The sequence below is a fragment of the Neolamprologus brichardi genome, chromosome 7 (assembly GCF_056152115.1).
Source record: "Neolamprologus brichardi isolate AB-2024 chromosome 7, ASM5615211v1, whole genome shotgun sequence".
Taxonomy (NCBI): domain Eukaryota; kingdom Metazoa; phylum Chordata; class Actinopteri; order Cichliformes; family Cichlidae; genus Neolamprologus; species Neolamprologus brichardi.
The window spans coordinates 41,976,357-42,048,445 of record NC_142110.1 but is presented as its reverse complement, the minus strand read 5'-3'; the positions used below and the strand labels follow the sequence as shown (position 1 = coordinate 42,048,445).

The following is a 72,089-nucleotide window of genomic DNA, read 5'->3' as shown; positions in this document are numbered from 1 at the left end:
CAAATTTCAATCTGTAATAACAATTATAAAAAACGATTATAATGTTTTACACACAGGTTTATTAAAATATGTACATATTTAAAAAAAATAATAAAAAAAATAACTATTGTCAACTACAGATTTGTGTTGGTGCATGGCATGGGGATTTCTTTGACAAAGGCTGACAAACTCTACTAATATCATTCACGGACAACACATTTAAAAAGCGATGAATTCTGCTGAACGTCAAAATCTATGCAGAGACAGGAAGCAATCAAATCAGCTTTTTATCATTATTATTTTTAAGTCTTAAAATTATAAAATGCCTACTGAGTATTACATGTCAGAGATATGTGTGAGATTTCCATGTTACAGCCATGGTGACTCACAACCCCCCCACTTTGCTTCTGTTCTTATTGCTGCTAATGTAATATACTGTGTATCTGAAGTGATTTATTTACAAATATGTAATTAATATTTTTACATATTGATCTTATTGTTACAAGTATTATCTGTCATAATTCCTCAAAAACCGAACGTGATAAGAGAAGGTAGAAAATGAGGATATAAAAAATAGAAAATGTAAATGAAAATTATTAGGGCCCCAAAAATAACAACAACAAACAAATTTAAAACAATTGTCATAACTGTGAACGATTACAGACAACTGTCTTTTAATAAAAGATGCTAATGTGGGGTTTTTTTTTCTTTACTGAAGAGATAACTAAGTCACAAGGCCTGTGATCATCTGTCCCTTATCCACCTCTTAGATGCTCTGTGAGAGGAACCTGCGAGAACAAATACACATTTGCAAAAGCATGCATGCACACCCAAAACAAAGCTGTGCTGACAAAGAACAAAAGAATAAAAGAGAAGCTTGTAAACTATATCACACACACAGGATCCATGGAGCATTTTAAAAGATAATGAAGCAGCACCTTAATGATGGTTTGCTCAGAAAACAATGTGTGCTGCAAGCATAAAGCACACACAAACACACATCTCTTCTATAAGGTTTATAGGTAACCCATCTTTTTCTCCATTCACTGGTTAGATGGTGCTATAAATAGTCCTGCACAAAGGCAGCTGTAAAAGTCAGCCAATCCTATATGGCTGCTGTGAGCCCACGATCCACACACACACACACAAACACGTGTGTGCATACAAATACACAAGCATGTGTGATGTGTGTGCACAGGTAATCATCTTACTGAAACCTACGACCTGAAGGCTAGACTCTCCCCCCTCAGCATTTCAGCAGTTTTAGCTGCTGGAAAGATCTTTTTTAAAGCTCCCCTACACACTGTTCCACAAAATTCAAAAATGCTCCCGTAGAGTTATTCTGATCATGTCTGAAAGTTTGTTTGTTGTTGTTTTTTTCAAATGACAGTGTAATGTAATGAATTACATATCTACTTCAGGTGTGTCCAGTGCACTCACACAGAGTCTCCTTGGACGAACAGCTCAGGTCGTTCCTTCAGCAGGTTCCTTTGGATCCAGACCAGCAGCTGCTTCACGTCCCCTAGAAAACACACACACACACACATTTGCACGACTTGCGTTGCGTTGACTTGCATTCACGTCCTGGAGAATTACCCTAAGCCTAACCATCACTAATATTTACTTAAACTAAAGAGAGACTGCTTACTAGAATGCAATGCTTTACATATTGAGGACTTATTTTTGTGCCCAAAACAGAGGCAGGTCCCCACTCTGTGACTGTGTAAACAGATTTATGTCTTATGTGCATACACACACACACACACACACACACACACACACAAACACACACACACACAGGCAGACGACAGGAGTCATAGATCAAGGGTTAAGGGTCAAGGTGCATGATTCCAGCCCCCTGGTCGATGTGACGCGACAGAGGCACCAGAAGGGACAGGAAGTGTGTGTGTGTGTGTGTGTGTGTGTGTGTGTAGGTGCATGTATATTTATGAGTGTATGTGTATGTTGGGGGGAAGGAGAGGACACTGAAAATGGGGGAAGGTTGTCTGATGTCAATGGCCAAGAGCAACATTTTTCACCTTGGTAGAAAGAAATAAAACAAAAGATTTTAGTGTATAAATGATCAAATGGACAATCTAAAGCCTGAAATTTCATTGTATTAAATGAAATGCATTATTTCATTATATTAAAATAGTAAGGAAAAATGTAAATACATCGATTTTTTTCAAATCATGTAAGACTAATATCAATTTATCTGAAACTTTGTAATTACGGTGATTTGTTTTGTAAGTACTAAACAAACAAAATCAAACGCAAAACCAGATTTTCAGAGTAGCAATTTTGCTGTCACACATTAAATGCAATGTCTGAGCTTGAACATCAGCGTTACTTGAATTTTCTATGAGTCTGACCTCTTGAACAATCAGATTGACCTTCCCTCAACAAAAGGCTGAGCTAATGACGGCCACAAAAGCCAACGCCAACGAGAGGTTTTAGAGTAAATCCCTGCTAAATGAATAACAATGAATATATATTAGAGTTATGGCTCTCTTTAACGTTAAGATTCAAGGTGTCTGGGTGTTAGCTGGGGTTCGTTTAAATATGGTGCACTGATCTAACGTGAGCACACAAAACTGCAACAGAAGTAAAACACGCACACAATCACATACATTTATTGTTTTTCTTATGAGTGTTTTCTGGCTATGTGTCTGCGTGTTTGTGTGTGTCCGATCAAAGCTGTCTACTTGACGTACATTGGGGTTGTCGAATCGTGAAAACAATTCAGAGCCAATCTGCAATCGCTGGTAGCCATATGATACACACAGACGCCCTATCAACTAAGCAGAAATGGCCTCCTTGACCAGTTTACACAGGAGCGAATGAACAGAGGAGACGAGGGGACGGAAATGTACAAGGAAAAAGGGAGAGAAATAAACAGTGCAGAGGAAGAACAAATACTCCAAAGTGAGGAGGAGTGCGGCAGCACATATGAGGATGAGTGGATGACACTGAGTCCTCCAAAGCCAGGTGTAAAGAGAAGAATCTGTACCAGGTAGGCAATGAATCACTCAGAGATCCGAGAGTTCAGACGGATCAAAGGCAGAGCTAAAAAATCATAATAACACGGCACAAAGGCTGCAGGCTTTACATTAAATAGACTCAGAAAATGCAAGCAAAATACTGAACGATCACAGGGAGGCACATTTGGATTTGCTTTACTTTTTTCAGTGCATTTTTCTGCTCATTTATAATGCACACTTTCAGTTAGCATTTAGCAGGATCCAGGGTAAGAGATTACACAGAGACAGGCATTGCAATGGGGCTCATGTGTTACTATATGACAAAAAGAGTTCAGGGTTTAATTATTCTTTCATAAAATCAAGATTAAACAACAGTGACTGAATAAAGTAACACATAAAAAATAACACTAATATATATAAATACATTAAAACATTGAGATTTGCAAAGGCACGAAACGTGATGCGTAAGATCTTTGGGAGTGAGGTCAGGCACGTGCAGTTTCAAGCCTGTGTGCAGTGTTCAGGTTAATTGTAGAGCTGTCTGCCAACTCAGTAGTATAATGACAGAGCTAGTTTTCTGTGGTTGCAGGACTTCATATAAAAAAGAAATAGCTCCCTCTTTGCAACATGTGCACACACACACACACACACACACATAAAATGTACAAGGCAGGGAATATTGACCTGCACCTCTGTGGGGCTAAAAACAGAACTAATCACTACAGCAGTCATAACTCCTTCTTTGTGGTGACTCCTTTCTTTACACTCCTGCCTGCCTTTGACTATTAGTATTTTTCTCCACCATTACCCCTTATTCATGCTTTCATCCTCTCAGCCATTTACTTTTTTCTTTGGCTCCCTCTTTCTCACACACACATACACTCTTCCCCCTCTTTCCCCATCACTTATATAAATTTTGTGCCTCTTCTTTTATATTCCAGGCTTTAAATAAATGGGCAAACATACTAAAAGTTGCACACAGAAAATAAAGCAGGGTTGCTTTAGCTCAATATACAGATTACTGATAATTCAGACTTTAATCAATTAAGCGCTTTTTTTAAATTTATTTATTTTTAAGAGGAAACATCAGGCACTGCCTTCTCAATCGATTTCTTGTAAAATGTTACACAGGCCTACAAATATAAATCAACCCCAGCCTGAACCCAAAAGAAAGACTAATATGGATGCAGTGCTTCACAGTTAAGAGACAATGTATAGAAATTAGGTTGGGAGATGAAAAAGGAAAAGATGGAGGTTGCGGAGAAGCTTCGAGGTTCAGACTATACGGTCCAGGTAGAGGGGAAAAGAAAATGAGGGACCAAACAGACAAGGCAGAGAGAAAGTGCGTCACAAGCTCGTAATGCATCCTGGGATTGCGGCGTTGCGTGGGCGAAAAGCAGACACAGAGGGAGGGGAGAGAAAAGGCGCCATTTTGATGTCGATTTAAAACCATTGCTGCTTTTTGCTTTCCTTTGGTGCTGGTCTTTTTTAATTTTTTGCTTTTCTGCCTTTGTGCAATTACGACAATCGTGCGAGTGGGATGAGCCATCCATCTTTTTGCTGATGTGACGGGCAAAAATGGTGAGGTCCTTAGACTATGGGGGTTTTGTTGCGTGAGAGAGGGTGAGATAGAGAAAGAGAGGGGGTGGGGTTTTTCAGTTGAGGGTCATCAATCACTGGCTGGGGTCAAAAAAGAAATACGAAGGATTCAGAACCCATTATATCTGTCCCAATTGCACCCTCTCTGAACCCACACACACTCTCACGCACACACTCAGACGTCTGCTGGTTTGTAGCAAACCAGGATCAGCAAACCTACTGAGCGAAGCTACGCCTAAGATCACGAGAACAGAGCCGAGAAGTGTTCTGTCAGAATGCGTGTACACCTGTGTCTTTAAAACCCAGAGCTATGCTAGAAAGCAAAACATCACCTCTTTCTCTCTCTCTCACACTCACACACACACAGGGGTCAGCTGGCACAGCAAGGTCACATGAAGCTGACATTCCCTGTTCTGGTCAACTTTTGTCTTTTTGTTGTCGTGGTAACGTCAGGACCATGGATGAACACCCTTTGTTTAAACAAATACCAAAGACACATATTTCTCTGGTTTGTCCGCTGTTTCTGTGACACGCACACATACGTTTTCAATAAATTTACTACTCATTTTAACCTCTAAGCAGCCATATTTTTAATATACTCATTTTCCTCAATGACCCTGGTCCTAAGTTGATTTTTTTGGGGAGGAAAAAGTCAAGCTGAAGGCAGGTTTTCCTTTCTTCTAGGCTGAATGACTTGTATTAATCCAATCAGTTTGGAGCCAGAGGTACAAAACTTCCAACGTAGAAATAATCAAATAATCATCTCTCTAAATCCCTGACTATCCTTTCCAAAGCAAATATTAGACATTTTTGCACATTAAAAAGTTCTCATTAACACATACATAGGATTACAAATTGCCTGCTGTGAACAAACCACGGCAGTGCATCTGTGCACTGGTAGACAGAGGACCTGCAGACCACTCTGTGCATCAAAACATAAAGACTGATAAGTGTACAGTTTTTTCTTCAACAGTCAAGCTGTGCTGTATATATAAATGTACCACCGTTAACACATATTGAGTACTAGCAGCTTTCTTTGATTTGTCAGAACTCAGAAACAATGGTATGGTCCTTAAGGTTTAATGGACACTGATGCAAACAGTGGAAGTCTTTTAGGCTCTAATTTTGACGTGTACAAACAGGGGACTGGTGATACTTACAAGGTTCTGACTGGCTTGGAAGAGTCACGTGATGCTTCTTCACACCATTAAATAGCAGCTCTGCTCCTCCTCTATACAAAGAAAGAGCAGATATACAAATAAAGAATGTGTGTGTGGCACTTCATCGAATAACTACCAAAGCTAGGCATTTATAACTTCTACAATTACAATCTCATTTAAAATAATTATAACAACATAGTTAGAAAAGGTAGAACAGAAAGGACTTGGGGAGAAAAACATTTATTTTAATAGGTAAAACAAATGACCACAAAAATTAGTGTAGAAATAGATGATTACATCTAATGCAGTTTAATTGACATGTAGGGTACTTTTTTTGCAGTCTCTGGCAGATTGATAGTGATTGTAGAGCCAATAAAATCAGACACAGTGACACCGTCACCCCTCAGTGGAGAGGACATAAATCTTATGTAACCTCCACAGGTCTATGAAACAACATTACTTGTGAACTGTGTATATTATCCATACAATTTCTTTGTTTTTCTGCGTTAAAGGTTATGCTGCCAACTTAGGCCCCAAACACTGATGGGCCGTTTCTGAATTACCTACTAAAATCTAAACTAAACTAAAATCAGTTTCCGCAGCTTTGGTGTTCATGAAATGAACAACAGGTGCACTAGAGGGGCAACAATGAGATGACCTGCAAAACAGGAATGGATTTACAGATGGGCCCACTGAAATTTTTTACCTCTTCATCTTTTCAGACTGTTTGTTTACTACTTTTACATTTGGGTCATTGTCATTACTGGTAGTGTTGAGATGATACCTGAACCCTACAGAGGTTACCCAGGTAGTCCAACTCCTCCAGGTTGGCACATCAATACATGCCACTGCCAGAATGTTTGCTCGGTCTCTCAGCCCAGTCCCAAGATCATGGAGGAGATTCCAGGATTCAGGCAGTTACTCTAGGAGAGCTGGACAAGGCCATAGAAGGTCCTTAACACATATCTGGTCATTTGTGCAGGAGGAACACAGAAAGGACTGCCAGTACCCTGCAACATGACCTCCACCAGGCCACTGAGGAGACTGTTTATGCTTCTTTAGTCAGAGACAGACTTCATGAGGGTAGTCCGATGGTCTGACACCCTATATTGGGCCCTGTGCTCTTCGCAGATGAGAGCACATCTGTGCACATCTGACAGACATGAAAGGGTCTAGACAAGCCATGCAATACATTATGCTGCCTGTAGCATTGACTAGTTTACTTGTGTGTCAGTGATGGTCTGGGGAGGCATATCCATGGAAGGACCCAAAGACTTCTACATGCTAGGCAGCCTGACAGCCATTAGATATTAGCATAAAACCTTTGGATCCAGTGTCAGACCCTACACTGATGCAGTGGGTCCTGAGTTTCTGCTGGTGCACAACAATGCCTGGCCTCATGTGGTGAGCATATGAAGGCAGTTCTTTGAGGATGAAGGAATTTATACCACTGACCAGCCCCCACGCTCGCCTGGCCTAAATCCAACAGAACACCTTGAGGACACCATGTTCCATCACCATGTCCAGGAGCTCAGTGATGCCCTGGTCCAGATCTGGGAGGAGATACCCTCGGACACTATCGTCTCATCATCATCATCTCATTAGGAGCACGCCCCAACGTTGTCAGGTATGCACGCAAGCATGTGGGAGCCATACAAATTACCATTTTAAGTTATTTTTAATCACTTTGATTTTCACATTGTCTTTGAATTAAGCCCTTTGTAGGTTGATCATTTTCATTGCATTTTGTTACATTTTTTTTTGTGGCTAGTGATGCAATACAGCTTCATGGCAGTATTTTCTCTCTTTTGTCACCATTGCCTCACAGAAAGCTAGGTTCAGATGTAATTTAACTTTCTATGTTTTACCCATGCGTGCCCATGTTCTCTCTGGGTATTTCAGCTTCCTCCCAGAGTCCAAAGACATACTGCCATCAGGTTGCAAATGTATTGTCAGTGGATGAAGGCAAGCAATCAGAACTTGACAGTTATTTGCAAGGACCCTGTAAGTGAAACTGCCACTGTGTAGCAGAGCCACCAGATTGTTAGACTGTAGTTTAGGGGTTTCCTTGAATTTGTCATCTCTTTGCATCATAGAAAATCACATTACGTGTGCTTAGATTTGATATTGCTTTCTTTCAGTTTGCACTTGTATCAGTCTAGGACAGCTAGTCTCAATTCCTTATTTCCTCAAGCAATTCTGACTCTAGCCGAAATCTGAGGTTCACAGTAGTCGTTGATAGTACTTCTACAGGTTACCTTATACTCAGCACTCTAGATTAATCTTACTTACAGAGTTTGTCAGTCTAATACCATCATCTGCCAAAAAGTGATTTACAATGTTTCTATATAGACTGTAATGAACAGGATATATGAATTTGTTACATATAAAATAAAGATAAAACAAAGAAATGTTTTGCAAGTATTTTTATGACTCTGTGTAATTTAACTACATCGATCTACCGGTAGTCCTTTTTGGTCACATATTTTTTGACAGATTATAGGCCAAAAAGTCATCCATGGGGGAACAAACAAACACATTTATGCCTTTGTTATTAGGCAAAGGTATGCATTTATGGAACTTTAACGTTTCTTGTAACCGAATTATGACGCTTATCAGAAGGTTGCTTTCAGTGTGTAGCGCAGTCACGAATGACTGCGAATTATGCTGAATAACTTTTAAAGGAACATTAATACCCATAATATGCCATTTTAAGCCTGCCAAAAAGTGATTGCCACCTATAACTTGTCACTGAAACAATGTTTCTGCTTCAAAATTGTTGGATATCATCCAAAAGAGTTATATGTGACATATTATATCTCCATCCGTCCCTTAGAACTGCTGAATAACTTGTACAACAACAATAACACTGATATGTAATTTTCAAGCTGCCAAAAAGTGATTGCCACCTGTGTGTTTAAGCAGATCTCCTCCCACCTGTTTCCATTTGGCCATTATCCTTTTTTGTATTATTTTTGAATTACAACATTTTTTGAAATTTGACGTTTTATGCACAGGTTGAAAATGACATATTATCGGTATTAATGTTATTTTAAAAGTTATTCAGCAGTTCTAAGGGAATGTTTGAGATATAATATTTGACATATGACCCATCTGAATGACATGCAGCAAGTTTGAAGCAGAAATAGTATTTCAGTGACAAGATATAGGCGGCAATCACTTTTTGGCAGCTTGAAAATTACATATTATCAGTTTTATTGTTCCTGTAAAAGTTATTCAGCAGTTCTTGGAGAGTTTTTGGGATATAATATATCACATGTAACCCTTCTGGAATATATCCAACAAGTTTGAAGCCGAAATATTGTTTCAGTGACAAGTTATAGTCCACAATCACTTTTTGGCAGGTCGAAAATGGCATATTATGGGTATTAATGGTCCTTTAAAAGTTATTCAACAGTCCTTAGAGACTGTTTGAGATATAATGTGTCACATATAACCCTTTTGAATGATACCCAACAAGTGTGATGCAGAAATATTGTTTCAGTAACAAGATATAGGCCACAATCACTTTTTGGCAGGTTGAAAATGACATATTATGGGTATTAATGTTATTTTAAAAGTTTTTCAGCCGTTCTAAGGGAATGTTTGGGCTCCTGTGTGTCACATTTAACCCTTCTTGATTATATCCAACAGGTTTGAAGCAGAAACGTTGTTTCAGTGACAAGATATAGTCCACAATCACTTTTTGGAAGGCTGAAAATGGCATATTATCAATGTTAATGTTCCTTTAAAGGTTAGGCTAGCGCTAAAATGCCATGTTCTCAGTCGTTATTCTGAACAAACAAGAAAGAATCATGGTGATACTGGCACAATAGGTATTTATTGTTTTAACTACTATTCGACAGTCTTATAACAAATATGAACAACGAGAGTAGACATACTAAACCTGTAGGCATTAATTATTCCATCGTGATGCGTGTAGTCATTCGTGACTGCGCTACACACTGAAAGCAACCTTCTGATAAGCGTCATAATTCGGTTACAAGAAACGTTAAAGTTCCATAAATGCATACCTTTGCCTAATAACAAAGGCATAAATGTGTTTGTTTGTTCCCCCCACGTTATATCAGTTGCACAGAAGTAGCTGGCAACGCAAGTAATCCGGGCGCTGCAGCTTTAAGCAGCTGCGCGCGCTCCAGCGGACGGCAATCACTTTCTGGCAGACAATCAGTTTTTGGTACAACATTGGGAAAGACTCCGTGCTGAGTAAACGAGTATCAAGCAGTGGAGGAGGCAGTCGGCTGGCAGGACTTTCCGCTATAGCAGTTTTAAGTTGTGCAGCTAAGAGCGTTTTCTCCCTGTTCACACGATAACCGTCTTAAGCTAACAGCGAGGCTCTGTCTGTGTTACTCAGAGACTAACACACACATTCGATAGTCGCTTACCCAAACTCCAGATGAATCGCTATGGACGCTGCCATATTGTCGGCACATGCAGGAAGTATTGGAGGGGAAGTCGGAAATGACGTATTTGGAACCGGCAAATTATTATCAGTTTCTGTCAAATCACGTGGCGACGTAACCGTCAATCTGTTTAAATCATACATTATTATTATTATTATTATTATTATTATTATTATTATTATTATTATTATTATTATTATTATTATTATTATTATTATTATTATTATTCCGTTGGAAACAAACATATTTGTTATTTATTAAACAAACCATTAAATATGTATTCATATGCAGACTGTAAGTAAACTATACAAACATTTATTTGAATTCCATTAAAAGTTACTAGGTTACTGGTTTTATTAATTTACTTGTTTGTGAACAATTAAATCGGTTGCTTTTACTTGATGTAATGATAAGAAGCGGTTTTGAGTTCTTGTGTAGATATGTCTGTCTGTGGACACATTTTGTCAAAGAGCTCAAGTCACAACCTTGCAAGTCAGACTTAAAATATCTTACAGGCGTCTACCTTGGACGTAAATGAAGGCTGAGTTTAAATATGGGTGTGATCCAACTCATGAATTCTGCGTGGCAGTACTGGGAGGAGTGGTGGAGGGAAGTAGGAAGGCACCCTTCCCATGTAATGCCACTGTGCCACACACTTTTTGATTTGTAACTCCCTGGAGCATCTTTATCTATCACCTTGGGAGTGTAACAGCTACTGCAAATTGGTAGGTGTATACTCGTATAAGTCAACATGACAGCACTGCCACTGTGCAAGATAGTCACAAAAATTTTAAGGAGGGGAGTCCAGTTTAGGGGTTTATATTTGAAAGTGTGAATTAAACCTTGTTTACTTTTTTTTTTTTTACTTTAATTTTTAAATATATTTTTGCAGTTGAAGTTTTTTAGCTGTAGTTAAATGTTTCGTAGTTGTGAAAATTAGAATGTGTTTTAAATAAAAAAATTCTTTATCTGCGTTTTGAGTTATTCTCTTGTATATTAAGGCCTTTAAAAGGTTTCATATTTGTAAGGCAAATATTACTCCATGCTATTGTTCCCATTTAAAAGCTGATATTCCCTTGTACTTTGCCTTATTTTAATTAGAAGGTATTAGTTCTCTCTCGTCAACATGTATTTGCACTCTGCCTATTAATACTAAAGCATGCATAAGCATGGAACTACACTGTCTATTGCACCTTTCACACATGCATCCTCAGTCATGCTGGTGACAGTTCCAGCCCTAGCATAGGTTACAGAATGTGAAGGATGAGGAGGGGGTGGGAGAGGAGATGGTCAGAGGTTTGAATTGCAAATCTGCTGCCGTCTGTTGGAGTCCAAGCCTTAGCAGGCCCTTCCTCGTCTTTATTCATGTGTTAATGAGGAGTCAGTGCAGGGGCAGATAGACAGATCGACCAGGGGCCTGGAGGGTGTGAGGGGAGTGTGAGGTGTGGGTGGGGACACAGGCGGGAAAATCCGGGAGTACTCTGATGGTGGAGGCTGCAGTGGCCATTCTGAAAGAAAATGAAGACATGATGATTATGATTGCAGTCTTTTGTCCCTGCTGCAATGAGAAGTATCCAGACAAGTGAAAACAGCCACAGGGCGAGCTCAGAGGTGTGGGTGGGATTTTTATTTAAGTTTCATGGTTATAGAGTGAGTTATCCAGTAATGATCACACCATCGCTGCTTGTCATGTCACATTTGCTAAGCTGTGTTGAGGTTCATGTACAGCTGTTATGCATAGTGTGCCACATTTCTGTGGAACAAAGATGGATTTTACTTGCTTCTGTTTAAAGAACAGTCACAGCAGTGACCATGACGCCTTCAGTTCAGTACTTAGTAAACCTGAATCTTTTTTTTCACATGCATTATTCCTAAAACTTCAAATCACATCTTCTCTGCTTTACATGTTAAAGGAAGCCAACTGATGGCTCAAATGTGCATCTTCTGCAAGATTTTTTTGAAAGGGCCTATTTGAAGTTAAAAAAAAAAAAGACTAATCTAATTATCATGCTGCAGTTCTTTTCTTCCTCTTTCTCTTCTTTTTCTTTTTCATTATCCAATACCAGGCTTTACAGACCATTTTTAATAACAATTTTATTGCTGTGCTCAAAATATGATTGAGTTAAAACATATGTAATTATCAGATATCTGAACTGGATTATTCTTAATTAGCTTACAATTTCATTCTATGAAAGAAGATTGGTAACCCGATCGGCCTGCTATCATGCTCCACCTTCAACACACAGTATATCCACCCAATTTTTAGTCATGTTCTCCTTTCAGGTTAGATGAGAAATAGGAATCATCACTTTCTTCCACTAATATCTGGCTGCGGATGGGCAGCAGTTGTTAACGTTATGCTACCAGGCAGCAGCAAATCGAGCAGCCAAGGTCACACACGATCAGATGACAATGACCAACACAACGGATTAGCTATAGAAAGAGTGGGGGTAGAGATTAGGGGTGAATTGATGACGGTTGGCTGGCCGACTGGCTTTCAGGTCTGGGAGATCTAGGGTCTGTTTCAATAAGGAACATAAAGAGCAGAAATTAACATGTACCATGATACCAAGCAGGGCGAATCCTCTTAGAGATTACATCCATAACATGTTACGCCTATGGAACTGTATGGAAAGGGAAGACAAAGACACAAGCAAATTATAATTTTTTATTTTATTTTTATTTTTTATTTTTTTTGCCTTAGCAGATTGCAGAGCATGCTGCTGTGTCTGATTCTATTGTATTCTTTTTGTTTGGTTCCTTTATGCTTACAAGCATAGCTGATGTAGATGTAGTCATTTTTCAACTTTATCTTTTTTGAGACAAATGTTTTGACTGGAAAAAGCTGACTTCTTCAGGATTATTGCCTTCTTAATGTCACTATTGCATTCTTCATTAGGGGAATAACCACCAACAGCAGTGTTCCTGCAACATCTGTGTTGTGCTATACATAGACATACGTTGGCAAAAGCACACAAACACATGCATGCACACTTAAGGACACACATGCACACACACGTGTGCGCACACACCCTCCATCTGTCTTTTCTCCCTCCTGCTGCCATCAGAATGGATCTGTCTGCAAAACAATGTGGGATGCGTCACACAAGTGCATATCATATGCTTCATTTTCCCGTAAACACGAGTTAGATACCTGTGCATTTTCATGGCTATTAAAACACTAATACAGTGCCCTGGATTGTGCACAGTCTAAGAACAAGTGGACCGACAAGAGCTAATCTTGAACCTTTAAAACCCGTGAAGTACTCGTGCACCACCAGCTACCTAAACCTAAACTAGACTAGGATTGAAGATGGTGATGACAATGGTAACTGAGAGCTAAGGTTGTAAACTGTATATAAAAGAAGGGCAACCTTTTGTTTGATCAAATGGTGACACCTACTGGCTTCCAATCAACATTGCAAGAAAATGGCTTCTTTGGGCACCATTATTTCCTTTTATCCTTATGAGTTCTAAAATAGTTGTTTTAGAACTCTTACTCATCATTTATACTATGAGTAATAGTGGTTCAGCTTTTTATGCTAGAATATTCAAACAGAGGAAGTTTTTTTTTTAGTTTCTAAAAAAGTAGCAGTATCACAAGGTAGAAATATTCCAGACCCGCATTCTCAATTTTCCATCCAGCTATCCATTTTGTTCTCCTTATCCTGGAGAGTAAATTTCCCCCAAAATGTCAGCACTGAAAAGTCTATCTTCAAGATAACACATTTACTCCTAAGACTATTTATTCCTACAGGAGACATAAACCTTTTAAAGTCAGTTACAAATATATAGTTTCCCTTTTAAACACTAGAGCACCACAGCTTTAATCAAACTAGAACCACACATTAATTAAATAAATAAAAAATAATAATCAGCAGTTTTTGCTCATCTCTGATTCTCTGTTGCTACATTGCTGGGTTCAAACCAAATGAGAGTTTTTATTGTTTAGACTGTTTGGAATTTTCTTATATAAAATGTTGTCAGTTCTCTATCATTTACTGTGATTGGGAGTTCTCAAAGTCTACATACTTAGCTGCACAGAAAAAAATCAAACAAATCAGCGCTTTGGTATTAAGTCATTTCAGAGTGGTAGTTCAGGAGAATAACCCTGCACTGCATCTGTGTAGTGTGTGTGAATATTAGATTAAAGTGCTTGTCTGGATGCATGTGTGACTGGGTGAATGAGGTTTGTAGTGTTAAGTCTTTTGACTGGTCAATGAGAGCAGAAAAGTGCCATATAAGTACCAGTCCAACTGCCATATTTGTACTTGTTTGTAGTTTCCTTGTTCTTTTTTCCTTCCCCTCATCCCCCAGTTGCGGCAGATGGTTGCATCCATGTGGAGTTTTAATTTTGTGGCTGGTTGTTGTATGCGTTTGCAGTGTATCTGATGATGAAGAAAAATGACTACGGTATCTCTTATCGTTTCATCTGATTTGATGATTACAGAAACGTCTCAAACAAAAATTAGCCTTTAACGAGGAATCAGATTGTTAAAATATAAATGTGTTATGTACAGACAAACCTATACATGCCACATTCACAGCAAAAAGCAAACAAAACAGAATGCATTGACACAAGCAATTTTATTTGAAAAAAGTGAACTGTACAGGACGTAAAAAAAAAAAAGAAGAAAAAGAAAAAAGAAAATAAATGAAATCAGTCCCAATCATTTCTTGACATGCTGACAAAGCAGCTTCCTGTACAGCATTCAACAGAGGACAAATAAAAACATATTACATCACTGAAACCATTGTTATCAGTTATCAAACCTAAACCAGTAGGCATACTCTTGGTCTCGAAACACACACAATAAAAGTGGCATTTCTTCACGTATAGGTCTTCAATGTTACAATTCATGATTCAGGGTTTTTTTTTTTTGCTGACTAAACCACGCCCCCTGTTGGACCACAGTGGGACTGTCACATGGCTCCTTCCTTCATGAACTCTAGATCTGTACAGCTTATCCCAAACTAGAAAATGCAAATCGAACATCTATTTAAGAATATCCCAGTAAGGACAATTTTCAGAAGCATTTCTGTTTAACTGAATTCTGATTTGACTTTCATCCATTCAGTTATAAGAATTTTTTTTTAAAACATCCACAATGGAAGTCTCTTCCCCAGGGTTCTCAGCATTTGGTTGAAACGATTGCATAGCTCTGAGAGTTAGCGCTAGCCCTCTCAGGCCCTTCAAATGTTAAAGCAAAAACATAACACTGGATAGTCAAGCAAAATGTAACCCCAAAGAAATAAACTTTGTTCAGTCATTTTTAGCTGTATTGCTGCAACACAAATTCAAACATACAAGCAGTAGACGCTTTTCTTCAGATGTACTACAAACGTGGCACTATTAATTCATCTTTAAAGATTTTCCACAGACACAAAATATCTGCACTGAATGTTATATTTCCTGACTTTGACACATTTTTGTACGGAAGTTATCGAATTGCTACTAAAGCAACTTTTTAGTTGGCGTAACATTTTCTGGATCAATGCATCAAACATTTCTTTCAGCAAATTTGCAAAACGGAGCCAAATTCAAACTAAAGCATGTTCCTTAATGTTTACATCTTAACTGAGACATTGATTTAAAATGTAAACGCTACATTTTTCTTGTCTTTTGTAATGCTGTTTTAGCTCATTTTGGTGCACAGGACAGAAAATATGAGAAGGCTAAGTCAAACAGGCAACGCGGGGAGCTTGCCTTGACCTCTTAATGTTTTTAACCACTCACAAAACCCTCATATTGAAGTTGCTGGATAACTTGTGTGAATGTTTCATTTCTGGTACATTTATTAATGCATGCCTGATACATTTTTAATGGGATTCAGTGGGACTGCATGATACATATTTCATGAGATTTTATGAGCAGGGTTCCCTCGGAATGAGCACTGACAGATTCTCTTCAGTTTCATGAAGCAATGTACATAATGTTTTGATATCCTTTGATCATAATGAATAAATAAGACAAAAAAATAAAATAGACATGAAACTTTAATGACATACAAAAATGAAGAAACGCAAACACACTTGCCAGCAGACAAACACTCACTCATTCTTACAGACTAAACATCTACATGAGCTATGCAAGTTTGGCTACAGTGTGAGACAGCAGTTGAGTATCCGTGTTTTACAGGAGCAAAGCCAAATTCTGCACCTCGGTTTGGCACAGTGTAAATGTTGTACCAGAAGAACTGGTCATCCTTCTGCTCCATCTTCTGTTCCGCTTAGATTATCTTCTCTCCCTTTTTATTTGAATATTTCAGCAGTAAGTGAGGAAGTCCACAAAGGGGAACGGAAGAAACTCTGTACCTCTTTTTAAATCCACAGTGAGTGCAACACATTGCCAGCGAGACCCTTTCCGTGTTCCTCTTGCTCACTGCACATACTCTTTTAGCTGCCTCTTCTTTCACTCTCACCTTTTTCAGTGTCCAAACTGAGCACTCCCACACCATCCTTTGCAATGCAAAACAAGGCCATACCACTATGAGCGGTAAACTAAAGCACCTGCCCTGTAGGTTGTCTGGGCAGGTGCTATAGCTCGCTGTGACGCACAGGAGGCTCTAGCTTGTGTGATAGGGCGGTGAGGACCTTGTCAAACTTCTCGTAACGCTCCGATTGGCTGCCCTCAGAGCCACGGCTGCCCCACAGCAGACGCATCTGAAACTCCGTCTGGAAGATGTCATGTATTTCAGCTCGTTCCTGAATTCCTGGAGAGGAGAGGAAGTAACTTAATAAGTTACACTGTAATAATGGTGGAAAAGAAGTAAACAGAAATACATCTAACAAACTTTACTGTTGCAAACTTAAATATCTAACCCAACCACATCAACAAGAAACTGTGAATAATATAAACTGCATTTATAAATAAAATCACAAATAAAATAAAATGTGAAAACTTAATTACATAAAACATGGATGGAAAAATTGTATTGAGAAGCAAAACTCAATTTTTTAAAAATTTCCACCCATTCCCCACCGTTTATGACCAGTTAATACCAAATGACAGACTTTGCAAACATGTGAGCCAGTTCTTTTTGCTGGTGAAGACTGTGAGACAAGGCTGAGAGCTCTGAAAACTGGCGCTTTGAGAACCGATAACTTCCGTTGCCCATGCTGCTGAATTTTCCACGCTTAATGATCATTCCACGCATTGCAGTAAGTCTACAGGGAAATCAACGTAAATGTACCCAGCGCTTAATAAAAGGAAGTACAACTCCCAAACCCTAACCTGTAAAATGGATTAGAGATGGATTTGGGCCATAAAATGTTTTAGCTGAACTAAGTTTTACAGCATGTAATAAGCATCTCCACTCTGGTCTGTAGAACTGTTGATGAAAGGAGCAAGCTGAGGTCACAGTGATCAATAGCAGAATAACGGAAAACAGAACTGAACTGATAGCTATTGACAGATTGTTCGATAATGCAGTAACTGATTCAAACTGAGAACCAGTGGAGGGATATTAAGAGGTCAATATAGTCTGCATGGTAGTAACCACACACGATTATTACATCACAGGGATGCTGTGACACTGAACACACATTTATAGCAACGCATCGAGATGTAACAACATGTCAAGCTGGCAACAAACAACTGATTACTGACAGGAAACAAGGGCTACGGCATATATTTATTACGCCACTGGGCTATAGCACCAACAAATTTGCCACATAAGTCTTAAAAATCCTACAAAAATCAACTACAGCACAAACACAAAGGAAAGGTCCACTGTGAGTGACTGCAATTAACTTAACCCACTAGTCAAAACTTACATCCTGCAGTAAAAGCTACAATGTCATTAGTTTTGCAGAAACCTGAAAATAAATAAAATATTGGACTGGATCTAGGTTGCTCTTACCCTGTAATTTCGTCTCTGCATTGGTTCTGTAGAGCTCCCCGTGATGTGCAATGGTGCGAGCTGCCTCTAGGTGGTACATGACTACATCTACCCCCACCTCTGCACTCTCCCAGGGTTCCAGTACATCCCCAAGAGCCATACCACGCTCCAGTAAAGACAGGACGGGAATGATGTGAGGGAAGGTGGTGTTGGACAGAGCACTGGATTCTGAAAGCACGGAATAGTTTTACTTTAGTGCTGTTGATGAATTTTTGCACAACACCAACCAGCCACAGAAATCTCACCTTTGCCGTCATTTATATTCTTCATGAAAGGCTTGAGTTTCTTCTCGTATAGAATAGCTCCCTCTGTATGTCTTTGGCGTAAGGTTACCCATGTCTGCTCCAGACGGGATATCTGAGGGAGTGAAAGACACAAAATTAGAATGCGTTTGGCGCTAGCCTTCACGGATTTTCCACGCTAACGACGGTGGCTTCTGACTCTCTTACCTGCGGGAGCTCCAGGGCTCTCATCACAGCAGCAAAACCAAACATGTTGCCCAGGCTGCTTTTCAACTCTGCTGCTAATTGGATGGTCTTATGGAGCAGGGCCGCCCTCTCCTCCGTACTTCCTGTACAGCCAAGCAGGTCCACAGCCATCATGATAGACATGGTGTAGAACCTGAGAAACAAAGTGACGCAATTTATTTGTTTAACACTTATTTCAGAGGCAAGTCAAGGTCTATTAAAGGCATCCTGAATTCACATCACTCTAGTGAAGTGAGTTGGAATAATCTGAAGGAGCCTTTTAAAAGAAGAAGAAGAAATGTATTATTTAAAGTACTCTAAATAATTTTACAAAAACTTTAGAATGGGACTTAAAGTTGAGCAAAAGGGAGCTGTAATGCGTAGTGTGATGCTTCACATTTTGCTTTATAACAAGTTTGACTGCATTCCCATGCTGTTCCATGAAATAAATATTTATAATGGAAGCAGAGGAACAAGGGGAGTGCAGCAGAAAATCAGAGTAATTGAATTTATTTTACAGAATACGAATAAGAATGGAACCAAAAAGATAATTAATAGCTGGATTAATGAAAGGGTTACTTAGTGATGCATAAAGGAAGATGTTAGAAAAAAAAAAAAGCATCTGCACCTCTCCAGCAGGTCAAGTCTCAGTTGGTGTCCATGTGGTAGTGTCAATAACTCAAGCCCTGAGGACACTCCCATCATTCTTTGCATTTCTGGGGTTACACGTAATATTCTAGCAACCTGCCAAATAAAGGAGAAGAAAGTGTGTTCACGGTTTTCTGCTTATATTCCTGTTGGGCTACATGCATGTTTATTTTGGTACATAAATCTTTGGCAGTAATATGCATCTCAGTATGCATTTATGTTTAACTTATAAGTTTAAGCTTGCTGCGTTAGCTGCATGTATTTATTTCTGTATTTTCTTCGTACCGTGCAGTCCACCATGGTAATATGTTTAGCTGCAGCCCTTGCATCCACCTCAGCCAGCAGCTCTTTGACTCTCTTCAGTACAGACATCTCCAGAGGCTTATTCTCAGCCGGCATAAGGCAAGACTCATACCTGCACAAGAACAATTACACCACATTAGAAAATACCAAGGCAGCACTGTAAATGACCTTTAAATTTGGTAAATATTTTTACGTTTGTTTGAAAGGCACTTTGGTTTTATTTTGAAATCCATGCTTTTAGTTTGAAACAGGAAACTGGCGCAAAACCGTTAAAGGGCTGTTAGTAACGTTTCTTTTAGGATATGGTAAATAGTGTGCCTTAAAGTGAAAAATATGTACGTTTCCTTTGCCAATTAGTACCTGGCTGACAGTGGCACAAGGTTTGTTAATATTTCCTTTAACGGAATAAGTTACATGCAATCAAAATGTCGTTTAATAGAGTTTATGTTGTTAACCTTGACCTTGACCTTTATGTGTAGTTGTAAGTTAGTGAGGTGATAAAATGAATTGAGTGATGTAAATTTGATGTATATGCTATATGTGAGCAGGAGAAATTTGTTTCCTTTGATGTTATTAATATTAATGTATTAATATTGCTGGTTTTGTTTTGCTCCTAGCTCTTACGGTGTCTTCACTGAATGTTTCAATAAAAACATTTCCAATAAAACCTCTGTGAAGCATCAGTATAAGAGACCATCATTCAGCCAGGGATGCTACAGCACAGGAAACGGGCACTAGCGAGGATACCAGGAGAGGCCCAACTTGTTTAAAAAGGATTGAGAGGATATGACTTTAAATTGATTACGGGGCTTGTGCCGGTATCAGTTTGTAACCTAATAGAATTTAGTGCCTTCAATAGCAAAAACAGTCCCTGAGTGAGCACAAACATAGAGCATGGTGGCTGTGCAATTTCATGCTCATCATCTGCTGACACCAATTCATGTACTCATAATATTGACCATCCTCATTAGCAATCTGAGTATACTGTTGTAATATCAGCTGGTACATGGGATGTGATGTGTCCAAAACAACCGCAGCTTTTTCCTGCCATTTTTCCCCAGTATTGCTCACACCAATTCTCCCCCTGCACCAGAATTTCACAGGGGAACACAAGGATATCCAGAGGTAGTGCCAACTCGGTGCATCCTGCCATTTTCATTTTACAAGCTTCATCTGCTGTGTCCTCTTAAGGCACCACAAGCCCAATAAAATACAGTATCTGCTGCGTCTATGACCAGAGCAAAAAGCCTGGCCTCGGGCTGTTTCCCCACAGGATTATCAGTTGCTTACTCAAGCCTGTTTTCCACTCCGTTCATTCATGGCTTTACTGCAGAGCCTGTCAAAACTTCCTCACTCACTCATATTTTCGCACTCTATGACTAAATGTCAGCAGGTGTATTGCCCTTTGAGCAGAATATTCTTCAACATTCCCTAACTGTATCCTGACCACACGATAGGCTGGCTATTCACCCTGCTTGTTACTTGTAACACATAAGCTGGTTTTCTTTGATATCCTTTCATGTAACAGCTGCCTTCTGGCTAGGTCTAAAACATTTCAGTTGTTGATATATCTGTCAGTCCAAATTTTAAATCTAGCCATATAACACAACATATAACAAACCGAGAAAAAATTTCACATTTTTTGTGCCTACTCTTTGTCCTATGGCCATAATTCATTAAGAATTACGAAAAACTAAAAACCGAATCATAGTCATGACTTTTCCTCTCAAAACAAGCATTAATATAAGACAAATCATAAAACTCACAAATGCATTTTAGTATGGAGTATGTCCTCGTCATATAATATACAATATGGAAGGCTGGCTTTATGTTTCGTACCTGGATGGCTTAAACGAGGAAGATGTCTCCACTTGTGGGGCGCTGAACACCCCCTCTCCTTCCTCTCTTGCTCCCTCCACTGTCCCCTCCTCCACTCTCAATCGCTCTACGTAGCTTTTAGTTGGTGGTTTGGGGGGCCCAGAGGGACAAGGCCTGAGGTCACAGTAGCTCCCCGCTGTTTCTGAAGAATGTGATTGGTAGTTGGGATGATGGGCTGGTGAGGAGTGTGCTGAGTGAGAGGTACGTGGGGGAAATTCTGGAGGGTTGTCACTGGCTGAGGGGCTGACTTGGGGGTCACTGGAGCGACGCATCACAGGGGAGGGAGGGACAACAGCCAGGACCCGCCCACCTGAGTGGGCTCTCTGCCTGGTGACTAAAGAGAAAGAGAGAGAGCAAAAAGGAACCTTAAAAACTCCGCTTAGTGAGTTAGGGAACATGATTATGTTTTATTTATGCGCCTGAGTCTGTGACTGCCTGGTTACTTACTAGCACTATACGCTGGAGACAATGGGGTTTCCCCGACAGGTGACAAGGGGCAACGATACTCCTGAATCTGGTCCATGCTCATTGCACAGTTCCGCATTGCGTCTTTATGGTGGTGGATCGTCGACGGGCTGCAAACACAGCATTTTTAAAGAGGTGTTAAAAATCTTTGGTTGCTAAGGTAATATAGGGAACCTCATAAAACAGTGCAGCTCAGATTCAGATGACAGGAGTGGTGTGGTTAAGGATGTATGGATTTATTCTTGGTGAGAGAAAAGGGAGACGTTTTAGTCGTCATGATAAATAGATGTGTTATTTTCTGAGCAAAAATCAAGTTTGTGACTTAAGCAGGAGCAAAGACGTGGAGTACAGTTTAATCTCTTCTAAACTGGTGAAAAAAAATAGTTAAATAACGTTTAAGATTCACAATCGCCATTCATATCCAATTAAAACCGTTATCAGCAGTAACGCCCACTTTCAAAGCCAGTTATTTTATCCAATGTGCCTTACATCCATTTCATACAAATGAGGTCAACATGTTTTTACACTGTACACAACAACGTATTTGTCTGCTCCTCCTTGGTAGATTCAATTTCAAGTTTCAAACACCCTTTGTCGCTGAAACTTGACTGATCCAGTGCAGGACTGAATAAGACACAGTGCGCAGCTTCACTCTGAGGACTGATTATTAGGGAGGTGCTAATGGTGTCAGTGAAGTGAGGGGTGGGGGGCTTCAGGAATGTGAAAGGTAAGTGCTCTAACTCTGTGCTCAAAAACAACACCAGTGCCACAAACAAACACACACACACACACAACCTGCAGTTGGGCACAGGTTCCGGCTCTGGTTCTGGTGTTGCCACTGGTGTCTCAACTGGACTTGGACTGTCTGAGTCACTAATCGTGTATATAACATAAAGCAACAATGACGTTACAAGACTGCAGAACATCATCAGGATTTTATTATCATCTGTCCAGCAGGGGGTGTTTGCGGGTTGAACAGCATCTCCGCTTAAACACCGACCTGACTCCCGGATCACTCAGCTCACCTGTGAGGTATGATCTTTTCAGTTGTCAGCCCATCGGTCATAGTGACACTCCTCCTCTTGATGTACGCTCCCCTCTGACTGGACGGTGAGTAGGCAGAGCCTTGCTTGCTGTTGGAGAGGGCAAAAGTGGCTTCTAGGTAGCGCAGAGGGAGAGTTCTGCTTACTGGACAGTAGATGTGGACGCCGCTGGACTGGGAGACCGGTTTGCGTTGACCGACGTAAAACCGCACAAGCTCTTGTACTGAGTCGAAACTATCAGACTCCAACATGTACTGCACCTGGAGAGGAGGAAATAAGAAATTGTGTCACGCACAAAAGCCAACTATCCCTCTAAAACTCAGTGTATACACCTTTAAAAGTACAGTGCGTAGAAGAAGCTGGTAAGTGCTTCAAAAGAAGAAGAAGACCTCAATAAGCGGTGTAGCAATTAAAGCTTGGAAACAAAAACTAACTGAGGCACAGCTGGTCAACAAGGCACACCTGTGCCAAATTAGCCTCCACATGTAATTATCTCAGTCATTAGAGGCAGCAAGAGAAAATAAGCCTTTCTAATGGATGGATTTGGCATGCACATAAACACAAATAAAACTACAAAAACACCATTCAGATTAATATTGCAGGTACAACACGATTGTTTGCACGCAGGTTTGACGGTGCTCTTAGTTGAGCTGAAAATGGGAGGAAGGCGCCAAATCGGTAAAGACAGAGGACACGTTCACAGGTCATACAAGGGTGAAACTTGAAGATGGATGCACGGATTCCATTCTGATGCCATCACTGGTACTGTGCATGCTGACTCAGTGGGAAAACTCACTGAGGCATCTAAGTGTAACAGAGCCATTGTTAATGTTATTAGTTACGCCTGTGCTTCTCCTGCTACCATCATCAGGAGACTTCATGCAACTTAAAAGACCAGTGGTAGCTTTTTGTGGTTGTCTGATCTTCGACGACTAAACAAAAAGACATTTAAAGTACAATCCAACAAAATAAACAGGGATTAGATGATGTTTTAAGCAGTGCCGATTATTAAGCCCCTAAAAGAAGAATATGTACCTTGGTCTCACTGGATTTCACCAGGACTTTACTAATCTTGAAGTGTAGCACCTCATTATCCCACCGACAGGTCAGAACATAGTCACCCACGTTGAGCAGAGAATCGCGCACAAGGAAGTCTCCATTGCGCAAAACCAGAGTCTCTGATACCTATAGATGGAGAAAAAAAAATACAGAAAGGATGGTTTTAAGCTTGAAAGCAAGACAGCTCACTGATCTGAGCTACAGCTTGTGTGTGAACGTTTAGTTTCTGACACTCTGGTTGTTGAACAATTGAATTTAGAGGATTGTGATTATTTATAACAAAGCCTTAGGACAGTTTGTGTTCCTGAAAATAAAACAACTATCTGTCTAGCTGCCAAACTTGGCTGCCGTGCTGCTAAGGAAAGTTTGATTTCGCCATGAAGGATAAAATAATTGATTTTCTTAAGATGCATTTCAGAGTTCAGCACTATTTGTAAAAAAGAAAAAGAAAAAAAAAGAGAAAGTTATTCTTAAATTTTATTGACAAAACAAGCAATCCAGAAGCATTGTTAGTGTTAGTGAAACACCTCTGGGCTGTACATCTTGCTGTTACCAAACACTGCAGATGGTTTCTGTGAGAAGAAATCACAAATATTGATCTAGTAGCCACACAGCAAGGAAAAAAAAATATTTCAAACTCAGCAGTTTTCCCTTTACAGCAGCCTTCAAGGAGGGAGAGAAAGCAGAATGTGCAAAGCTTTAAATTCATTCAATAAAAGAAATCAAGGCACAGAATATGAAAGGCAACACAGTCCAGGGTTAGCAGTGTCAGATACCAGCAGGAGGCAGTATAAACACAGGTCAAAGGCTCAACAGAAGGGCACAATATTCTTTCTCTACCATTTTCAAACATACCAACAGTATAGATTTAAAAGGATATTAACAAATATGTCTAAAAGGAAAGCCATATTGAGCAATAAACTAGAATATAACAAAAGGAAGATGATCAAGAAGGAGGAACGGGATCTATGAAAGCTAATGTACAGTAACCATCCACAGGGTGCCTGAGATCTATCCACTAGGCATTGTTTTGTAAGCAGGGGGCTGGGGTTTCCCCAAGTTTACACTGGGGTAAATCCATGAATAAATGAATATTTTATGTAAATCAAAGAGGAAAGACTCACAGATGGTTGATTTGAATCTGTGTTTCTATGTGTGTGTGTGTGTGTGTGTGTGTGTGTGTGTGTGTGTGCATAAAAAGGAGACAGAGGTTGATCAAGAGACAGAGGTCGTCTATGAAATACTCTCCACATGTGCATGCAGTGCATCAGAGTCTGTGGCTGTGTGTCTCTTTGTATCTATGTTTTAGTCACCAGCTGTGAAATTCAATTGCGTACATCAGCAACACGCGCAGCTGTCTGTTTGGCAGAGATTCCCTCCTCCTCAATGCTAAAGCAATTTCTACTGAGCTGTGACAGATGATGGGATTCATTAATCAGTGTCACTCTGTGTGTAAAGCATTTAAACTGGGCTTTCAAAGCCATAACTTTGGCCAAGTAATCGCTCAACTAACACTACTGGATGACAACCCACTTCAACCCACAACAAAAAACACAACAAAAAAACCACTCCAATCGCTTCACTGAAATTCTGAATGAATTGGTAGTGAGGGAGGTGGGGGGAATACAAACCATGGCAGCATTAGATCATTAACTTAAAAAAAAGAAGAAGAAAGATTCATACTACGCATCCAAGAGGCTGTGGCATAAAGCCTGAATCAAAACTTTTTCAATCATATCATAGAGGGTTTCTTGATAACTCCATTCTTAAACAGAGTAGTCAAAACAGCTTTGGTGTGATCGAAGCGAGTCAGTTTACAAGCTGCAGCTAATCTTTGAGGCATCTTTGCTCTGATTCTGTCCCTGATAAAAGCACAAAAACAGAAGGTAAGCTAAAGTTAGAACACTAATTTGTAACACAACAGTTAAAGCAGGTTCTGCAGTTGAGAGTGTTAGTTATCACAAACAGTGAGACTGTGTGCAGGTACTGCATCAGAAGTTGTGGATTAACGTGGATTAAAATTTCTTTCCTTTTTTTAAACTTTTGATTGGGTGGACAAAACACACAATGGGATTGCCAAATTAAAAGTTCAAAAATGCACAAGTGAAATTTGCAAATTGCTCGGTTAGTACAAAACCCCAAAAGCAAAAGGTCTTCAAAGTGCAGCCGGTGATGCTGCAGTGACGGCTCTTGGTAGGATTTTATGCAGCCTGCAAGCCCAATACTGCAAGTTTTATTCATTTGCAGCTTGAGACATACTATAATGCCGTAAACAGAGCAAGACCAGGGGGAAATAAGTTGTTAATATAATGTTCCTAATAAAATATACAGCCCATAACAGCGATCCGTCTAAAGGTTAAAAAAGTAATAAACCAGAATAAAGGAAAACTTGCATAACCTTCCAACATAAAAAACAATAAAAACCTTCAATAAAGACTTTTGATTTGTGCATTTTCCCCTGTGCGTTCCTCACAGAGGAAAATGCACACCTTCATAAACTGGCAATCAGTTTAGTCAATTTTCAACTGCATGGATTGACAATGAAAAGTAGGCAACCCCTTACATGTATGAGTCATTCTTTTAGTTACATTTATGTACCAGTATATTACCATGCATATATTCGGGACTTTCAGTGTTGCAAGTATAAAGATTCTACATTGTGCTTCATGAAGTTTATACCTCTCTTGGTATGTGTCCATGGTACCAGCCATGGCTCCTGATGTCAGCAGGGCTCAGTTTCAGCTCCTCCTCTAGTTCTTTGCGGAGTTTCTCAGGAGGAGACTCCAGCAGGTACTTCTCCTTAGAGAACTGTATGAACAAAAACAAGAGAAGAAAACCAGACATCAGTTAGGGGTGAACTTGTAGCTTGTACAGTGTACTTGCATGGAAAAAAAAGATAAGAGGAAAAGTCTATACATGTCTTATTTGGCAAAACCCCACAGAGATTAAGATTTATTTACAAAGGAGATTTGAGTTCATGAATATATATATATTTAAATTTGAATACAAGTAACTGTATAATCTAAATAGTATGATAATGTAATATGGGTGTACGGTTAAACAAAGCATCTTTTCCATAAATACGCAGACATGCACAAAAACACACACTTGGTGTTACAGAAGGCAACACTGCAGGGAAGCATCACTGTGTGCTGCCTCCCACACAAACATGCACGCACACACACACACACACACACACACACACACACACACACACACAGAGCAGAAACAATCCGATCGACCCTGACCTGATTACTAAGAGGAAGAAATCATCATGAGCGAGCTCTTATTATTCTTATGTATTATAGAGACGTTGCTTTAGTCTGTGCAGCCTGAAGTGCAGCCACTCAGGAAGTAATTTGTGTTTCTGCAATATTACAAAAAACCCACACATTAAAACAAATGCGTTACACAAACAAATGGAACATGATTCACTTTTCAAAGTCACGTATTTCTTTACAGTAAATGACAAGTGTTTGATTACGTTAATTTTTATCCACATAACATAAAAAATTACTCCTCATTTGAAACTAAATCACGAAAATGCTACGTGCTAAAGTACTCTACTATTTGCTTAGGTGAGGAAGGAAAAACAAGGGAAATCCCACACTGGGATGCGTGGGTAATGTGAAGACACCATAAGAAATGATGATTGTCGAAAGATTGAGGTCAGACAAGCGACCAGAGATGATTAAAACAGAGGATGCACATGCACAAATGTGTGTGCGCAATGCTTGCACAAATTTGCACAAAGGAAAACCACACAGGAGTAAACACAGTAAAAAGGAAATCATCTTGCCTCTGCCAATATGAAGAGAAATGAGACTAGAGACCAAAATAAACAGTAAACAGCCTTGTCACTAAGGCTAGCCTGTCGTTCCACCTAATATTTTCCCTCAGTCAGCCTCTCTTCTGTTCGGGTTCAGTGTTTTTCATCTACTTTCTCTCAATTACTCTTTTTCCCTCTTGCCCACAGTTCCTCTGTTCATTCCCCACAGTCATAAAGTTTCAGCAAGACTGTTGTCTGACTGTTGTGTGCGACAGGGAAGCAGGCAGAGACAGCAAGTGTGTGCGAGTGAGGATGGGAAACTGATGATCTCTGTGTGAAGAGTGGGCTAACTGTGTGTGTGAGATACAAAGAGCCAAAGATTCAATCTTATCGTCTCCAGGTCACTGCAAGATGAAATTATTAACTTCCTCCAGTCCCCACTCCTCTCTCCATTTTTTTTTTGCCTTGCTTCTCCAATCCTCCAGGGAAGATGGAGGAATATCACCATGGAGCCTCACTCTCTCAGATTAGATCCGAGGTGTGTATGTGTTTTTGTGTTTATGTGTGTGTGAAGGGGAGAAGAGGCCAATAAAAGAGCAGAGGGGTCAAGTGTGCAGTTATTGCTTTTCCTTGTCTCCGTGGAAACCCATGAGAGGCCTGCCACTGAACTGATGCTCAGCAATGGATGTTGTGTGTGTGTGTGTGTTGTGTGTTTATATATATGGGGTTATGAGCGAAATTGAAATGTCAAGAGGGCTCTGTTTATGATACAGTTCATGGAAGAGACTCACATTAGAGGGACACATTGACAGAGAGACCAAAGAATGGACAGACAATAAACAGCATTAGATGAGGGACGCAGACACACAAAAACATTGGCTTTACTGTATTCTAATATACCAAAAACACACGCACTTATCTAAATCATGACATACATCTAGTGCAGTAGAAATTCTCTTTGCCGTGGTGCCTTTGTTCTTAGAGCTTTTCTAGCTTTTAAAGCCACTTTTTAAGAGTTGTCGCTGCCATCAAATTCATAATGTGCTAATATCTTTCATAAACAGTTTTTTCCATACACAGTACATCAGTCAAAAATGGTGCCGAAGGAAAAAAAAACAAATAACACAAATACAAATATAAGCAGTGCTCTCTTACTTGAATTTGCTGTTGGTTTAGCAGCTTCACAAAAAGTACATGAACCGATTTCCTTTGAAGGATGTGTACATACTGAGCACGAATTCCTCAACATAACAGTCATATAGGACAACAACAACAACAACAACAAAAAACTAAACAAAAACAGACTAGTTGCATTATGAGCCAACAGGCAGACAGACAGGAGGAGAACAGAAGCCACCACACAGCAGGAACAGTCAGAAACAGACAGACAAAACAAGTAGCATACATAAAGACAAGACATCAGACATTCAAAAAGGCACAGAGGCAGACAGACAGACAACAGAAACTCATTAATGTAGACAGCGAGGCAGACTTGCAGGGAGACAGGTAGCCCATTAGGGGATGAGAGAGTTTGGGCAATTTAGCAGCTGATGCAGGACTTTGCTTCCCCAGGGGGTTAGGAGAGGGAGAAGGATTGGTGTGTGTGTGTGTGTGTGTGTGTGTGTGAGTGCATGTGCACGCACAATTCCAATGTGTGTAATTGTGCATTCATCCATGTGAATGCGCAATCACACACATGTGTGTATGTGTGCATAGAGTAAATGTGAGTTCTTGGGTGGTGCTTTTAATGGTTGGGGTTCTGTTCTTGAAGGAGGCCGAGTTGACGAGAAAGTAACTCGGGCTTTAAAAAAAGATAAAAGCACGGTTAGGATAAGGAGGGTTTCATGGAAGTGGTGTATAGCTTGAACATGACTAGGGGGAGAGTCAGGAAACAGGCGATAGGGCTTAAGGTTTTATGTGTGAAAATGAGGTACAGATAACAACACAGTGCAATCCATCACCTAATTTACACCAACATGCACTTGAGCCACTGCTCCTCACAGCAGGCCAATTAGATGGTTTCATCTCATGACATCACCGCACTCTCCCAGAGTGAAAATTGACACCGCTATCACTCAGCATCAGTGGGAGAGAAAAAAAAGAACCACCCAAAAAGAAAATGAAAGAGATGATAATGGGGAGAAATGCTAAATATATGCACATATTTATACATATATTATGCATGCACACTATTTTTGTTGTTTGTGTGTTTGGTTCTATTCTGCCTGTTAATACAAAACTGGATATTTCCTGCGTTTATTATTTTTGCTTTCAAAGATCATTTTCCAGTTAGTGTCCAGTGTCCAAAATATAAACAACTCTACAAGTGGAAGTGTGGGTATGGTGATGTCAGGTCAAAAATATAAAGCCACAGGTATTTACAATGCAAAACACAGTGGGGTAGAGCGTTAACTCAGGCACAAACCAGCGTGTCGCTGTTTGTGCTTGAAATCGCTTCTTTGCTAATTTTTGCTGAAGGAGCACAATGCCAAGTACCTCGAGCAATTTGAAGTGATACATCTACAAACAAACAACACCAGAAACGAAGCCAGAAAGAAATGAAACGGAAAATGTTTTCTGACAACTATAAAAAAAACCTTCAGGGGAATAAAAATAAAGTCCCTGGAATTTAGCAGCGTGGATGTAAGGCGGGAAAAAACCAAACAGAAGGACCAAATTCCAACAGGCACAACCACCGACAAAGGGATGAATGCACTCTAAACAGACTGCAGCACTTGGATCTGAGCTCATGTCAGAATAAACCTCCTTTCTTTTTCAGCAAGTGTCCTGGCCTCTCACCCCACCGTCATGGTAACACTCTGAGCTGTGGTGGCACTGGCGGTTTTAGCAGAAGGGGTGGGATCCCACCTCATCTGCACACACCAACTCTGAGGTCAGGGGTCCAATTCCAGAAGAACCTTTTTATTCCTTGATCCGCTTTCTTTTCCTCCTCCTCACTGCTTCCCTTCAGCCACATCTCCTCTCACTGGAGCCGATAGAGACCCAGTTCATCGTATAAGTAGCCGTCAATCCTCCTATCTCCGATTACACACCCCCACCCACTCTGCCATATACACATTGTAGGGGTTTATGTGTGCATACGTGGCCAATATCACCCCACTCCAGCCGGCTGTAATCCCTCTGTGCCCTCCAGCCTGATCTCCACTGTTATATTCACGCTGGTTCTCATGGGTGTAGTAGTCTCTAAGTCGCATGTAAAATGATATGAGCATTAGAGGGGAAGGGCAGGTAACACAAGCATTCTTTATTTTTTCTGAGCAAGGTACGATCAGCGTTGAATCAAAGCTAATTCAACTGCTTTTGCAATGATGCAATAAAGACGGCTCAAAAGTGGATCTGATAACCTCGTTTGCCAGTTAGAAAGTGAAAAAGAAGCATGGTCTGTGTGATGTGTAGCGGCTTGCTCAAATGTTTTAACCACATTATCTACAACGCACGTTAAACTGCTCTAATCACTCTCTGACAATGCAGTCAGAGAGGATTGTGCATTAATTAGAGGAATACTCTATCGTCTGGTGACTAATTAAATATCTGCTCAAGTCAAAAAATTAAAAAACAAAAATGCAATGATAAAAAAAATTACCTTTTTTGAGCTGACCTTGATTCAACCAGAGCCCAAACCTCTGTAACATTTAACAGGAATGAACCTTCTTAACATTTTTTGGCAGTGTGCCTGGGATTTTGTCAGACTAACAGCTTTTACAATTCATCTTTCTCTTATAAGCAAGCTCACATGCCATTCTCATGAAAGAGTCAGACACCAACAAAAAGAAAAACAGAAGAAAGAAAAGAGGTTTGCTTGTAGTTTCCCCATTTCAGTTTAACACAATAAGTTTTCTTATTATGTTAAATAATAAGTGCTGTAGCTTGCTTGGCTGAGCAGGCAACCCCCATACTACAGGAGAGACCTGGGTTCAAGTCTGCCAAAGACCATTTCTATCATGTTATCTGCCCCAAATCTATACCTGCTGTCCTGTCAACTCTGTGAACCATCATGTTGAATAAAGGCTAAAATCCTAGGATACGGCCTTTTCTTGAACACTGGCCTGAAACTTGACCTGAAGTTGTCTATATGAGGTCCTTTAGCTAGGCATGGATGATGTTTTACTTCAGGAGAAATGTTCAAAGTTAATCTAAGGAACTTGGAAAGAAAAGCGTCTGGACTTCTTTAAGTTGCTTGAAGACGTTTCACCTCTCATCCGAGAAGCCTCTTCAGTTCTCGGGTCAGATATTGAAGAGTCCCAGATTTAAGTCCTAGGGGAGTGTATCCCCAAGAGGGTCATGAACCCCCTGTTGATCTTCTACCCAATCACATGAGCCAAGGTGTGAAAACAGGTGTAGGTCACAGTCAGCCAAGATTTTGGGTGAACTCATTGTGAAACCTAGCCCCACCATATCATGTGATTTCGTGAGGTCAAATGGTGGGGATGTGAGTGGGCGTTAAGGCGTCTGGGAAAGGATCTCAAAACTGGATTATAGATGGCAGACAGTTGATGTAGTAAACCAACCCCTCTGTTCAAAGATGGTTGTTCACAGTGGACATAGATGGCTTCTTTCACTCCTCTTTCAAACCATCTGACTTCTCTGAACAAAATGTGAACATTGGCATCCTCGAAAGAGTGACCTTTATCCTTTAGATGCAGATGGGCAGCCAAATCTTGTCCCGTGGAGGTGGCTCTTCTATGTTGTGCCATGCGTTTATGAAGTGTTTGTTTGGTCTCTCCAATGTAGAGGTCTGGGCATTCCTCACTACACTGTACAGTATACACTATGTTGCTAAGTTTGTGTCTTCAACAAAAAAACAACAAAATCAAATAATGGAGGGAATAATGGAGAAATATCAAAACTGGAATTGACCTAAATCAGTTTGGCCCATCCCAGCTTGGCCTCAGAATCAAACTTGGCAGTTTGTGTGCCCCCACCCCCCCTCAAAAAAAAAAAACCCACTGAGATAAACTGAGAAATTTTGATACCTCATGTGATCGGACAATATCAGAGAAACAACTAGTCTCTCAGACATAGAGAGTGATGCCTAGTATGCAGCCAGAGAAAGGGAGAGAGAGTAAGAGAGTGATAACAGTGACCTTCTATTGTCATTAGGAATGAATGTCTCTTGTACGCACTCAAACACACACAAAACGCTCTCCTTTGGAGGCGCTGGATGCTGATATACTGTCCCACAGAAATACACACACACACACACACACACACACACACACACACATATATATAAAGCACTGATTGGAGCTGTCAGTCAGTATGGTGTCGGCGCAGAGACCCCCTGTATTGAGTGACAGCTAGTGGACAGGATATGACATACAAATACACTCCCACTGAGACTGTAGGAAGCACAGTGCCACTGCGCTGCACGGCTCCACTTTCACAAAACTACGCTTGCCTTATGCTGCAATAGCTCTGATTTTTTTTTACTTTCTCGGGACTTCTCGGGTTATTGCCTCCTTTTTTTTCTTATCCCAGTCTATCTATAACTCAATTTCAAGTCCCTTTTTTTCCCCAGGCATGAAGTGGTAGTGGCAAAACAAACCTATAGGGAAGAGGTAGTTGGCGCAGTTGCTCCTCAGTTTTTTTTAATTTATTTTTAATCCATCTAAGAGGACTTTGAAAGTTCAGTCACTGCTAAATTTCCCAGTTGGCTGGCTCACTGGCCAGGCTACTGCTGTAGCAGTCCTCAATATTAATTTGCGACTCCTCCCATGAGTTTGCTGTTTCTTGCTTGACAACTACACCATATTGGACTGCAGTTGACATCAGTAGTACTTTTTCTACTCTGGAGATTCAATTCAATTCAAGTTTATTTATATAGTGGCAAATCACAACACCAGTCACCTCACGGTGAGCCAGTGGCTTCAACTAGAATCTGCAGTAGGTGGAGAGTTGATTCATGTGGGGCTACATGGAGATGACCCATCCTTCATAGCAGAACAAGAACTACCATCGCCACAAATGAATGCAAGACCAGGGAGCTGGAGACTCACTTAAGAAGCAACTCACTGCATTACTCAGTTGTTTATTGCCACAAAGAAAATAGCAAATAATATCAGCACTAAGAGAATTTAAATTTGCAAGAAACAGTGAAAAAAATTAAATAATGTGCATAGAGTTTGGAGCATAAGTCTGTACATCCTCCACCTAATCAGAGGAAAACACAGTGGTCTCTAAGTATGGCAGAAAGAACCGCAGAGATAAAAGACCCTAATCCACCTCTTAAGTCTGCCATCATTAGCCACAGATGAAAAAGAGGATTTACCAAGTTTAATGGAGTGAAAGGAAGGAAGTTAGCAGAAAGTTAGCTGGCTAGTTTTCATCTAAAGATGATAAACCATTTTCTGACTCCAAGACTTTAAAAATAAAACAAAATGTACAGCTCTGCTATCACTTTGGACACAAATGAAGACCAACAACTAAACAGCAGTAATCTTTTAGGATTATTGAAGTTGGGCTAGCTGGCATATAGTATGCTACCTGGTGGCTAGCTACAGAGCTATTAAACACATTAGCAGGGCAAACATGGAGGATGAGCGCCAACTCAAATGCAATCATATGACCTGAAAAATATGCTGAAAACGGACCATACTTGGGTCAAGAGAACATCTGAAATGATTTATCCACAACATTAATATAGTACTGTGTGGTCTGGATTACTTGCTAAGGAAAATTCCTCATCCTCAGCTTCATGTACCCATTTAAACCTTTTAAACCTTAGTTACCCTCAGAGTGATTCTCTTCTGAAGCATTTTAATATTTGGTGTCTGGCAAACCATGGTCCCATGGGCTATAGGTACATTGTGATGATTTAAAAACTGAGCTTAAAAATGCAATGCACATAAACAGTGCTAAAGAGCCAGAGTGGCCTACAATGACTACTGTTCATTTAGGGGCTTGTTTTCTAATCATTTTTTTAAAAGATACAAAGCGTTACAACATGTTAAAAACACAGCAGCATTAATGGGCGCGGCAGGAATTTGGAACCGAAAGCAAGGTCGATATGTCATCATTTAATAATAATAAGGATAATAATAACCTACTAAAGGTTAATTCCTGTATTTAGTGTGCCTTTCAATACCAAAACTGTGAAAACACAATGTTACTTGTTTTTCTTTGGTACTCTGGGCAGTGTAGTCACCAAGGCAACAATTCTTCCAGAACAAATGTAATTCTACTGGTACTGACTGCTAAATTTCTGGTATCCCTAATTACTGCAGTTGGTAAGTAAGAGACTGTGTTTCCAGACATTTCAGTAAATGTAATCCCTGGGGCAGTAACAAAAAAAACAAAAAAACAATGCACCAGAAATGACTGTTATAATTGCCCTTTGTCTGGTTGTGCCATGTGAGCTGCAGCTTCTGCTACATCTCAGCACATTAGGTTAAAGCAGGTTGAACTGAGAAGTGGCTCCACAGAATCATTTTACCTTAAATGCTCCATTCTCTGCTTAAGGTTATCCAGGCAAATTTGAAATCAAGTCTGAACCCTGGTGATGCTTCATCACCTGACCTCCCACTGCATCCTTATAAAATCAGTTAAAACTGGTGAGTAAAGCGACACTAAAATCAGAAAGAATGAAGACAGACAAGTTTAAAAGAGAATATTTTTCCTTTAATATACTACTGTATCTGCCTTCTCTATAGACCAAACAGTCTCAGTGTCCCTGTATGACTCTGCCATTCATATTTTAATCTCCCTTCTTCTGTGATGCACTTACTTTCTGTTTCCTGTTTCTCTCTTTCTCTCTCTCGCTGTCTCTACACCTGGTCAACAGCATCTATCAGCACTTTGATGAGAAGACCATTACAGATAGTAAAATGTGTGTGTGTGTATGTGTGTGCCGCAGCCAAAGATATATATGACAATCAGCTGCCTAAAGGGCTGAATGTCCTCCATGTGACACCATGTGAGAGGGTGGTTTTGTTTATTACAGTTATACTTACAACCACAATACTAGCACTCTGATGAAGTGAATTTGGGTAAATTTATTTTGTTTTAGTCTGTTTTGTTTTTCTTAAATCTGTTGAATTTGTTGCACATGACAGCACTGTCTCCGGCACTGACAAATGTGCACAAAAAGTAATCAAACATCCCACAAATTCCAAAAAGAAAGAAAATTATCTAAAAAATATTTTATCCCCACAAACTTTAACAGAGGAACCCTCTATACACATACAAATGAAATGCTGACAGACAGACAGACACACACACACACACACACACACACACACGAGCGAAGAAGATTTTAATGATGTTTGACTGTTAAGCACAAGCACACTTGTCTCGCTCGCCTCCTAACCCACGGTTTCTCTGCTAAACAGGCCTATAGGCTATGCTTGCTCTCTCTCTCTCTCGCACACACCCACAGACACACACATACAACTCTGAGGGAAGTAAACACTCATTTCCCAAAAGAATTTGTAAAGACACCCCCCACCCACACATATCCCCATTTTCCCACCAATGAAAATACAAAAATAAACCCAACCAGAAACAGAGAAGTAACATGCACACAAACAAGATCATACCGCAACAAGGACACATGCAGATATACACAAATACCCACAGACACAAGTGCACACCCAGGTTGAGTTGGCGATGACGCCATTCCATTTTGCTACAGATACCGCTGACATGTTTAGTCATTAAAGAAACAGTCACCCAGAGTACAATACAGACTGAAAACACAGATTTAATTAGATGTTTCTCAGGATGAAATAAGACTGCTTAGTTCAACGCAATTCAATTTAGATTACCTTAATAGCTGCTTCTGCTGATGACACAGTGCTGTATCCACACACACACACACACGCCAAGAATTGCTGTAATTGGATACACCCACAAAATTAACACAATTTACAAACGTGCAAAGTCCAGCTCCAGAGTTGCTCAGTGTGTAGGCAATGGTTGAGTCTCATTTTCTAAGCTCTTCAATCCATCAGCTTCGTACTATGAGTGTAGGTAAATGGACTGTGTTCATGTAGCACTTTTCTAGCTATATTGAGCACTCATTGTCCTTTCCATATGCACACTGATACACTGTCTTTATACGATAAATAAGGTACTCTTCCTACCACACACACACAGATAGTTGTACAAAATGTCCAAAGACACTTGAACTTGCACACACAGGATTGAAAGACCAACTTTATAATTATTACTCTCCCTCCTGAGCCAACTTAAGTGTATGCAACAACTGGAAAATAGTGATATCTCCGATGTACGTCTCAGAAACAATCGTCAATGGTAAGATTTAAATATGAATTCAGTGATTGCTTATTGGATGTCTTGTGACAAGATATTGATAATGCTAAATATTTATTATTTAATGTTACAGAAAAGGGGCCTTAAAAACACGCTGTTTAAATGTCAATGCTTTAAAACCCCTAATAAATTTCTAGAAACACAAACATAAAAAAACATTTCTTTCATTTTTAAAATTTTTAATACAGTCGGATCAACTGTTTAATACAAATGTGAGTGAGACAGACAAGTAATAGTGATATCCTGATGCACTGGTTAAAACAGAATCACTACATAGAAGAAAACACACAAAAAGGGCTTTACTAACCTCAACCAAACAGCATTACTGCATGCATTCACGCTCTACTCTCTTACAGTCGACTCAGCAATGCCACACCTATAGATGCCGTTGTCATGGTAGCGCCATACCCTACATGCCCCAGCTGGTGTTTCCCTGAGGAAAAATGTCTGGGTGTGTGTAAGTGTGTGTGACAGAGAGAAGGTTAATGCGCCCCATGTGTGCTTTGCTCTGTCATGTGCAGTGACGTGCACCGAAGAGGAAAACATGGCTGGTTGAGAGCAGTTATAATGGTATCCCATTGTATGTACAATTGTGTGTGCGTATGCACACATGTGATCTGTTCCCAAAGTATTAGTCTCTTAACACTTGAGTCATCAGTTTTCCCTACGGGCAAGTGGTTAGTTGAGTCCATCACCCCTGACTGAAGATGATTTCCAATTCAGGTCTTATTGAAGATGGACAAAACAGCGGATGAAGATACAAAGCCTCAAAACCCTTTACTGCCAGCACAGTGCTGTTAGTGAAAACACAACAATAGATGAAAACAAAGTCATGAAGCCACTTCAGCAGCCCACTCAGTCACACTATGTGTTGCTCTATTACCATGACTCATGCTTTAAATTTACACACATTGCAGTATGCGGTGACCTGTGTTTCTGCCAGGATGGCTGAGAGGACAAGTGCAGCATTTATTAGTCATATTTCCAACTGAGTTCTTTTTACAAGACCATCACGCACAGGAACTGGTCTGGTCACACTTCTGATACAAGCACCAACCTCCGAGGCTGAAAGGAGTCAATCCTCAATGGCTTCCATGTAAAAATGCCCAATTTACTGAAATTACCTTACCCCATTCCAATTTGGGTAGGTTGGAGTAATTTGGGATGAGCCTTTTAATTACATAAGTCAAAGAGATAGCAGTGCTTAGAGTGCTGTAAATTCATTATCTCAATAAAAAACAAGATTTTCAAGAAGAAAATAAAACAGGGAAGGTTAGAGTTACCCTAACCCTAACCCCATCACGCCACATGTCACAACATGCATGCAAAAAGTCCACTTTTGAAGTATAAAAATATGGTTAGTTTTTCTTATTTACCCTAATCAACAGGCTTTTTTGTTCACGGATGCGGCTTGATAACTAAGCACCCTAACCCCGTTAGATGAAAACTTGGTGATGCGTTCACTTGCAGTTCAATAAAACAAGAATAAAATTGCCACAATCGTAAAAATTGAAGCTGGAAATGGGAGTTTACAAACCAGTGTAATTACAGTCAACGTCAAGAAAGACCACACTCAATCACATCTGTGCAAAAAAGACTTTAAACTCATTCTCAAAATATAGCCTGCACATAATATAACTCAAGATGCTCGTTAACCCCAGCTGGCACTGCTAAAACAACCCTATCCATCTTTCCTGCTTGGCCAAAGCTCAGAGTAATCTCAGAGAATTGAGGATTTGCTGGTCAATCACTGCAATTCCACCTGCCTTTCTCTGCTGCTCATAATTCACTTTTCCCTCACTGCGGTGCAATTTATAGACAGCTCAAATGTACACATTTGTCTGACTCATCACATGGCTTTCCTTTACTTCACTGCTTTAGCCAATTTTCCCCTCTCATCAGGTTTCGCTTCCTCCATCTACCATGCTATGGGCAAACACTGCAGCCTTTTTTCTGCGCCTTGCGCTTTTATCTCGATATGTTATGCTCCGTCTTCAAACACTGATCTTTTCCTGAACTCGTCTGTTTGTTTGTTTTCCCCCATACGCCTCCTTCTCTGACATATACCTGTTAAGTAGGGAGAGCTGTGAAGGATGGAGATAAGAAAGTAAGCCTGAAGAGGTCAGCTGTCTTATTTCTTGCTTTTCTAACCTGCATCATGCTTGATCTGTCTTAACATGAACTTTGGTATCCTTCCCACTTATTCCATTCCACCTTTTGTCTCTCTCCTCCCATTCCTTTATTCCAAAGTTGATCTTCACAGTCATTCTTTCTAGTTTTTCCTCTCACTCCGCCCGTACACCTGCCCTATTCTGCCATCATATCATTCCCGCCTCTGTGCACTTCCCCTCACAGATCCACTCAGCCGGTATGTCAATGTGTAGTTGCTTGCAAGGAAATGTCTGCGTTGATATCAAACAACAGCCGAGGCATCACCTTGTTGCATCAGTCGAAAGGCAAAGGGAGAGAGAAAAGCGATGTATTAGAAGGCAAGAAAATAAAGAGGAAAGGGAAATCTGTAGTTTAAAGCCTCGTTCTCCTCAAATTATACCAAACACACCTGCCAATTCGATGGTCTCTTTAAGCTGGAAAATTTCCCTTTCATGTCCTCTGACACATCAGCACTGCTGATGCGCTGCATTGCTGCCTGCTGGTTCAACCTGCCCGTTATCTACCCGCATGTTCCAGGGAATATTTACTCATTATTCCCCTTATTTGTATTTTTCTGAAATCATATTTATTTATTTAAAATACCAATATTCTTTAACCCGTAGGATAAATATGATCTTTCTGAAGTTTAACCTCCATTTCACTCCGGTTAAAAATATTATCACCTTGTCTTTAATTGAAACCCAGAGTTGTTAGTGTCTGTGACAGCCAGGACCAGCTGGGACAGCTGAAAGATGCTCTGGGCAGTTTATTCACTCTGCTGGAAATACAAATCTAATCTTTAATTTTGGCAGTGCAGAGAAGAGGCTGCGGCTGGTGGGGCAGAGGGCTGGGAGACTGGTGATTGTCTGCAAACTGTGGTTGTTTCTAAAAATGACCTCATTATGAGAAATCGGCTAATTATAGTATGGTAAATCAGTCGCAATAAGACTCAACTGTGCACCGCTTCGGTCTCCACCGCTTACACATGGACACGCACACACATGCAGTTTCCCCTAAGGGCTTTGCCACTCGCCGTCCTCTGCACCTCCTTCTCTGGCCTCACCCATTAATGGCTAATTTGCTGGGTTTTGGGGTTAAAGGTCTTTACATTGATGGATAGAAGGTCTCAAGCCTCATCAATACTAGCCCACCTCTGTTAACACACACACACACACACACACACACATGCAAAACAATGGAAACACATATTAATCTAGCTGAAGACATGCATGTATGAATTTAAACATATACTGCAACCTCCACACAAATGCAGACACACATACACACACACACACACCTATTCCTTATTTGCCATTTAATCACAAGCCACTACCATTACCATCCATTCTGGGCCAATCTATCTTTACAATGACAGGTGTGGAGGGAAAAAATACCCACAAATCCATAATTCATTTCTCCAGGTCTGGTTATAAGGGACAAAAAGGAAGGAAGCAGCAATTGAAGGACACACGACAGTGAGGCAATAATGGGTGCTGGTTAAGGGTCGATGGCCCAAACATCTGAAAAACCCACCCTTTTCAGGATTAGATGGTTGATGCGTGTAACACCAAAATAGGAGAAAAAAAATACATTCACATTGTTGGAAATAACAGACAATGAAGACATATTAAACATCTATTACATCTACTGTTAAGAGTTAATAGAACATATTTGCTTTATTTGTGGGCCATCATAAAGTTTTGACCCCTTTGTGTTCAATAATTGTGTTTCATGTCAACAATGTCTCAGATTAAGCTGAAGCCTAAGCTGCAACCTTGTTACCAGGCATTCACACACATATGGTGACACAGCAACTAATTAATTAGTCACAAACTGACAGCACAAGGATTAATCAGCTTTGCAACTTGAAACACAGCCAAGAGACGTGGACGCACATCTGACAAACACATCTACAGCTTTTGATGTATTTTTTTATTATTACTCCGAGAGTTGTCAGTCAGTTGACTTATATCTCTTTATGTTGGTCACAGTGTTTCTGATTGAAAATCACCTACAGTATACAAGTATTAAAGGATTAGGCTCAAGTTTGAGCTTTAAACAAAATTGCAATAGGATTAAATCAGGATAGACTTCAAAAGGAGGACTTTTCCCTGTGTTCGCTGTAGGAAAGGAAAAAAAAAGTGCTCAGAGTGATAGTATAAATCCAGTGTGACTGCATTTCCCATCATCAGGCTAATCTTTTTGTGCGTGTTGTGGTATATTTTGCTCAAATATAGACTGGTATTGCAATGATTATACCACACATCAGCTTATAAGTCCACTTTTTTATTAATTCACTTTTTTATTCCTGATCTTTTTTGAGCAGGGAAAAAGGTAGGTTTGCATCAGCATCTGTGCTTTGTTATCTGTGAGTCAGAACACAATGTGCAACTAGAATAGAAAAAAGGTGTGCAGTGACTCAAGTGTACAAAAGCTCCAATGGCATGAGCTGAAGTCATTGTTTTCCTTTATGGATACTTCACTAAATCACACTTGCATTGTTAAAAATGCAACTGATAGGCCTGGAGAACTACAATTATGGCAATCCTGTAGCGATTCTAAGGAAAAGCTCAACACTTGTTGAAATAAATGATTTATTTGCTTTCATGGTGAGAATAAGAAGAAACACTTGACACCACTACTTGTATCTTGCTCGGTTACCTTTATATTGCCTGACACATACAGTATAGTAGCCCAGAACAAAGGCTCAAAACTGGAGATAATAGGTAATATGATTCCAAAATTCAATATTAGAATATTACAAACCCACTTAAGATGGATTTTAATGTCATTTTTATCACCATTCCAGTTTTGGATTCAATTTAAATTACTTTTCCTGAATACAAAGATACAAACAGTGTCATGCAAATCCTCACTTTACCCTACATTACAATGCAACCGAGTCCTGCTTATTGGAAGCTTTGTCATTGTGGCATCCTTTTCCCTACTGCATCAGTATGCATGCACATAAATTCTGCCAAGTCACAGTGCACACAGAGACCTATTGACTGGTCTTGTAACTTGACACACAAGCACGCACAGAAAGAGTTGATGATGATGTAGTTGATGATCAAACTGTGGAAGAGAGACATCAAAAGATGTGCAAGAGGGTAGAAAAAAGAAAAGACAGGGAAGGAGGAAGATAAGTGAAAGGGTAAGAAAAAAATGTAATATGATGAACAGACAGAAGAATTAGATCAAGAGAAAGAAAGAAAAATGTTTGATCACACAGAGGCTGCAGACGCCCTTTTAAAAACATATACACACTCCTCCTTGTCACCCATGGCCAAGCAGACCAGCAGAAAGAAGCACGCCCTAAAGCTGTGATGCCATTGGCCGGCAATGATGTCATTGCTCCCTGTAGGTTCGGCAGTAAGCTGTGCAATTGGCTGACCGAGGCAGACAGTAGGAGAGCACTGCTGAGGTATCAGTTCCATTCATCCAAAGGCTGAAAAGAAACGTGTGCGTGTGTTTGTGGGTGTGACCACTCCCCACTGAGGCGCTGAGGCAGAGCTATTAGGGCTGTGTCCATCATTCAGAGTCAGACATTACCTGCTGGGATGCTCCCTAATGGAAGCTTTCTCTCACACGCGCATGCACACACAATGAAATTTCACTACAATGCACATGATCAAATATGCATGTAATCAAGCATGCACACACTCACAGACACACAAACACGCAGAGGATGGGGGTTGGGAGGGTTGAGATGGGTGTTGTCTCCCTGTTGTTACCGGACTGTTGTCATGGTGATGCAGATGGAGCTTTTACTGCTGGCTGGGACTCTCACTTTGCAATAAAAATGCACACACATGGACACGCACTCTAACACCACTTTTCATTGATGCTTGCACATGCACTCCCTTTAAGAGCAGCCTCGCCTCTGTCACAGCTTTCAGGGAAACAAAAAAATAATAATACAGGAAGCTGAAAGGGACTCTCTTCAAGTGTGGAAGAGTGCTTGTGTGTGTGTGTGTGTGTATGAAGGTCTTATGTTTAAACACTCCCGTGAGAAACTCCACAACAGATCCTCCAAGAAATGCTCATGAGACATTAGCCTGTTGTATCCTGTTACAACGCGCTGCACATTGTCTCTTCCTCTCTCTCTCTCTCTCTCTCTCCCCATTACATTTCCATACCACCCACACCTTCCATCCCTCACCCCTGATACCCCTTTTATAGAGAATGATGTCACCCATGGGCTTGTAATTGCCAGCGTAACTGCTGGAATTTCTGCCAAGACTTCACGTGTGAACAAAAGATGCAAGCCAGCCTTAATTTTCATATGCTGTAGATGTAAATGAATGAATCCAGCATGCACATTACCGATACCACACATGCTGAAAGCCACTTAACCAAGCATAATAACACACTTCTAAGATGTCCTGATATAAAAAATAATTGTCTTGCTGGGGGATGTTATTTGCCTGTGCCATGTCCATTATTCTCTTATATCTGGACACTTGTATTACTTCCTTATTGCATTCAGGAAGCATAATAAGTGCTGTCTTCAGCTATATCAACACAGCCTCTTCATCCGTCTCTCTGCTTAAACTAATCACCTTTGCTAAAACCGAATCATTATGGTTATGCCTAAGTTGCAGATGTTCCAGCACGTGATCTGTGTGTCCACACTGCATTAACTCAATTTTACTGGCAGGAGTGTTACTCTGATCTGTCTAATTTGAAATGTAATTATGTTCAATAAGCTAAAAACTGCTTAAGCCATAAAATCTGTCCTATCTCTAATCAGTATCTGTATCTGATTCACATTAACACCCCAGTCTGCTTCATTAGTAACTAAAAGAAAAATATTATCAGCACCTTAGCGGAATCTGAAATCTTTTGTTGTGTATCTGCAGCTTGTTCACTTGTCGACACAAGACACACACACACAAAAAAAACCTACCCAAAAACAAGACAGTTGCAGCAATAATGTGTCAATCTAGGCATGCCTGCTTAAGCATGTACACATACATGACTGACTATCTGCTCCTGTGTGAGCGCGTGTGCGGATGAAAGCGATAAGGCGCTCGTTCGCCGGCATTCTCAGCTGCTCTCTGCAAATCACCCAGAGACGCTTTAATGGCCTCGGGTCTTTTCATGAAGGAAAAAGATGCATTAAAATCTCCGCAGAGGTCCAGGGCCTTCTGTAACTCAAACACACGCTACCCAGTGGGATTTATTAGAAATTAGAGCAAAACGCTACAAAGGCACGGGGAGCTGCAAGACCTTCACCGAAAAAGAGAAAAAAAATTCTCCCAGAGAAAATTTGTTTGCGCTTAACAATAAGCCTAAATCAGTGAATGAATCATTGGAAAATTAACCTTCAGAATAGGACTGCTTAATATGCTAGAATTGCTACCCAAACATTCTTTTACATATTTGACAATATTGCAGAAAACATCTGGAAAACCCAAACTTCCGAGTAGGAGCGAATCCTTTATTCAGTTGGATTTGTCTAATGTGCTCTTTGGATTGGGTGTATATAGACTTAAAGATCAAAAATCCCAGAAAGCACATTCTTTTTAATAAAAAATAAATGTCCTTATTCTGATTTTGTGGTCAAGTTTACTCATTCACCAAAAGAACACTCTCACCATTATCAGCTTGACCTCAACGTCTGCGTAGGCACCGTCTTCCAGACTGCACTTATTGTATGTCATTTCAAACCAGAAGGCCCTACTTTTTGTATGAAACAATGGAAATTAAAGCATGTGCACACAACTCCCCCATGCCAGAATGGCTATTTGTTTCATTTGGTAGAACTGAGTCTCTAAAGCTGCAGCAGCCTAAGATCCAAAAGCCGCTGCATTCTCCGAGGTCAGAAGAGGTCAAAGATGAAGAGAGCAAACAATTGGCAACCTCCTGCCCCAAATCCCTTCACTATGCCACACTCCCTCTCAGCTGTGTTTTTCCCAGCATCTGTGAGCGTTGAATGTGTATGCGCGGATCTACAGGCATGTGTGATTTCCTTGGTGAGGGTTGATGTTCAGCATCCATTTCACTTCGAAAAGTTTGTTTCCAAAAACCAACAGTTTCCATCAATCATCCTAAAACTCAACATTATAACTTGTAAATGAATGAAGACACGAGGACTTGGAGATGGCGAGAGAACAGTGTATTATTCTCAATCAGTGGTGAACAAAGTGACTGCACATACATAAACTCTAAAGCTAATGGATGCAATCAACCTAGAGTTCAGTCTGTAATTAATCTCTTATGTTCTGGGGCGATCGTGGCTCAAGAGTTGGGTGTTCGTCCTGTAATCGGAAGGTTGCCGGTTCGAGCCCCGGCTCGGACAGTCTCGGTCGTTGTGTCCTTGGGCAAGACACTTCACCTACTGCCTACTGGTGTTGGCCAGAGGGGCCGATGGCGCGATATGGCAGCCTCGCCTCTGTCAGTCTGCCCCAGGGCAGCTGTGGCTACAACTGTAGCTTGCTTCCACCAGTGTATGAATGTGAGAGTGAATGAATAGTGGTATTGTAAAGTGCTTTGAGGGGTCCCGAAAAGCGCTATATAAATGCAATCCATTATTATTATTCACAGTAAGAAGGTTTTCCCAATAAGATCATTTCTCTTCATTTAGTGGCACGTCCATGCTTTTTTAGCATCTATTCCTCTCTTAATATAATCATCCTTTTTGAAACTTTGTGAGGATGCAGCAACCTCAGTGGCTAGAAAATGAAGCAGGTAAACAAGTGCCAAACCTTCAAATGGACACTAGGCTACAGAAGCACAAAGGCACCCATGTTAAAATGCCCAGAAAACCAAACACTGAACAGTGTTTAATTGATACTTGCAGGCAGAAGCATTTATAAGTAAGTAAGTAAATGTTCTTTTTCAATGGAAAATTTAAGCAAAACTATAATCTAACTACCTAACATTTTGGTTTAATAATAACTAAAATAATTTAACCTTGCAACTCTTCAGGAGCTCCACAACACTGTCACATAACGAAACTGAAAAATATTTCCTACCTGAGATGTTGTATCTTGAGTCAAGCTTTGAAACAAGCTGCTTAAAGTGCTGCTTTTCCACCATGTAACAGCATGAGTCATTTCCATCTGCTGTTTGCTCTTCCTGTCATACAGATTGGAGCACTCCAGCAACTTTTGGTGGAGCCATTCGTTTACATTTGGGTCGCATGTCTCCAGCTGCTAGCATCTCCTCCTACGTATCACGGTTGCACTTCATTTTGCTGTGTTTTTGCTTCGAGTGGTGAAACGAGTTTGTCGTTTCCACCTTATGCAAGAACAGTTTTCTCACGTATTTTGAAAAGTACTGTGCTTTTTTGGAAAGTAGCTCGCTTTTTAGGTACTAAAACATTGGATACGCCTCATGCTCTCATGCCTGGCCTTATCTTGTTATTCCACGCACTATAATATCACATCTTAACATTTTTATATCACATAAAAACTTATACAGCTATTATCGCTAACGATATTAGACTGCACAATCCTAACTGGATGTGAATTGTTATTCAACTTCTAGATTCAAATTTTAATTGTAACATCATGGATTATTAAGGGTGTGACCACTATGATTAACAGGTGGACCCCATATCATTATGTTCCATGTTCAGCTGTGCTACTTAGGAGTCAGCTGTTCATTACATTCCCTTTCACCCCGTTTTTTTTTTTTAAAGTGAAAGTCAGGAATCAATTCACAGTGAAGTGCAGATTAATTTTTCTTTAGCAAGCTTGGCAGCTAACTCCCATCTACATCTCACATGTTCCTAGGTTCCTCCTTTTTGAAGATGGGAACTACCACCTAGGGCTGTTCGATATAACGATATATATCGGATGACGATATAAAAACGTCTATCGTTTCATATTATGCTATCGTTTGTTTTGTGGTGTCGCAAAATAAAATGTTTACGGCAATATTTTTTTCACCGTTTTGATGGTCACTTTAATTTCTCTTAAGTTCTCTCTTTCTCTTATATTTAATATAACCACACTACGGAGGGACAAGCGCCTGTTTTTATGCATTGTGGTTAGCAACAACGACGGTAAAACCATCGCATGTCCGCTTGTTTATTTTCCACATAAACCTTTCAGAATAAAGCTCAAGATCCTGTTGAGACTTTTCAAAATAAACTAAATCACGTGAAAGAGTATTCAGAGTGTTTACGGATGAGAAGCAAAAAAGAGCCGTCAGGTGCTAAAAAATAAACCTTAGACTCAAACGTTAGAACAGGCTTTTCCCCGCAGCACGCCGTGTAATAAATACAAAGAAAACGGCGGGCGTTACAACCTATGTCTAAAAATGTATAGTATCATGCATTGGTTAAAACATTCGACTCCGGGTACACGACGCCCTGGAAACACTTCACACAAGTCGAGCTGCCCGAGATTCACAGAAAATGTACAATTTTTTGTGATTTATATCGTTATCGGACGATAGATGTCTTCTATCGGAATATGAGATTTTGGTCATATCGCACAGCCCTACTATCACCCCTAGCTCCTCCCACACATAGATTTTTGCTTGTGCATCCGCCTCTTATACACAGTCTGTACTGTGAGACAATGGTTTCTATTATCTGGTGTGTTTTACCAAGCTCTCCATATGTAGATTCAAACATCTGAAGAAGTAAAACAACCTGTGACTTCAAAGTCTTTAGAGGCAACGGCACTAAATGATGTAAAAACTTGAATACAAATATTCACGTTATTACTTTAAGTCCTCCACCGTATATGTTTAAAGAGAAGAGAAAAAAAAAATATAATAATGAGCCAAAGGGCACTTTATTTTCACATGCAGCCAGGTATTCTTCAGAATAATCTCTTCTCCGTCATCGCCTGTTTAAAAAGCCCAGACTGTAATTGAATGCATCGGAGCATTTACCACAGGTTTATGTTCTTATGTTATTTTATTTTAGAGCTTTCTTCTATCATGTCAGGAAAGAGCAGACGATTACATGCAGCACTGAGCCAGAAAGCTCTATGATCCTGGCCTGCAGCTTCAAGTCACGATATGAAGAGACCATTTCCTTTTTTGCATTTTCACTTGTTTGAACAGTGAGTATGTTATGAGTCTGAGTCTGCATAACCACAGAGTTTCTGAAGATACATTTCTTACTAGACAGTCTGTATTATGCACACAGATATCACTGATCACATTCATGCATATTACAGTACTGCTGAAACGAATGCCTTTAAGTGACTGCCTGTAGGTCTAAGACTGATCGCATTCAGAGCTGAGCATTTAATTTGTACAATCAACCTTGTAAACAGTTTACCGTTATTAGATAAGATGCTCAGTGAACCAACTGTCAGTACATATGTAAATCCACACTTCATCCCTTTACAAATGGAAGCGCTTGTTCTATCTTTTTGAGTAACCTGCCTGACAGTGACCTGGAGCTGGAAAACCACTTAACTTTCTGTGCTTTATCTGACGTCCTAAGCCAAAATGAAGATTTAAGGGTCGCCTGAGCACAATGTATCAGAAGGACAAATTATTGCCGAAGAAATTATATACTTGTGGACTCATGCTGTTAAAGCAAACTCAACACTTTCCAAATCAGTTTCACAGTAAGAGGCTTTAAGCACAAATGCATTAAGTCCGCAGTTTGGCTTTGGCTGCTGAAAGTTGAGTAACAGCATAATTAAATGCTGGTTAGGGGCTGCAGGTATTTTGCTTTTTATTTTATGGATTTTCTTTTATTTTTTATTTTTTTTGCCTTTATTGGATTGATGCAGTGGAGGAATAGACAGGAAATGGACAAGGAAATTAAATGCACCAAAGGCCTGACCAGTCAGACAGTCAGATTAGTTGCAAGTCAAAGACTTTCAGATTTCACTGTGCAGAAAAGTGACGTTCTATAGATGACTAAGAACAAACTTAGTAGAAATTTGGTCATAAAACACTTGAGTTGCATTCAAGGGAACCACTAACAGCACATTTGTATTAATCGACTGATCAACACCGTTCCTCTGCCGCCACCCCCCAGCCCCCTCCTTATGTTTTATGTGTACTTGTATTCTTAATGTAGCTGAAACTGAATAATAAAGTATATAAAGTGAGAATTAGCAGTTAGAGTACATCCCTTCTTTAACAGTTCTCCCGCAGAGCAGAGCACTTTCTACTGAATCCAACTGTGCAATTATTTTCTATAGTGCAGCAAGTCCTTGACTTACTGTAAGCATCTTTAAATTTATATGTATGCCTTCTTGACAAAAAACTTTGAGCAGTCATACTAAAAAAATAGCTTTCCTTTTAAAGGAGCAAAGATAGAGGAAGGTTTTGTAAAACCTGTAAGGAGATAAGACGGCTAGATAAGGATCCAAAGCACTGGCAATGTTATCTTTTCTTGTCTCCTACCAATAGAGGGGGTTCCTTAAAACTGTACTATAGTCTCATCTTTCCCTCCCAAAACTGGCAGCTGTATTTTTAACACAAATAGTGTTTTTGAGAGACTAATCTGAAGCCCTTTTGGAAAGTAAAAACAATATACAATGAATATAATGACTAAATGCTCAAAGGTTTTATTTAGGAAGACAACAGCTATTTCTTTGACTGTATTAGGGGTTTATCATTCATTGCTACTTAATGTGTTAGTTTGAGCTATAAAAACTCAATAAACCAAAAACATTTGCAAGTATTAAACAGTTTTTATAGATCTAACTGCTCTAAATAATTGCTGATCAATTACATTGGCTTAAACTATGCTTTCTGTTCAGCTAATGCCCAAACAATATTGTTTCATCATCTCTACTATGAAGCAATAACTAAGCGGACACACACAAACACGGAGTCATGCAGACGTGAAACACACGTACGTAGCTGACACATACAGACACACACACACACACACAGGCAGCCTTGCTCCTCATTAGTGCCAAAAACATCACAGCACTCTAATGAGGATATGGGCTCTGAAACAAGGCAATTTAAGCAGACACACACACGCACACAGCTGCCCTTCACACTGCCTGCCTGCTGGGTGTGACAGGCAGGCACGCCAAAAGAGGATTTGTGGTGAAAAGCTTTGGGGAGGAGGGCGAGAGGGAGAGAGAGATAGGAGGAGTGGAGAAGAGGGGATTACATGGTGAATATTTCAATACTAAAACATACCAATTGGTTTGGGCTCCGTTTCTGGCTTGGACAGATACACACACTCACAGAGTCGCACACATACACTCACATAAAGGCATTAACAGGGCCATATCTTCTACAGCTAGCTTAGCAATGACTAGACAGGGACTGGGGTGATGGGTAAAGCTAATACGAAACCCAGAGGACCCCCTGGGGATCTGACTCACAAAATGATTACTGGTAAACCTGCTCTGACAGAGCGAGTTGACCAAAACCAACCAAGGGCTTCCTACCAATTTAAGACAACGTCATCTGTCATGCAAGAGGAGATTTTTGTTTCTTTCAAGCTAATAAAGTCAAAGCAGAGACTGTGTAGCGATATGACCATCATATAGAAGACTTAAAAGGGACACTACACCAGTGCTACTAGGTTCAATCTCGGTTATTAAATTTTGAGCTCCTCCTGGGAATGTAGACAATACATGGACAAGACATTACAGAAGGGATTCCAATGCAATAACGCTGGCTAGTTTAATATTTAAGATCTATTTGTAGCAGGATTTCTAGAAAAAGCCATCTGCAGCAGGTCAGAAATGTACTGTTTCATCAACATTTTCTATTGTTGCTTTGAATTACCTAATTAGTTTGACAAATAAATAAAAAACCCCAGTCAAGTTCTGACAGTCCCTAAACCCTGATGACATTCTCAGAAAAAAAGAAAAAAAAATTAAGCCAACTCTTATTTAATCTAATCTAAACTCTCAAAGTTAATTGTGGTCTTTTTGAAGAAAAGAAACAGCAACTTTTGGTATAGACTCTATGCAAAAAAAGTGTTTTTTAAAAAGTGTAAACAAACTGTCAGATTTTCACATATGCATCACCTTATTCTGGCCTAAATCTCTAGATCAATAAGTATCAGTTTGCTAAAAACTGGTTCTCTCTGCCATGGGACTGGATGGCAGGGAGGTGGCATGAACCACGGCTGGAGGTTGACAGATACAGTTCCAGATACGGTAAAAACTGCAGGAATGCTAAAGGACAGAGAAAACGGCTGCTGGCTGGCATGATGGCTGCCACATGCTGTCAGGTCAGCAGGGAATGAGGCTACAGAGGCGAGTGAGATACAATTGGTGGACTGGGGGGGTTGGGACGCTAGACAAAAAGGATTAGCTTTAAAAACAATCAAAGTAGAGGAAAAGATCATTCTGTGTATTTACATGTCCGTGCATCTGTTTATGAATTCTGAATGAATGAATATGAATAAGTTTTTTCCATGTGTGCGTTAGTGTGCATGTGTGTGTCTTTTTCTGGAGGTTCAAACCACTGCAAGAGTCCAGCAGGCAGTTATATTGTCCCAGTTACAGAGACGCGCTGGAAGCACTGGGCACATAATGAATACAATGGTTAAGCTGCATGCCTGTGTGTATGAATGTGTGTGTGTTCATGGTTAGCATACTGCAGTCTAGACCAGGGGATCAAGTGTAATCTCCCTTCACTGATACAGCTGATGAGCTGAGGTCACAGAACACCGTCACTGTGTTAACATCATTTCGGTGTGTCAGCCGCACAACAATGTACTGTTATTAATTAATTCATAAATTACTCTAAGAGATGATTATAGTATATGACCCTTTTGGCTGCAATTATGCTTTTAAAACTTTGCTGAGAAGTATTAACATTAAAACTTTCCAAAGTTTCCCCTGAGCCTCCTGAATCCAGTGCATTGGGTATGATACATTCAGTGGTTGAAGACCGTTATTGCGACCGTGTGCAACGATTTTGTGATCTTGTTGCCTTTAAAATGTTTGCTTCGAAGATGGGGAGCAGGTCTGTAACCACTCACAGTCAGTTACCATCCTCAAAGTGACTTTGTTGTGTCAAGAAGACGATGGCTTCAGTTTGCAAATGAATGGGGTCAAGCTGGCGATTGCATGCAGTCTTTTTGTGATAATACAGCGATTAAGTGTGATGAATTTGTGAAAATCTAAACTTGCCATCTACAAACACAGTTATTAACATTAAACAGAAATTAACTACTTATATTCAGAGTCCAGCCTCATAGATTTGAAACGGAAATTCAGAAATTCCTCAACAAAGAGCAACGTACTTGCTGCAGGATGGCGATTAAACTGCACAGGCACTCAGCAACCATGCTTTTTACATAGAAATATAACTAGAAGACAGTCCTCTATTGCAAAGAAGTCCCACTCTTTGGCACAGACTGACTAACACTGATTGCAGTGAGTTTGCATTTTGCAAATATTCACCAATCTGTCTGACGGTGATTGCCAGTCGAAGTCTGATCACAACCTGCATGGCGTCAGGTTGCGACCTGTGTGGTCACCAACAGGTTATGGTTTCGCACGATCAATTTCCAGCCTACAAGTTGGCCACTGCAACTCCTTTAAATCGGTCCCTGTCAGTGTATTCGCCGGGTAACCACCAATGTTTCCTAGTCGCAATGAGATTGCTGTCCTAGTTTTACTCAAGTGTAACTGACAAGATATGAAGACTGATTGTGTAGCTGACTTACACTTACTTCGACAAGTGTAAATGTGTTCTGACATCATTCTTCATCTCATCTATGAGCTTTTTGGTTCATTACTGTATATCTGGGTTGTCTCTGGGTTTAAAAGAAAGTACAATACTCTCACTTTTTGCCATTTTTTCTTTCTTTCTGTTATTTCTTGCTACTAATCCGCACTGGTGAAGCCAAAACCAGTCTGTATTTATTACCGATAGCGCCAATATACACCGTAAATAATTACTTTACAAGCATGTTGAAAATACTGAATAACATACTTATTTGTCATTATGGAAAAAAGCACAACTGTTGCTAGATTTTAACCTTTGACTTTTATGTAAAAATACATTTGTGTCTTTTCTTGACATGGATTCTATAACAAATCATTTTGCTGAGAAGTAAATAAAAAGTACAGCATAAGTGTTTTAGTATTGCTTGTTACACTGTAATTACCTTGTAAAATCACATATCCAAACCACCAGTTAATTCTCACTCAAAGTACCGTAAATGACATAACAGCAGTGAATGTTATATTCTTCAAGCAGAGCTCTTCAGCTTTTAGGGACATAAAGCACCAAGAGAAGAGATATCACAGCATTAGTGGGTCCTCTAATGGCTTCACACACCAGTGAAACAATCACTTTGGTTTTTATTTATTTATTTATTTCATAATGGAAGATCACCAGTTGCAAGTATCTAACACAAAAGGTGTAACAAGTGCAAATAATCTAACAAATGAACCCCTGGAGGGAAAGAAAAAGAAGCAGTGTGGTGTTGAAGCGCACAGGTAATGATTGAAGCCTTGAGCTCTCTGTCGCACACAGTTTGGGTTACGTGACACGCAGTATTGTGCTTGACAGTCTATGTTTAATTGGAATGGATCGGGGAATCAATATCAGTCTATAGACAAAAATCACAGTGCTTGTAAACAAACTTGAGTTGCTGTGAATGTTTCTTTTTTTTTCTTACATTAGAAAGCACCCACTTAACGCTAACTGTTCAACGACTGCTAATTAATTTACCCCCCACTCGCACACACTTAGCCCCACCAAAACCACCACTACACAGGAACCTCATTTAATTAAAATAACTTCATTACTCTGAGCTCTGAATCACTTCACTCTAAACAAAAGCAGATGCCTCAAAGAAAAAACTAGAAGGAAAAGAGCCAACAATCTCTGCGTGTGTGTCTTTCTCTAAGACGGACATATGTATTAAATGCAAAAAGACAACCAAAGTAATCCAGGATGAAGACTCTCTCAGCTAGATGTGACACTGACAAAATGTCCTGCTGCCAGAGACAAGGTGGGACAAGTCAACACTTAACATGGGGATTAGCCTGCTTAAACACAGTGAGTTGTAAACACAACTCTGCATCCTTCCTGTTCATTGTAAAGGCATAATTATATCAGCACAGTTGGCTGCAAACACATGTAGCAGGGAGAAGAGAAGAGAAGAGAAGAGAAGAGAAGAGAAGAGAAGAGAAGAGAAGAGAAGAGAAGAGAAGAGAAGAGAAGAGAACTACCACTTCAGTCCAGCTCAGTATTACAACTCCAGGCAATAACATACTTTCGTACCCCAAAGTCTGTCATTTCCCATTATCTCATCCATTGCTGTTATTTTCTTCTTCTATTACTCCTGTCATGTGAAAGCCTTGTTATTCCCACTCTGAACATCCTTGCCCCAGTAGATAACATCCCAAAAAAGCATCACTCCTCCCGAACTGAGCTGTTAGTTTGTTTTCCTTTAACCTCTTAAGCCCCAAGCCTACCTGATCTCCTGCCTTTTGCCCCTGTATCAGGGGGCGTTGGGGCTTAAGAGGTTAAAAAGTTGAAATTTTGAAACGACAAGCTTTTCGCCAATGATCATCGAATATCAAGCATCACTAATGGAAGTACAGACACAAACACAAATATACCGCTGGTGTCATTTTGTCCAGGAATAAGGTCAGATATTGGGTTTCCAGCAGCAAGACTAAATTAGACCAAAGTACAACTGATACCTTAGAATACTGTACCGCACACACTTTCCCTCTCTGCCTCCCATACACAACCATGCAAAGTGCAAACACATATTCCCATGGTTTCTTTCTCAAAGCCACGCACACAAACCCTTCTCCTCCCTCACCAGCTCCCTCTAACTCACTCCGCACATTGTTTTCACACAGTCTATCTGACACCCAAGTACTGTACAAAGTCTATGATATCATCAGACTGCCAACTACCAGGCAGGCTGACATTACCAGCTGCCGGGACAGAAGAGGAGCCAGCAGTCAGCACACCTCCCACAAATATACAGAAGCGTGAACCTTCACAAACACACACATGCATACACACACATGCATACACAAATGCAGGAAACTTGGACCATATACTGCACATATGCAGAGTATTAAATAGTAAAAGCACAACACACACAAATGCTCACTCACCTGCACCTGCATGAAGGATCCCCGATAGAAGCAGCATGCTGCAGCCGAGAGGGCACTCCACAGACTACACCTCTCCGTCATGGTGGGCACACACCTCTGCTACCTTCTCTCAAACCTCACTCTTTTTTCTTCTTCTTCTTCTTTTTCTACTACTTCACCTCTCCCTTTTCTGTCTCACTCTCTCTTCCCCACCCGGGGTGTCCTATCTAAACACCAGCCCTTGGGTTAAGCCTGTCCCACCCCTGCCTGCCTCTCTGTCTGGCTAACAGCCACTCAACATAGTGCCACCACTACAAAAAAAGAAAAGAAAAACAGGCTACAAGCTAAAACCGCTAACACCAAAGCTGCAGCTTGCATGCAGCTGCCTGTGACAACATCAGCTATTACCTACGAGCGAGCTGCTAACAGCTGGTACTGATAACAGCCAGTGATATTACAGCTCCTGACATCTTCGCCGCTTCTGCCTTGCACCGGCTTCTCTCGCTTCTGCTCTCGCTTCTCTCCCTCTCACTGCACTTGCTGCACTTCACGCGGCTGCTAGGGATTACCTCATTGCTTGCTGATGAAAGGAGTGTGGGTGGGGGGAGGGTGGACCAGTGGGAGAGAGGGTGGGAGGGTTGGATGGAAGGAGGGAGGGAGAGAAGAGGGGAGGGGGTTGAACGCTAGGAGGCACAAGCAGAGAGGAGTGCTGTCGTATTGAAGGCAGAAACCCCACCCTCCTGATGACCCCCGCTCCAGGGCTGAGACAATGCTGACAAGGGGGGTGGGAGAGTGATGGGGGGTGGAGGAGATGACGGAGGGAGTGAAACAGAGAGAAAGTAAGGAAAAGATGGGGAGGAGAGAAAGAAAAGATAATTAAGAGATGAGATGATGAATGAAGAAGATGAGGGTGCAAGGAGGGTGAGAAGAGTACGTGTGCAGCCTCCCAAAGGAATCTAACCTTTCTTTTGCCATGAAAGACACCCGACAAGACCGCACCCCCTCCACAAATGCTTGAATGCACACTCACACCTTTTATTCCACCTACATTTTGACATGCCACTATATGTTACTATAGCAGCCTCCAAAACGCATTGGCTTCCCGTGGTGAAATAACGTTGGCAGAAATCTTCCCGTGTGTGTGTGTGTGTGTTGCAGGATATAATGATGTGTCTCTACAAAGCCATGCAGACTGCAGCTAGACAGCTCATTACGGGCTGAAACACACAGGCAGGTGTTTCAAGGATAACATGGTGTGATTTTCACCGGCCCATTTCACATGGAGACACACATAAACACACGCACACATACCGGCAGGGAGATGTCAGGAGGGGTGGGGCTCTGTCTCCAGAGGCCCGAGTGAGTGACATCATTGAGGACGCCTCGCCATGGAAACACTGCCAGAGCCTTGACAGCATCCAAAATTCTGACACTGCATTTAGTCAGGTCCGCACCGATGCAGGAAAGCGAGAGGCGGATACAGGAGAGAGAAAGCGACTGAGAAGGAGAGCGACATGCTCCTTCTTTTCACTTTGTCATCTGAGGTCATCTTTCGCCCCACTAACACAAACATACACACAGAATCAGATGATACCAGTAATCACCTTTCTAATCTGCCTCCTGAATGCATGTTAGTAGGTCACAGCCAGAGACAAAGAGCCTGAACGATAAGGAGCTACAAGACACAGGACGGATTCATTAACTGCAGCGTCTCCTCTTAACGTAATCTCAAACCATACAGTGCTGGATTAGACAGATTACACAGCGGGGACACAAATAATCTCATAAGAAGGGGGCCTTGTGCCTTTCTATTCTCAATCCTCTGTAATACCATGGCAAAACAATCATAACATACATCATGTTACATCTGACCGCTGCGCCACACATGTGGGGGAAAGAAATCTACAATTGATGCATGGAGAGAGTTTATCATTAAATGTGTCAAAATTAGGGTGTATTAGACTAGCCTGAAGCCACTCCACAAACTGATATTTATATTTAAATATGTATCTTTGGTAGTCTGCTTGCTGCTATAATTGTAGCCCGTTTGGCTACCTTTCAATAAGTATTTGGTTCACACAGCTGATAAAGGAAGCACAGCCTGTTATTGTTTTAAAGCAAATTCTGTAAAACTCAAACTTCATCCTTGGATGAATTAATTTTTGTCAAACAAATATCATATGCTGCAGTGTGGAGCTGCGGCATTTTTTTTCTTCCTTGCTTCATCCTTACTTTGTTCCTGCTACTGCTTCCCCTTAAATCCATCTATCTTGTTTATATCTCTGCATTGACGAGAAGTGCTTCTGTCAGAAAACGTCTGTCTCATTCCAACATTTTCTTCAAATTCTTGTCAGTTTCTTCTCTGTTGCTCTCACTGTCATCCATTCATTGAACCCTTCTCTTTTCAGTGCTTCTGCATCAGTCATCTCCTTCTCTCTAGGCTCTGTCAAATCCAGCATTTCTCCAACTGCTCTTGTCACCGTACTCCTCCCCTCATCTCTCCTGCCTTCTTATCCTTGTGATCAATAGCCTAACCTCAGACTTCCAGGCTTTTCTTCCTTCTGATCCTTCCCGGCCTATTCTCTCTCCTGTCCTTCCCCTCTCCTCCACACCATGATCCTTCCACTTTCCCCTCCTTTCAGTCCTCTATCTCTGCATCTCCTCTCTTGGTTGGAGGCGGTCTTCAGTTAAATATTAATTAGTGAGCCCCATCCCGCAGGCTGATAGGGAACACAATGGAGAATCCCTGCATGTGCCTGCAAGCATCACAGTAATGAAAGTGTGTGAATGTGGAGAGACACACAAAGATATGAAGTGTGTGCATGTGAATATACTTGCTCAACTATGCTTATGAGGACTGGTGTGATTTTGTTTAAGTAAGGACATTTTTGGCCTCACTTTCATTGAATGTCCTCACAAAGATAGAGATACAAGCACGTGAGTGCGTTTGCTTGAAAGGGGATAGAGGAAAATATTTTTAAGAAAACGTGTGTGAAATGAAAAGATCTACTGAGGGTAGATCAAGAATATTAGCGAAAGCACATCTTTATGTGCGTATGTGTGTGTGTTTGTGCCTGGCTCCACTGGGGGTTAGCCAGGTACAGCTAATGAACTGCAGGTCTGATTGTCATCAGTGTGTTTTCACAGGACAGAACTGGTTAATCCGTATCGAACCACAGATATGCGTTTCAAAGCCTGCAATAATCATACAAAGAGAGAAAGAGGTCTGTTGGGAATGCTGTGCCTCCATCCACACAAAGGCCTTGAAAAATATTCATTTAAGTGTTAAACAGTGCAATTAAAACCCCACTCGCTTTAATCACATTAAAATGACTACACTTTACACAAACCGGTTGCTGTAGCAACTAGACACATCTTAGTCAAAAATTAAACACTGCGTAATACCATTAAGACAAGTATCTCTGCTTCATGGTGACCTTAAAAAAGAGTGGATAAAGTTGTGGGAATACTTGAGAATGCACTGGTCATGTAGTAATTTTATTTTCTCTCAGAGGCTGCAGTTTCTGAGGTAGTAAAAAATTATGTTGTTTACACCAGTGTAGTAAAAGTATAACCATATGGAAATATAATTACTGTCGTGGACTGGCCTCCCCAGACTTTAGACTTCAACAATTTTTGAAGCAGTGAGGGATCATCTTCACAGACAACAGAGAAAGAGGCAGCAAAAATCCAAAGAATCAAACTGAATGTGCTTAAAGAAGACTGGATAACTATTCCCGACGACTACTTAGAAATTATAGCAAAGCTTGCCAAAGAAAGTCCAGGTGCTGTTGAAGAATAAAGGTGGTCATACCAAATACTAACTTTCAAGCTTGTTAGAATTGTACAAACTCTGTTTTTCGCTTTATCTACTGTATTTCCATGCATGTTTGCATGTGTCTCAATAAATTGCTGCATGTGCAAATTTTCCCTCCAAAACATTAAAAAAAAGCAGATTGCCTAAAGGCATTTGTTCATAACTGTACTACTTCACTACTTTGGTTTATATCCAAATGGCAGCAAAAACACTTTCCATAAATGTCCCCTGTACACTGTTTAGTGCTAATTAGCAAATGTTAGCATGTTAAGCAAAGACACTATATATTATCTATCAACATCATCGATGTGAGGATGTTAGCGTAGCATTTAATATTCAGAAATGCTACAGTTTAATTAAAAATAAAAATAAATTGAATTGTTTATTTACTTTAATGAAATGTATTTCCCAACTTAGTTAGCAACTTAAAGTGAAGGCATGCTGCAGCATTACTGAGAGTATTGTAATAAAAACAAAACAAACATTCATAGATTGCTGGACAAATTATATAATGACTACCTCTACATTGCCTTTCTAGAAGCCATAATAACTGTTCATATCACAACATACTGAAATATACAACTATACTCTGATAGCAATATGATAGACCAATCTTGTGTTATAATATATGCCTACCCATATATCAATCTTGCTTCTGTTTGTAACTGTAAGGACATTTACAAGAATATAATAAATGCTATTTTAGTTTCTAATGCATTTATTTCTATACAGATATGAAAATCCAAAATCTGCTGGAAAGGGACAATGGTGGTGGAAGCTTTGAGATTTCAATTTGTAGTCTGCTTGGTCATAGAACTTGGACTACAATCTTTTGCAGGTTTGGGTTATGTGTAATTTAACAATCCATGTCCTGAAATGCAATCTTGAAACCACTGGCTACTGGCTTCTGATTTACATTTATGTATCTGCATCATAAACAATGACCAGTGGACAGCACAGGAGGTCTTGATATTTGCTACCTCAGAGCATCCACCTTAAAACACTGGCAAGTCAAACATGCACAGCTACCCGCTGTGGCGACCCCTTATGGCAAGAGAGCAGCCATAAATAGCTTCTTCGACCTCATAAGAAATTTTAAAAAATGGCCGTTAATTGAGAGGCTAAATCAGTGGATTAGATAATGGTTTCCCAGTTTTGATAAAAAAAAGAATAATTTAGCATTGGAGGACTCCTAAAATGAGTCTATTATGCTTCTTCACAGTTCATGTTTTGCATTCTTGAAATAATATAAATAGCAAAAAAAATTTAAGGTCAGCTTTTTCTATTGTAACCTAGTATATACATGACAAATATTGAAAAGCACAATAGTTCCACTTTAAACATGCTGGCTTACATAATGCATATCTGAACTCTTGCAATCACAAAAGACTCAGAGTTACTTTTTCATTACAGAAAGTGAAGCTTTTCTGTCTGTTATAAAAAAGGGATAGTAAACGAACGCTTTTCAGGGGTGTGTTACCAGCCCTGATGGTTTTCACCCACTCCCATTTGCAGAGGCGCCGCATTAATTCAATCTACTGTAATAGTCACACATACACACACACACACGGGCACACTCATCCATGCCCCCACAGGGCACTGCCTTAATTTAATCAGACAGCACAAAGACTCACACAGAAATTTAAACCATTCGCATAATCAAACATGTAGTAAGGCGCATACACACAGCTGAGCCCCTTCGCACGTGCACACACAGATTCATTTTAAGAGTCCTGTGGCAAACATATGTTAATAAACCTCATATGAACCAGCTCACCACCCCCTCTTTTGTCAAAGTATAACCAAACCACAAAACAGGAGAGGAGACAAGCACAGGCCGGGTCACAGGCAAAAATAAACACACAATCATAAAGACAGTAACCACACGTTCACTTAATGGGCACAAAAACAAACTCACACTGAAGCTAAACGTTTTTGATTTTTTCTTAATAAAACAGTGTTGTCTGGTCTATTTATTGACCAACTATAAACCATTTGAAGACACTTATTACTTCTCTCATTAAAAGTCCTAAACCAAAATCAGTCTATGTACTGCTTAACCAACCATGTGTCCCCATGAAAAATAGATGATATGGGATATTATGGATATTTTATGATAAAACTGAAAAGATGAAGTGCTTGTCTTGAATGCTTTTGGGGTTTTCTCACTGATTGCTTATTTTCTTTCTCACATCAGATTGATTTGTATGCCTTTCTCTGCTACAATTTGGCTCATTTTCACTTTATGTGCGATCCTGTGTTTGCATGTGTCTGTGTGCAAATGAATGTAAACGTGTGTGAGCGGGCACATGTGAAAACACCTCCCACACCCCCCTCAGAGATAGTCATTGGCTCCGTCTCTCACATTATAACACGGAACAGTGAGGCCAACTCCTGATTTAAACATCAGCTGTCATAAATGTTTCAGAGAAATGGAAGGAGATGGAGGGATTGCTGGCAGCTTTCAAGGACTGGGTGGGACAGTGGGTGATGGTGGTGGGGAGAAAGAAACAAACTTGGGTGATAAAGCATTGCAAGGGTTTTAAATTGGGAAAACTGGCACGAGTTGATCATATATCAGACTTTTTACAAACTTGGTGTCAGTGTGAATAACACACTCATGAGGCACCCTGTGTTTTATATGACCACATCATAAACAGCAACATTTTCTAGGCGGTAATTGTAGAGTTTATGCAGTGAAGCCATGGCTTATTTCAAGGCACAGTTCTCTAGCTGTAATGCACAGTGTTTCATAGTGGATGCAGGACATGTGGCCTGAAATTAAACTGGAGCTCTAACATATAATTTATAAAAATGTGAGGGCTTCATCTAATCTAACCTTCTAGAAAAAGAATGGAGGCTCTATTTCAGAAAGCCAGTGACCATGAAATTATATTTGTGCCCGCCTGTGAAAATATTTTCTTTTCAATTTTGAGTTGATTGGATGTAGTTTGGATTTTGTTTTTAGCAGACCATTGTGGGTCTGTTAAAGCTGTCAGTGGATACTTGTTTAAAGTGTCTGTCACCATCAATACATAACATTCATGGTCATTTTTCGGCACGGTACTGGACAATAACATGAAGAATCACAATGAAAGAATGCAGAATTAAAAGTATAGTAAAGTATAAGGTTGAAGAAATGTTTTGTGAGTTGAGAAACTCAGTAACTAAAATAGTTTTGTCACAACAACTAAAAGACAGGCCAGTAGCCATAAATAGAACAGTGCTTTGTTTGGGTTTTGAGCCTGGTTCTGCTTCCCGTTAAAAGGGAGTTTTTCCTTCCCAATGTCACAAAAGTGATTTCTAATAGTGGGTCATACAATCCTGTTCTCATTGTTCTTATCTTCAACGTTATGCTCTTCTGTTGTATGTTAATTGCCCCTTGGGGATAAATGAAGTCTTTCTGATTCTGATTGTTGGGTTTTTCCCTGAATGTATTATTGTAGGATCCACCTTAAAATATAAGGTGCCTTGAGGTGACTTTTGTTGTGATTTGGAATTCTATAAATACAATTTAAACTGAATTACAAATGAAGTGATCACATTTTTACATTAGTTGTACTGCTAAGCTTAACGTTTTTTTTAATTATCTAAGTTTGTTTTAGTTAAGTTTAAGATACTGACATACGCACATAATTTACATATATACACACACACACACACAAATGTTTGGTTTTCAACATTTTACAAAAAAAGGTCATTTCTAACTGTAGGTAATTTGTCAGGCCTGTGAAATCTGAACATATTTGTTTTACAGAAGGAGCACGGGTCAAGGTCATAGGAGAATACTTTTACTGCCTGGCTCTGATGTACAATCAATAAAAAAACAGATCCCAAGAGCCCAGCAGCTTATTTTACTCTCTCTTTCTATTTTTCTTCCTTCTACCTCCCTTTTCAACTCTACCTTCTTATTCTCACTTCCACTGATCTCAGCTGAAGTGTTTCATGCTATGTTTTTTTAAAAAAATGCATGAATCTGTACCATCTTCTCCAAGGTCGTGAAAAAGCTTCTTACGATCTCTGCTCTTTGAGGAGCTCACACCCAAAGTGGATGGCCCCACCTACTGGCTGCGGCACACAGTGCCGGCTCTAAGGCGCAGACTTCCTCACTCCAAATTCAATTAGCTAAATGGCAGGCTGAATTAGGCTAAATGCAGAGTAAGCCTGCTCGAATGAGCATTGCTGTTGAAAACTGAGGGGCCACAATTACATCTGAGCACTCACATGAAATAAAATCTAATTTAATCATCTTAATAATCATGCAGTTGAGGAGGAAATTCAACTGCACATTCATGGTGAAAACTGCAACTAATATCTGCTCAAGTGTAAGGTCTTAAATGTGTGTTTGTGACAGAAGAGTATATTAAAAAAATATATAATGATAAAGGAAAGGTAAAGAGTGAAAAATTATTGGGGCCTTTTGTCCGTGTGTCAAAGGTAGAGATTTTTGAAATGCTTCCTTAGGGCAATTTTAAAATACGCCCAGACACAGAGCAGAAGAATAAACTGCATAATCGTAAAAGAAGATTAAAAAAACAGATGTAGACCCACCTGAACATATTCTGATCGGTCCTCTGCTGGCTTCATGTGGCTGAAAAGAGAATAATGAAGAAGGACATGAGGAGAAAAGAAAGATGAAAAACATAAAATGCTCAGGATTGTAATAACAGGGGGGGAAGCCTATAAACCTTTGATACACACAATCGTGCCTTTGTCTTTGATCTGCTCTTCTAACAGGTGCAGCACATGTTAACACACAAAAGGTCTGCCTGTATTCCCACAACTGCAGCACGCTCTCCAGTGAGTAAAACACTATTGCAGCGCAGCTTCAAGGAAAATAGAGAGATAACAAATCCCACTGAGCATCTAAGGTTGCTGAATATGGAGCTGGCCTCTTAAATCTCAGAGGCACCATAACTCACGCTTTAACACTCATGATGGATCCCTATCGTGTGTCAAAACCCACTGTGCTGCAGTCGTGGGAGCCTCAGTGTGGGCACTAGCGTGCAGATACGGTGCAGTGGCAAGCAAAAGGGGCAATTACACTCCCAGACAAGTTTTAAGATCACTCAGCACAGCTCCCACTTGCATGAAGGGTCTCACAGGGCCCAGAGCAAAGCTGTGTTATACATGACTACAGAGAGGTCAGATCAAAGGCCCCTATCATGGTAGTAGGCTTGGGAATGTTAATAGGTCCCACAGTAGAGGAGCGCCACAGTGCCACAGCCACAGTTGCTTCTATGCTTTTAACCCTGATTTTCTTTTTTAATATTGTATAAGTATAGAATATTTTAATGCATAACTATGCATCTGATAACACTAGCGAGAACAACTATTACCCCGGATTTACATAAAATTCAGGAGCAGTAGTCTGTTTTAAATATGTATATGCTCTTTTCCAACACTTTCAAAAAAAATCCCACAGCTGTGTATGTGCATGTTTTTCATGTCACGTCTAGTGGAAAAGCCTGAAAAGTTTATAAAGGAGGATGCAACTTAAGGTCCCACTCAGTGCCCTGAAACTGATAATAAAGTGCATAGAAGACTAAAAAGAAAGCTTTCCTGGAATTTTTGAATTCATTAGAGATAATCTGCCTGCAACATTGTACCTCATCTACTGGATAATATACTTCATTAAAACTCAGTTTCACAGTTCTCCTGCTGCTACCTCAAGTTGCCCTCAACTTACTCAAGGATGAGGACAGTGGGTTATGTACTCTATTAAACTGACTTCTCACTTGATAAAAACTAGACACGCTGAAAAAAATGTCTTGCTGATGAATTCATTGCGTAGTTCATAAAATCTCATAAAGATGAGGAAAAACATCTGCTGTCATGCAACACAATCCAACTGTCTGACCAGCAGTCCACAACTAAAGAAAATGACATTGGAAAGCCAGCATCTGTGCTGTTACGAGGATGTATTAGCATACTTGACATGGCTAACTTGCACAGCTGTGATTTGATGAATTGCACTGTTGATGATATAACACATGCTGTCATCTTTTCAGAGACTGTCTTGCTTATTTCAGCTGCACAGTGTCAAGGCAAATCCCGCATCTATTCAAACAGCATGGCTAAGCAATAAAGTAATCCATGTGCTAAAGTCACCCATCACCCAGTTAAGACGTTTGGCATATACACCAAACAAAGTGCAGCAAATGTGGCCCCAAACTGCTGGGCAGCTGAAACCTTTTTAAAGCTGCAGAAATTTGTCTCGTCAGTTCTGAGACATTTACATAGAAGATGTGCTAAACATGATCCGATTTTAAGGCACTGCATTATCATTTCATTTGCAATTTAAACAGTCTCGACTTATTTGGAAATGAGGTTATCCTGTACTTGTTTTAGATGCAGCCATAACAGCATGAGTGACAACATGAGTAGATGCTGAATGTCCATGTTTTGTTGCTTGGGAGACAATGACACAGAGGACCTGTATCTGCCAGCTGCTCAGATTATCCCAGAAACAAGATGACAACATGTCATTCTTAGCAGAATCCCAAAGTACCACACACTACCAACACTGAGAATCAACTGAAAAGGGTTTTCCAGTAAAGCTGGGAAATACGAGTAAAGAGCTGCACTGTGGACAGGCTGTGGAAGGGAAATGGACGGTCAGGCTGAGCGATGGAAAGACCTGTGATTTAGTGTTGAACTGACACAGGAGGGAGAACTCTTTGATGTGCCTATACTGAAGTTGGAGTACACTATATAGAGCTGCATTTCCCACGGTCCCTCGGCTAGAACGAATGGGTTGATAGTGCACGCTCACACACACACACACACACACACACACACATACACGAGCCCCCGCGTGCCAGCATAACCACAGCCCACAAGCAAGCGCTCACATACACACGCAGTGCAAATCCCACTCTAACACGAGACACGCACTTACATGCCATGGGAAAGTTACGAGAACATGAGATCGGTTGAAATCTTAGTACATTTCCCCAAACTCTTCTTCAACTTTTGGCTTTGTTGATAAATTATAAAACGCATGCAATAAGCCCACAAAAATCTTATTTCACTTGGGTTCTTGTGCGTAAGAACAAATCAATGCGAGAAAAAAAAAATCATAAAACTAGGAGTTTCCCAGCAGAATTCAATCAATAAAAAAGAATCGATGTTACCCGCAAAAGAATTTAATGAATCCTGTTATATTCCCACTTCACATGCATCGCTTCGGATAAATCCTGTCTACAGCAAAGTCTGCACAAAGCGAATTTGCAGTTCAACCCGCAGATCTGCGCCCTCTGGCTTACTCAAAGAACACAACCAGACTAGAGGTGCTCGGCCTTAATTAAGGCTCCCTTCCTCCATCATTTGTTCAGTTTTTCTGTGCTGGAACATGACCATACGCAAGGCTGTGGTATGATTAGTTTATAAAACACAGAATAAATTAGGTAGACCTAGTACATGTAGCAGGTGAACAAATAGCTACAAACACTGTGGTTTTAAAAATGAAAGATATAAAAAAAAAAGATCACCTGTAGATGCTGTCAGACTCCTGGTTTTTTGTTTCTGCTCCGTCTGTCGCCTCTCTGGACTCCTCTTTTGGCTCTAAACTATGACCTGCATGCGCCTCATCATTCTCTTTGCTAAGGGGAGGTGACGAGTTCTCTTTCTCGGGGTTCGAGTCTGCACCTGCCTCGGTGACGCCTTGCTTGTCGCAAATCTTTGGCTGAAGTTCTGCGCCGCAGCCATCAGATGGCGGCAGATCTACACTTGAAGATGTAGGCCCAGAGGCGACGTTTGAGGTTTCGGGTTTTTTACTTTCACTATCAGGTTCAAGCAGTGCCTTGGGCCGAGTATCGGTGTTAATTACATCCTCAGCCTCTTTGGCATCTTTGAGTCTCAGTGAGCTCTGGTCTCCTGCAGGTCGCTGGCTTTGACTTCTGTTGATCTTGTCTTTAGCCTTCTTACTGCTGCTCGGGCATCCTGGGTACATGAGCGTGAGAGAGAAAGCATGTTATTTAGCATGTAAATATTTCCCCATATAAGCCCAAAAGTTTAGCCAGCCTGGAGAGATGATAGTAACTTCTGCTGCATTTACCTTTGGCGTTCTTGTCCTTCTTCCTCGTCAGAAGACGTGGTAGCGTGCCCACGTGTGTATAGCTCTCACTGGAGCGGACATAGCTGGCAGTGCGGGGACGCATGGCCCCCAGGTCATCCACAGTCACCTCAGCAACCGGAGTTAGGACTGTGCAACCATCAGTGTCATCTGCTCCTGCTCCAGATTTTGATTTAGAGGACTTGGAGGTTGATTTCTCAGTGGAGCGGCGAAAACTGAGGTTGGTTAGGCTGCCAAACCATTTGAAACCTTGAGAGAAAGACAATTAAAGAAGAGCGAGTGTTCAGGTTGTGATCTTGGTCGCTTCTTTTTTCATCTAGTCTCCTTTTTTTCTGCTCTTACTTTTGAATACACCTTGGAAAAATGCTGGTTCTGTACCTCAGTCTATGTTAACAAGCATTTATGGTGAGATGCAACTGTTTAAAACAATGAAAGCTCTTTATAGTTGCAAAAGAGCTATAAAGATCATTACTGAGGACAAGGTGGGTGTGAGAATTTCAGAATTATAGGACAGTAATGAGACTGGCAGTGGTGATGTCAAGCAGGAATCTCCATGGTCTACGATGTTTGTGGTTCTGTGATCTGTGGTGACAGTTGGGAGGAGGTGGAAGAGAGCCTGGACAGGTGGAGGTATGCGCTGAAGAGAAGAGAAATGAAAGTCAGGCAGGTGGAAAGGTGAAGCTGCAAGGAGGTGGCAACCATCCAAAGCAAATGACAGTGCACAAGAGAGGTCAAAAGAAGAGAGCGCAGGCTGGGTGGAGTGGGTGGAAACAAGTCTCAGAGGAGATTTGTGAGAGAAGAGTGACATCAAGAGGGAAAAGAAAGGTTTACAAGATGGTAGTGAGATCTGCTATCATGTATTGTTTGGAGACGACGGTACTAATCAAACAAAAACAGGCAGAGCTGGAAGTGGATACTGGGGGTGGCCAGGTGGGACAGGATTATAAATGAGTAAAATCAGAGGGACAGCTCAGGTTGGGCAGTTTGGAGACAAAGTTAGAGAAGCGAGGTTGGACATGTGCTGAGGAGGGATTGCGAATGTATTGGACAAAGGATGTGGGATATGGAGTTGCCAGGTAAGAAGAAAAGAGGAAGACCACTGAGCAGGTTTATGGATGCAGTGAAGGAGGACATGCAGAGGGTTGGTGTGACAGAAGAAGATGCTAGGGACAGAGTGAAACAAGTATGCTGGGGTGACCTTTCACAGTAGCACCCACAAGAATAGGAAGAAAGACAGTTAACAGATTTAGATTGCAGTGCATCTAAAACCTTTGATTCGTATTTATTCTTTTCGCTCATTTAAGTAAGTTGTTTTTGTAGTGTTAAGTAGTTTAATTAGACAACACCGCTATAAAAAATCTGACGCTCAAATCGCTGAAGCTTCTTAAAATGGAAAAGAAGAAAAGAAGAGTAGCCTTTGTAAATCTTGTCTGGCCAAAACATACAAATTATTACCCAAGGGTACAATTCTAGTGACATATCTAGTCACAGCGACATTGTAAGTTGATAAAAATATATTGTATTCTTTTCTCGCTTGTTCTGCTTTCTTTGCATTTATCTGCAGCTTTGAACTGAATGCTATTTATATAGCTGTGCTTTTGTTTCTGCTTGGCTGAATATGTGCCAATTTCAAGAGGCACTGAGGGGACTTTTAGCCTTTTCTTTGCATTTTGCTGCCACAAATTTGCCTTTGTGCAGAAATGTCCACACGCTTTTTTTTTTTATCTTTCCGAGAAGCAGAGATATAAAAGGACTGCGTTTAAAATGACATGCATTTTAATATAAGAACATGTATGCATACAGTATTAAAATAAAGTAAATAAGGTATTTATCTTACCTGACTGCTTTAACAAAAGCAGACAAAAAATCTTTGAAGTAGACTTTATTTGTTGTGGTGCTGATTTTTTTTTACATGTCACTATTGTCACATTATCACCAGGACAATGTTTGATCTTCAGATCTGAACTGAACTGCTTACTATACAGTTTAACCGCCCTCCAAATAGATTCAAACAAACACACATGCTACTCACTTAGTTTCCGTAGGCTCATGTTGTAGCTCAGTTTCAATCTGCTCACAAATGGATCATCTGAGAAAGGTTGCTGTAAAAAGCAGAGGAGAACCAGGCAGGGAGGATAACTTCTTGTCGAAGAGAAGAACCTCGATATGAACCACAGTTCCTCTCTGCGGGTGATACTGCAAACACTTTGTTTATGTGACAAGCAGCCAGATACTGAGAAGAGTGACAGGGCAGGGCAGACCTGACACTTCCTGTGTAAGGCTGAGAGCACCGGTGGTTAAAGGAAATGAAAAGCCAAGATGAGATGGCAAGCCTTAACGGGGTAAGATAAAGAGATGAATATGCGAAACGTGCGAGGGTGGCTTTTGGCCGTAATGAAAAGGTGTTGACAGATTAGAAAGTGTGCCAATGGAAACTAGGAGGGGTGCAAAGTGTTCAACGCAGATGTGCTGATTGGTGGCATTTTGCCTCATTCAAATAAAAAGCTGGTTGTAAACTCATTCAGAGGTAATAATCGCTATCGCTTTTCAATATCTCTGATTATCAGAATAAGAGTCCTTTGATCTTCCTGCTGCAGCTGTAAACGTTTGATGAGTCATTTCAAATCTCTTATGGTGACACTTCTGCATGAGGAAGATCTTTTAAAGGTTTGACTTTTAAGGAAAGAATAAAATTAAGATTTGTATTAAACGCTGTATATCTCCAGGGTTTTTTTTGTTGTCTCAGGTAAAGTCGTCGTGTGAGCCCTAGCAGTTATGACAAGAGCAGAGTTGGAAGTCAGGTGGCATTGCTGGAGCCACAAAGTCGACTTAAAAAGTAGGGCAGGGTCAGCGCAGGTGTATGGTTGTATGGTTTGTACCATCCTGTCTCGTGCTAGGAATAGATGTTGGTTTTACTTAACCACGACCAGACTAAAGTAGGCCTTGTTTTAATTACCTAACACGGACATGTTTTTACTGGAAATAATAAATGTTCAAAAAAATAAATACAGTCCCTTTTTCTGTTTTTCTATATAGTAGTTTATATGGTTTTTTTTATTATTATTTAATCAAATAATAAAGAAAACAAATCCCTAAAATGTGAAATTTACAATTTGATTTCACATATTATATATACTTCTTTATGTCTATATCTATAGTTTATATAGTTGGTTTATATCTATAGTAATGTGATTTATTGTGTCAAATTTCAATAAAGGTGCTTCTTTATTAACATAAATGAATCATGGAGACTATAGTGTCAAGTGTGCTGCTCTAAATGGAATTTAGAATGAGAGACAAGCTTTTGTGCTCTTTCAGTTCCTGTTGAGTCGTTGTGTGCAGCTTCTAAAAAAGATGCGTTTCATCTTCCTGTCAGCATTAAACCACACCAGTATTAGAAACCGTGAACAGTGAAGGCACAGAGCAGAATGAAACCGCACTGCATGTGAAACACCCAAACAGTCCTTTTATTAAAGATAACATTAGTGGCCTGAACCAGATATAATGCTAACACCTTTTTAATGTGTTTATCATTCTGAAATGAAGGAGAAGCAAAGGTTTGTGGTCTATTTTTTTCTTCTGTTTTTCACCCAAAGTTTCACTGAAGATATTTCACACTTAAGAAAATAAATGGATGTTTTAACTGTTTATCCAATTCAGGGTTGTGATAGGGGAGTCTGTCTCAGACAAAATATTTTGTCAAAGAAGTCGACCCCTGGAGCAATTTTGAACTCATCAGCAAAGGAAATTCTGATGCTAAATTATACAGAAGTACTTAGACAGAGCTCCTCCCCTATCTTTAATTGTCACCCAAATGGCAACACAAGCCAACTGTAAAACGCACTTTGCTTGTATCTCATAAATTCCTCATCACAAATTCCTAGGAGTCATTAAGACAACCGATGACTCAGAGTGGCTCATAAAAAACACGGGATTGTTATGCAATTACCAGCTTAATGGTTTGTTGCATCCCATCAGACGTACACTTCATATCTCATATAGTCCTTCTTGTAACTTAAAACGTGTTTCAAGCATGTACAGCGCTTCCTTCAGCAGCCTACAAACTGCAGCAAATGACTGCTGATCACTGCTCTGCAACCCAGTGTGGAGGTAGATGAAGTAAAGTGAGAAATGTGACATAGTGCGGTAAACGCGCACACGCGCACCCTGAAGTAATCGCGAGTTTCATTTTGAACTTTGTGTTCTAGGCTGGTTTTCAGCAGAAGTAATTTGCCGAAGTGATTGACTGTGCGGTTGTGTTTGACTATGTGCGTGTGTGTTGAACCCTCTGCGTGTGTAGCTTTAATTTCAGCTTGATGAAAAACAAGCCTTCAATAATTCAGCTCTCTGCTTCCTCATACAGTGACAAATATCAGTCACTTTGAGGCAAGGCCGCATTGTCTCACACACACACACACACACACACACACACACACACACACACACACACACACACACACAGGCTGCAGTGAGACAAAGTCTGAACAGCTGAAAATAGAAGAGCAGTCATCTAGGCTGAAGTCCTTTCCTTTTTGTTAGATGTTATTTAGATATGTGGTGTAATGAGTACTGTATTTTCAGTCCTTTATTAGGATCACGTTAAACCACATAACAGTCATTTTTAGAATTGTAGATACCAATAACAGCTGAAACTGATTTAATTTTGGTAAAAATTAGGTCAAGATCACAATCAATCAATCAATCAAAACTTTATATTACACAAAATTTCTTATGGATTGTTTTCAAACTTCAGAACCATATACTAGGCCTTGGGGGGACATGTGTACCTAGGCTGGCTAAGCATTTGACCTTGACCTTCATTGTTAGTGCCCAAGGTCAAAGTTAAAATTGAAAAACAAAACCAAAGATTTCAGCCAATTCTACTTCAGTCATAATAGTAAAGATAGTAAAATACACCATTTTAGTACGTAATCCTTCAGAGTCATACGACAAAGCTCAGGGTTACATGATTTAGAAAAAAGCTTTTGTTTACACTGGATCATCTCCAAACTTTAAAGCAATATATTAGTCACTGAGGGACATAAGCACTTTCTTTGCTTGAGATCTTTAAAATTGTATTTTTTCAATACTACATTA

The 72,089-nt window shown here is 40.3% G+C and overlaps 2 protein-coding genes across 4 annotated transcripts in view; both read right to left on the bottom strand.

Annotated features, from left to right (window-relative positions):
* Positions 1-10,184, bottom strand: part of urm1 (ubiquitin related modifier 1) — an 11,889-nt gene extending 1,705 nt beyond the window's left edge. Inside the window, exons 1-3 of the mRNA XM_006795538.3 lie at positions 10,126-10,184; positions 5,720-5,790; positions 1,420-1,501 (exon numbers count right to left, since the gene is read on the bottom strand). Of these exons, the coding sequence (XP_006795601.1) occupies positions 1,420-1,501; positions 5,720-5,790; positions 10,126-10,160 (188 nt within the window). The 5' untranslated portion in view covers positions 10,161-10,184. The remainder of the gene's footprint in view (positions 1-1,419; positions 1,502-5,719; positions 5,791-10,125) is intronic.
* A 4,527-nt stretch (positions 10,185-14,711) lies between these two features.
* Positions 14,712-55,644, bottom strand: sh2d3ca (SH2 domain containing 3Ca). Of its 3 annotated transcripts, none has more exons than XM_087843605.1 (13): positions 55,120-55,644; positions 26,587-26,715; positions 23,884-24,033; positions 22,831-23,108; positions 22,601-22,678; positions 21,788-21,915; positions 21,302-21,674; positions 19,445-19,574; positions 19,140-19,255; positions 18,494-18,665; positions 18,290-18,401; positions 18,006-18,212; positions 14,712-16,856 (listed from the first exon to the last, which is right to left on the bottom strand). In XM_087843605.1, the coding sequence occupies exons 1-13, from the start codon at positions 55,198-55,200 to the stop codon at positions 16,681-16,683; spliced, it is 2,130 nt and encodes a 709-aa protein (XP_087699731.1). In that variant the 5' UTR covers positions 55,201-55,644; the 3' UTR covers positions 14,712-16,680. The 3 variants fall into 3 exon arrangements, with proteins under 3 accessions (XP_087699731.1, XP_087699732.1, XP_087699733.1); XM_087843606.1 differs by having other exon boundaries at positions 55,126-55,644; XM_087843607.1 differs by lacking the exon at positions 22,601-22,678.
* Positions 55,645-72,089: the final 16,445 nt, after the last annotated feature.

Coding starts and splice junctions, on each gene's coding strand:
- sh2d3ca (XM_087843605.1), bottom strand. CDS start 55,200: ATGACGGAGAGGTGTAGTCTGTGGAGTGCCCTCTCGGCTGCAGCATGC. Junction 23,109..23,883: donor TGAAATCCAGTGAGACCAAG/GTACATATTCTT, acceptor CCTCCTCTCCAG/GTGCAGTACATGTTGGAGTC. Junction 18,213..18,289: donor GAATATAAATGACGGCAAAG/GTGAGATTTCTG, acceptor CCGTGCTTTCAG/AATCCAGTGCTCTGTCCAAC.